The following is a 72,089-nucleotide window of genomic DNA, read 5'->3' on the forward strand; positions in this document are numbered from 1 at the left end:
TTATTTTTAGATAATTATTATTAGCCATTAAAAAATATTTATTATTATTTTATATTTTTTTATCTAGAGGTCCGGGTTCGAATCTTTGTGAGACTGTCCTTTTGGCTATTACGTTGCAGCCTAAAGTAAGATGATTCCATGCTCCGGAAGGCATGATAAGCTTTTGGTTCCGAGCTCCTATACCAAACGCCTCCGTCACCTGCGTACTGTTTTGTACCTTTACCTTGTTACCCTTGTTACCTTGGTCACAATAGATCTTGCTAGGTCGCAGTGGCCGTTCGGGTTGCATCAGCTAAGTAATAAAGAAGAAAACAACACATCAATTAACGTCACTGATGCATTTTTAAAAACAAGTATCAAGTAAATGAAACTAGTACACAAGATAGTGCCCGAGGCAAATCCTTAAACGCCTTGAGATTGGTTTGCATTTCAGTTGCTGTCTCTACATTTAAACCTTACGTACACCCATATCCGTCGAATCAGCTTGTATTACCTCACTGTTGGGTATTAAGCATAGAATGAAGAATGTGTACCATGTATAGAACGGTCCCTCCGTTCCGCATCAATTGCACCGCACCGAATTCACCTCTGGGCCTTTCTTTAGTGTTAAATGGTCGTAAATCTCTAAGGAGTAAGGGGGAGAGAGCGAGGACTGTGTCTCGCTCGCACTTACCCATTAAGCTGTACACGGCAAGATTGAGATTTTTGTATTGAATGTTCCAGGGTTGTGGTATAGGCCTTCTACATTTGACCTCATCCTTTCCGGTCCTTTTTTTCATGTTGGGATTAGAGTTGACTATGTGGGACCCGGTGTTCCTGCCTACACCAGTGAGGGACTTTCCAGGCTACGTTTACCATAAACAATATAGATGGCGTTATTCAGCTTGATAATTACCTATTTTCTCATTGCTCGGGTACATATCTCTCTCTATTTAAGAGCTGCGCTCTTGTCGGTGGAGTAACCGCCATTCCTCTCTTCTTCCCGCCAAAACCTTCACCTCCCGATACGACACGACCTGCACCTTCTCTTTTATTTGTTTCATAAATGTTATCCTAGGTCTACCCCTTCCTCTCTTCCCTTCAATTTTTCCTTCTATAATGTTTGTTATAAATGAATCGTACATAATTATTCCAAAATCCAATGTAATGGCAGAAGCATATATAAAAACAATTAAGTACTGTGCAGCGGTGAGGCTCTCATACACAGTAGAAACCGAGCATTGAGGGGCCACATAATGGATACAGGAGGTCATGGAGCTTTCTCCCGAATAGATGCTGGATCTAATCGAACGGATCTGTCTGGAGGAGGATTGTTGAATGTTTTATTTATTTTATTTCATTTGGGTAACTTACAGCCTTTTTACAAAATTAATAAGTACATGTAAATACAAACAAATGCCAATAAAAAGCTACCACAAGTGAACGTAAAACTTACAACCAGCAATTTAATTAGGTTCTTTGGTCAGCAGGGATTTTATATTTTGAACGCCGCTGCAAAATAGGTAGAACTATAATTTTATTGCGACCATGTGCTCGTACAAATTGTGGTGTTGTAAAAATACAGAAGTAAGTATTATAGTATCAACATGGACCCGGTAAGGGCACTGCAACTGGTAGAGAGGACAACATAAATAGATCTTGCCAGGTCGCAGCGACCGCTGGTAAAGCTCAAGCTCTTTTACTTTCAAAAATAAATCTATCTCGCCCTTTCACTCGCCATGTGTAACTGCGGCAATAGAGTCTAACTCCAAGTCATCAACGGGAGTGTGGAGTGTGTTTAAAATGCAAAATGTATCGACATCACATTTTGCATCGTTTTGTTGCACTTCCATAGGTGTTAATTATATTAAGATGGGATACGAGATACCAGACTTTAGGGTTGCTAGGACGTATACATAATTTATAACAGTTTCTGTAGTCTTGTGTTAGGCTCACGATTTTAAGGTCCGGGTTCGATTCCCGATGAGGTCAAAATCACTTTGTGTGTTCACTTTTCAGGGTTGAATCACCGAATTGTCTGAAAAAGTAAGATGATTGGTGCTACGAAGGTGCGTTAAGTCGTTGGTCCCGGCTATTAGCCGTAAAAACACCTTCGCCAACCCACAGTGGAGCAGCATATACTCCATACCTCATCCGGTTGATTGAGATGAGACCTGTACTGACGCCAGACTATGTGACCGTCTGACGCCAAAACAATTGAAGACTAATGTAAGACCGAGGGGAGGTGGGGGTGGGGGGTGAAGTAAGCCTAGCTCAGCCGCTGGAGGGAAGCAGAAAGTTGCCCTTTACGTATTATTTTATCCTTCTTGTGTGGAGGAAACTAAAATTGATATCGTTATACACTGCCAATTGTATTCTGCCAACCCTAACAACAAGTTCCTTATAAGCAATAAATATCTCCCATGCGCAGGCGATGACAGACTTCCAATTGATATTTCAATGAATTTGAAATACCTCACCGTTGACGGCTCAAGGTGAAACACCTTGTGGCTGCTTTATTACAATATTTATTAAGAACACTTTAGGTTATTATATAAAATTAAACTGTGCTGCAGAATTTCAAGAAGTTTATTACAAGTTAAATAATAATAAAATAAAAATAAGAGCTTAACAACTAAAATTCGACTACTGGCAAATTGCTAGTCACCAATAGTCAGGTTTTAATTTTTTTTTAAATATTTTTTATATTTTCTGGCCTTATTTATTAAAATAACGTGCTTTCATTATGAGTTTAATGCAAGATTTGGATATAAAACCTATCCGAAACATGTCTGAACTAAACAGTTGCTACAAACATAATTGTCGCGTACAAGCAAACCTAATAATACTTACTTACATATTTAAAATGTACAAATTAAGCCCTTTCATTTGATACCCAACATGATACACTTGAAAAAGAAAATATTTTTTCGTCTTCAATTTGTCCTCTAGAGGGCGCCACATCATTTTTTATGCAATGTCACTTAGCCTACAACTTCCGGGCAATCAAGACGCTTCTAGTGACACCTCATTTGTTAAATTCTGTTAAGTAGTAACAGACGTACATACATACATACATAGCGGTCAAAGCCATAACTCTCAGTTATGCTTCGCCCCGCGGTCGAGTAAATAAACAGAAGAATTTAAAAGAAAATATTTCATTGTGTTTGCTTACTCCAGTGGCAAATAGACATGAGTTTATGTATCTATGTTCTTTCTAACAGTTCTAAGCTCGAGCCTAGTTCAGAATATACACTACCACAGCACACACGAAGTATATACTCCTGCCAGCATACCCAGGAACATTCAAGGCAACATTTCGACTGCTATTTTGCCGTCTGCAACACGGATTGTCTTGATCTTCACGGCATTGACTGAAATAATTTTGGAAATAAAGTTTTAAGGTCTAACATGAAAAGGTCATCAACTAATCATTGAGTGGTTTAACTTTTTTTATAATATAGGAGGCAAATGCGCAGAACCTGATGGTATGCGATTACCGCCTCCGGTCTTCCCTGCATATTCAACTTTCAACAATAATGTAGCTTTGATCATACCTTCCTGTCGTCGTTGCGTCTGTTGACGATGTTGTTGTACTCATAGGATATATGATTTGGAACGGTTGCAGTGGCGTGTATTCTTCTTGTACAGGGAATTCGGTTGATAGTTCTATCGCTGAAATGTTAATAAGATTAGTATTGTGATGGATTGATTAGATTGATTGAACAAACTCCGCAATCAGAGAGTTCTGGAATGTGCCCGCGATCTACACGAGCTCATTCCATCATCCCCCTTTTATCTTCGGACTTCCAGACGTACAGCCGGGTTCCATCCCTATTTGGTGGATATCCCAACTATTCACACAAAGGAGTGGAATTCTCTGCCGTCTTCTGTATTTCCGAGTGCATACAACCCGGGTGCTTTCAAGAGCCAGAATGAACAAGCACCTTCTGGGCGAGCGAGCTCCATCTTAGGCCTCGTCAATGCATTCGGGAAAGTCTGAGGCTATGAGCAAACAAAAAATGTCACAGTAATCACTATTTCTCTTTTCCTTTTATCAACATCCTTTTCTGATGCATAGCAGCGTCCTTGTCATTCTTAACTAAAATGGTCAAGGAGATTCCACCCGAGATTATTCGAGAAAAAAAAAACGATAATTCTAGTACGAGACCATAGGGTATATAAGGAGTAGGAAAAGCAAGGAAAGCCAGTTCAGTTTCTAAAGTAAGTGGAAAGTGAAAGTAAAGAAAAAGTGGAAGTGAAGGACAGTGTTGTAAGCAGTGTCAAGTGCAGTGTTAAGCGTAGAGTTAGTGCAGTTCTAGTGTAGTGTTTCGTGCTGCGTTCGAGTGTCGCGAAATAAAGAGAAGTGACAGTGACGGAGTTATACCGCGAAGCCCTGTGCTTGAATGAGTGAATAAAATCGTTTCTCCTTGGACTCATTGAGTTTCCTTCCAATCTGGAAGCCCACTTCCGTAACAATATCATGTCTGGCTTTTCATAAATATGTGCTAGTTCCTACCCTGATGTGTAGGAAAGGGAATGTTAGGAGACGAGCATATAATGAAGATTTTGATGAGAGTCAAAGTAGTTATGGATCGCAGAGGAGATAGTTTGCAGCAAATGATGAGGAGAGCGGTGGTCTCCCGTTATGCCTTCACACAGCTTGATTTACCTGAAGATTTATCAAGTCTGGTTTTTTACAGAAGCGACTGCCAGTCTGACCTTCCAACCCGCAAAGGGAAATCTCAATACAGGTTAGGTCTCATACCTCCGAAACACAAAAAATAAACAAATGAGTATACTATCTATATTATATAACTAGGTACATACATGTAGGTAACTTCATGACATGACTCAGGTATCCAGTTCCAAACTCTATCTCATACCAGGCCTTCCAATGGACTCTGACCTTTAACCAAATGTGGAGATACTTGAGATAATCCAACCTACTCCATCTTTCATCTAAGGAGAGCATCTGAAAAAAAAAAAAACGGATTTGTTATGAATTGTAATAATATAATACCTATAATTTCCCGAGACACCCTTGAGAAAGAGAGAGAGAGAAGATGTTGAGAGCCGTGGTGGCCAGTTGGTAGAACGCTTGCCTCTCACTTTGAGGTCGCAGGTTAGAATCCAGCACAGGTCTAAACCAATAATTGTCGAATTTGTTTTCGAATTAATGTTTGGATCATAAATGATTATCACGTGTTCAGCGGTGAAGAAACACATGGTGAGGAAACCCACATTCCCGAGAAATGCCTTTTCGGAGGTATATGACCTAACCTGTATTGGGTTGGTTTTCCCTTCGCGGGTTGGAAGGTCAGACAGGCAGTCGCTTCTGTAAAACACCGGACCTGTCAAATCTTCAGGTTAGGTAAGCGGACTCTGTGAATAACGGGATAATGCTAGGGAGATGATGATGATGATTATAATTCAAATGAAAAGTGTGTTTGTAAGTGTGTCTTGGTTTTTATTAATAATAATAATTTATTGCCAAAAAAGTAGGTACAATTTTTTCCTTAAAATAGCTTAGTCTTGGACACAGGTATAAATAGGTAGGTACCATAGCTGACTAAGTATATGAATACTTGTATTACAGCCTATGATGCCTCTCTCCTGGATATTTATGTCACTTAAGCTAGCTAGTTTACGCACTTATGTTTCCAAAACAAAGAAATACAAAAGTTTTTAATGACTGGCTTAACAAAATAAAAAGACAAAAAAAAAAACAAACAGAAAGAAAGAAAGGTCCTCTCTTTGTGTGGAATGTAGTTGTACGTGAGTGTGTGTGAGAGGGTGTGTAAAATAGTAAAACATAAAAAGAATACAAAGTATTTTTTTTTTATTTATATTATATAAATTTGATCACTTTGGTGTTATTTCTTTCTTTAGTCTTATTTGATAATTATTCTTGAAAATAAATTGGGTTTAGTAATTATTTTATATATAGTTTATATAGTTTATTAATTATTACCACTTAAAAAATATGTATTTAGTACACTATACTATAACAGCCTCGGTGGTCTAGTGGTTAGACCGTTAGGCTCACCATCTGGAGGTGGAAATCACTTTGTGAGACTGTCCTTTGTTTGGCAAGGACTTTTCAGGCTTGAATCACCTGATTGTCCGAAAGAGTAACATGATTCCGTGCTTCGGAGGGCACCAACGGCTTAGGTCCCGGCTATTAGCCGTGAAAACACCTCCACCAACCCGCAATGGAGCAGCGTGGTGGAGTATGCTCCATACCCCCTTCGGTTGATTGAGGGGAGGTCTGTGCCCAGTGGGACGTATATAGGCTGTTTATGTTATGTATACTATAATATACAACCTTTGATTGTGTACTCGGCCCAAGTCGTTGGAAGATTTCTAAGTCTTCTTGAATGAAGCCTTTTGTCGTGTTGAATGTGATTGGACTTCTCTTTGTTCCTCGAACTTTTATCTTCATACACTTCACGTTGTTGTAGAAAATATCGTAATAGGATATCTGAATAAAAACAGTAAGGAAATTCCCAGTAGTTCAACTGGTAAGACTACTCAGTAAGACTACGGGGAATAGGGGGAAAATTGCGTCCTAATTGTCTATTTTCCTAAAAGACAATAGATTAGTTTCCTACTAGTCAAATCAGTTACTTTTTGTTAAACGTCAACACATGAAATTACTATGAAATTTGTATGAAAAAAGCACACTGTGACGTCATAGAAAAAGTGACAAAATGTCGCACTTATTATTACTGCTGTTGCTGTCACTTTTGAGCATACCTGGTTTTCTTACGAATATTTTCATGATAATTATATAGATTTATTTGAAAATTTTTATTTTTCAAAAACTAAAAATTTTCAAAAACTAAAAATTCTTACACTAACGGGTATATACATTTTAGAAATTTCAAAATTTGTCCGGCAAAACGAACACTTATTCCATAAATCCAATAATGATCGCTTCATGCGCACGACTCGACGTACAGATAAACTGATACTTCCCAGAGTAAATATGAAGTTATACAGTAAGAATGCACATATTATGGCGATAAAAATATATAATAAGCTTCCAAAAGAAATATCGGATATTAGTAAATATAATGACTTTGTGCAAAAATTGAAAACTTACCTAATTAATAAAAAATATTATAATCTGCAGGAGTTTTTAGAATCGAAATAATTATTTTGATCCACAAATTCATTTAATTAAGTTAAAATGCTCTTTGTTATCATGTCTGATGCTGTTGTTGTATTTTATATTATTTTATATTGTATGATTGAGTTACTTCTATTTTTTATTTCTATTTTTTTTTGATATATCAAAGAAAGAAAATTTGCAGTGCCCCGACGGGGTGTCATGTTGTAAGTGCTAAATAATTAATTTAAGAACCTTTGTACACATGATTGCACCAATAAAGAATTAAAGAATTAAAGAATTTACTTACAGTAATCAACGCATGAGCTGAAGGTTTGGGCCAGGAATAGATGTACCCTCTTTCACTATAATTCTGTACAGCAGAATTGGGGCATTTATAACTAAAAGTACCACTCTGCCATTCCTTTTGGTCTATTATTTCGTCGAAAATTTTCTGTTCTTTTCGCACTAAAAATAATAAAAATATATATATAAAATAAAATAAAAATTATAATTATTATTTGTTTGTCGTGTCCATATCTCGGGCCTATTTATGGAGTCCCGGACTTTTGTATTATCATTATTTTTATTATATTATTTTATTTTTAATCTAATAGTATATCATTATTGTTATTTAGTTTAATCTTGTCTAGCCTTCAAGATCGCACTCCTGAGAAGTCTTTCCCTACTTTTTCACCCTCTACGTCCCGAACAATGTCTCTCCACTCCAAGAAAAGCAAAAAAAAAAAACAAACAAAAAAAGCAAATATACAAAAAGTGCTAAGGAGTGCTAGTGCATGTGCTTTTTATAAAACGCATCCGGGGGGTTAAAAAGACCACGTTGAAACACATCATCCAAAAAGCTACAGGTGACAATGCGCACTTACTTTTATACCTATGTGCAAATGTCAACTGTAGCTTTTTGGATGATGTGTTTCAACGTGGCATTTTTAACCCATCGGAAGCTTTTGATAAAAAATCACTTGCAATAGCAATTGGCTCCCCATGGGATTTTTGCCGGCTGAATAATATCCCACTAGAGTTAGTGAGGTTGTTCATCGGTCTTTCCAACCTCAGGAAAAAAGGAATACTTACAGAAGTACAAATCCATAGTACCAGGCTCTCCATAATTTATCACCACTCTGTCTTTATCAAGATGTGGCTCTGGAGGTATGACATCATCGGAAATCGTTCGTGGTCTCTGCTCAGCATCCAGCACTCCAATATTGGACTCTATCCAGTTGGTGTAAGGATGCAAGTCTATGAAGCGAGATGGCACTTCGCAACCAGGGCCGTGGATGCTCATACCTAGCTGAAAGTAAGTGGTGAATTTCAGAGCATCAAACTCAAACTACAACTCGAAAATACCTTTATGGATAAGGTAACAAGAAAATAACAAGGGGTGCATATTCAAGACTCAGATAGCCAAAGCAATCAGAAAACGATGCATCAAATCTTTCGTATGGAGTATAGCCCTCTATGGACGTGAAACGTGGACGCTGACTCAAAAAGACTCGAGGCCTTTGATATGTGGTGTTGGAGGAGGATGGAAAGATTAAGTTGGACTGAAAGAGTTACTAATGAGGAAGTGCTAGTAAGAGTAAGGGAAAAAAGGCAAACATTGGGAGTTATTGAGGACAGAAGAGGAAAGATGATTGGACACTTAATAAGACACGACGAATTTATTAAAAACATCATAGAAGGGGATCTACAAGGAAAAAGAGAAAGGGGTAGACCAAGAAGAGCTTAGATAGAACTAAAGGCGAACGTCGTGTCTTATAAGGAATTAAAGGAATTGGCTTTTGGTAGACAAGAATGGAGAATGCTATACCGACAAAAGCGTGGCTCTTAAATTAGTGTAATGAACAAGAAAATATTTCTCTGAATTTCTTCCACATAGTGATGTTTACCATATAGCCGTGGTCGAATGCCAATCTTTCCTAAGAGTTTGCTTGCTATGGCATACGGGTTTTAGGTGTTAAACTTCTCACAACCTGTATAGCCGAGGAAAAGGCTCTATTCCATGAAATTCAACTATAAGTTCAACCAATGGAACTAACTGCAGCAAGTAGCTGCAAGAAAATCATCGGCAACGGGCCGTAGACGTTCTTAAAAAAATATATATTAGTGACTCACTATTTAGAAGATAGTATAGTAATGCATGGGAATAACCGCCTAGGAACTAATATTAAACAGCCAAATAACTGAAATTATATTCTACATATTTGTCTTTTTGTTTCTACTTACGTCTCACACACTGAGACACACTGTCTCGTCTCACATGTGTGAGTCAGTATTCAGAAGATATAAATGCATGGGAATAACCGCCTAGGAATGAACCTAGGACCTTTTGTCTTTTTGCTTATATCCGGTTGGACCTTATTACAGAACCTTGCAACAAGAATGATACATGAATGGTTTTGTCCGTGCTCTGAGATTCATCTTAAAGAAAAAGAATAGTTGAACTCGCGGTGTAAGTTTATATATTGTATTTATTAAAACTTAGTCATACCAAATACCAAAATCCGTGATTGAAGCTGACTAAAGCCATGCCAGCATCATACACGCAAGGTGCGGTCTCAGTAGTCTCTTTCAGGCATATCGTGTATACAGGCCATAATATTTCCACATCCATCTGAAAATCAATACATAATATAATTTCGCGACTAATCCCAATTGGGGTTTCGATTGGGGTCTCGATTGGGGTCTCGAATGGGGTCTCGATTGGGGTCTCGATTGGAGTCTCCTGACGTTAGTACTCCACCTCACAACATAGACGATAGAAGAAGATTTCCGTGGATAATCTTCGAAAAATATGGTAAGAAAAAAGTATCTGAGCACCTCTTCGTCGACATAGAATTCTTTACAAGTTTCATTGGTCACGGTAATCATTACATGCAACTCTTGCTCAGAATAGTCGGGCCCTGGAAAAAAAAGGGATTGTTAAGTACCTTCCTACTTGCTGGGTTGTCTGCTTGGTGAAATCAATAATAACTCCAAATAAGTCTTCAAACACGATTATAATCAATTCTTGATATTACAAACAATGGTTTCACGGTAAGTACATATATACTTTATAACTTTAGCTATGTATATTTTGGTTCTTTACTAATTTTAATCTTTTTCTTTTCAGGTTTTCTTTCTTACAGGTATTTTCTTCTCTTGTGTTAACAGGGATTCATAATGCCGTAGAAATGAGGTCTTTGTGTAGCATCTGCTGCGTTGAGTGATAGAGTGAGAAACAGTGTGATAAAAGAGAGATGTGGTGTAAAAGACGATGTAGTGACTAAAATTGAGAAGAGAATGCTAAGCTGGTTTGGACGCGTAGAACGAATGAAGGATAATATTATGATTACGAAAGCGGTATGTAAAGCGAAGATTGATGGTAGTGTTGGCAGAGGAAGACCTAGAAGGATGTACATTAACCACATTGATGATGTCTTTAGAAAAGGTTTAGTACGATTTGCCATGTACTTAGTAAGAGACTTTTTGTAATTATTTCTTTTTATTTTGGTGCAATAAAGTGTATTTGTATTGTATTGTATTGTATTGTATTGTATTGTATTGTATTGTATTGTATTGTATTGTATTGTATTGTATTGTATTGTACGATCTACTTTGAACCGGCGTGCGTGTAGGAAACGATTGATAAATGTGGAGGAAGCAAGAGCAGTGTGTTAGGATCGAAGCAAATGGAATTCCATAGTGTGAAATAGGCGTGAGTTTAAATATGTATGTATGAAAAAAATATAATAAATAATATGAGGTAAATTACTTACAAACAACATATCCCACAGCATAAAGTATTTTCTTTGGTGAAAACGTTTCCCTTGGCCAAAGTATAGGTTGCCCTGTTGATCAGAGAAGTAAGTATAATAACACAACACACAGATTTTTTTATCTTATTTATTCGTTTTTTTTATTATATCACTATGATTATTTGGGTGCTGAGAAGAATCACCCGATAAATAGAACACAGTGGTGTTATCAAAACACAGAGAGCTTCATCATGATGCGGTCGAGCTTCAGTATAATGAGTATGTACCAACGTCAGTAAGCAGTAACCGGGACCAACGACTTAACGTGCTTTCCGAAGCACGGACCATTTTCCTTTTGGAGAAACGGTTGATCAGCCTGCAATGTCCTAACCAAACCAGGGCTCACAAAATGTATTTTGTGATATGTCGCCAACGCGTTTCGAACCGATTCGATATTAGACAGCCAAATTACTAAATTGTGTAACATATATTTTTTAAGAACGTCTAAGGCCCTGTGCGAGGTTTTTCTTGCAGCTTCTTTTCCCCGGCTTTTTTTGACGATTCAAAACGTAACTATGTTACCTACTGAATAAAGATATTTTTGAATTTTAATTTGCATCATTATATTATCATTTTTCACAGGGTCCACTTATCTTACCTGACGATTTGACAGGTCCGGTATTTACTGCCACCTAACTGCCAGTCTGACCTTCCAAACCGCGAAGGGAAAACCAGCCTAATACAGGTTAGGTCACATACCTCCGAAAATACTTTTCTCGGAAACGTGGGCTTCTTCACTATGTTTTTCCTTCACCGCTGAGCACGTGATAGTCATTTATGATCCAAATATGAATTCGAAAACAAATTCGATAATCATTGGTTTAGGCCTGTGCTGGATTTGAACCGGAACCGGGATTTGAAATTTGAATATGATTCGTAACTGATTGTACTCACATTTCGGGGCATCCCGCTCGTCATCAACAATATTGACTATAGCGATGGTATTAACCCTCCCCTGGTAATACTCTGGATGTATAATGTAGTCCTTGATTTTATAGTTGAAAGCGGTGCCCATGACGAGAAACTCCGCCTTTGTTGATTTACTGTAAAATAAATAAATTGAGTGAAGGCGCTTTTCCTGCAGGCATAACCTGGAAGTGGTTTTCTTATTCTCCTTATATGTATTATATTGTATAGGCTTTGCTAGCCACATTAGAGCCTATCATAACATCGACCTGGAATAGACATTTAAGAGTCGCATTCGCCGGACACGGCTTGGATGATATCTGTGTGATATATTTTTTATATTATTTCTTTAGATAAGTATATTATATTATTTATTATTATTTTTTAGTTATGTTGGTATCATTATATGTTTATTGCACCAGCCTGTGCACCAATGAATAATCTTCTTTCACCCTAAGGTTGCCTGGCAGAATATGCTGTTTAGCAATAAGGCCGCCTATTGTGCTTATAAGGCCGCCTATTGTGCTTATGTTTTATTCGTATGTTTATGTCCTTTGTAAATGTTGTTGTGCAATAAAGTATTATTGATTGTTGATAAATTGGTCATCTTTGAAGGTGAAATTCTTGGTGGTCCTGTGGTTTATCGGATTGCTTCGAACCCCGGTACCGGACTGTATATCCCAATTAGGGTAGTCAGAGATACATCCATCGCTAGATAAACGTACCCGCACCTCACAAAGCTTTCTGTTACATCAACGTGACAGGTGGTGAGCCGTATCGCCGTTTAAAATGGTCGAGCCAACTGTGTTAGTGAAAACTATGCTTAAGATAAATTAATAACTCATTGGTGCAAGTCCAGTACCGGGGTTCGATTCGACTCTTCTCGAATTTTTTTTTTATCGATACGTACGTTATGGTATGGACATCTATTTTGGATATCTCTTTTGCGTTTCCAATAGCGACTGCTCTGGTTATGAGGATAATTCCTACGTTACCGTGTGCTTTCATCCTGTTGCCTGAAAAAGGACTAATACTTTACAACATAACATGAACAGCCCATATAAGTTCCAGTGCTAGGTACAGGCCTCCCCTCAATCAACTCGAAGGGGATGGAGCTTACTCCACGACGCTTCTCCACTTCGGGTTGGTGGCAGTGTTTGGGCTAGTGGCCCGGGACCAATGGCTTAACGTGCCTTCTGAAGCACGGACTCATGTCGCTTACATGCGAACCGCATTAAAACTGCAGTCTCACCCCGGATACTTCATCTCATTCTTACCTTGCGCCGCCTGACGCGTAAGTGTGAGTGAGACAGACATTTCGCGCGCTCCCTCTTAGTCTGAATACGGTACTCTACGTCTCAAGACTAAAGCACACCCCGGATACTTCATACAAAAAACCTTGTTTTACACAGACACTACACATTGACATTATCAACACGCGCATCTGTGTGTGTGACGTCTGACGTCCATCCGTTGAAGACTAAAGTAAGACCGAGGGGGTGAGGTAAAACTAGCTCAGCCGATGGTGGGGAGCGCCGAGTTGCCGTTCTATACGTAGTATTAATCCCTATTCTATGTCACTTCATTCGTCCAATTCTACTACAGGGCAGCTACAAATTGTATATATAGAGCGGTAACTCTCCCCACAGCGATTCTCGGGCGCTGACCTTATCCCCTCTGGGCCTTTTTTTTTTTTGACGTTGGGAAATGCGTTACGCATACCACGCCGCCCGGGGGGACGACGTGGTTATGTGGGACTCCCCGGGTGTCGCCACCCGGTATACCCACTAAAACCCAACGGTGTTCCTCTTTGCCGCCGTGTTGCGGGGATACGGGAACGCAATTGCACACAACCGCGTCCCCGCCGGCGGATGCCCTTTAGGGCCCAGCGCCCATGGGAGCGCGTCAAGCGCCTCCCCCTCCACCGAGGGCTGCCCGGAATACTTGGGGAGCCCTACAGCACGGCGGTCCCCCGACCACCGTCCACAGGTCCCCATCAAGGCGGCGCTCGGTCGATCGCGACCAAGTGCGCCCGTCGCCGCCTTCCCGGTCGCCTGCGGCGAATCGGGAGCGAGTCGACAGAGTCTTCCCGTTCCCTCTCCGCCGCTTCCATCGCGGACATGACTATGTCCGCGAAGGTGTACCACCCTCCCCCCCCTTCTCGGGGCCTTACTTTAGTCATAAAATAAGGAATAATAGATTTTTTGTATGAAGTATCTGAGTAGTTAATGCCATCTGCGGCAAATCTACAATAAGTCACGTCTAAAAAAAAGTAGTATGGAACTCACGGTGTATTCGCAAAATCCCAACCCAAGGAAAGGACGATCCAGGTATGTTTTTCATTGTATCTATTGAAGTGTGCGTATAAACATATCCTGAAATAATATTTATTATTGTATTAGGGCGTTGATTTTCTTTTCCATTTTTCGCAACTTTTGGGCGAATTTTTCAAAAAGCTTACACCTCATTCTGGTATCGCAGATTATAAGATAATATTTTCTATATTTTATTTGCCGTAATTATTAAAACATATTTTAAGAAAAATATGAGAAACACTATTATTTTTTGTTTTTTTTTTTTTTTTTTCAAATAACCACTTAGGTACTTACCAAATAAAAACATTATGAAGTATGTACATCTTGAATGCATTGGTTTCTTCTAAGTTACAACTATTTGAATAAAGAAATACTTTAGAGTTTTAAAAATAATGAATATGCAATTTATAGGTAAGCATGCTCCATCTTAAGAGGCATTACAGATGGGCTGCATTTGCACTGCACTGAATGTGGTTTTTAGTTTTATTACAGTTAGATTATAGTTGGATTGCAGTTGGATTGCAGTTGGATTACAGTTAGTTTGCGGTTTGGATACAATTTTGACCGCATACAAACTGTTTCCTAGCTACAATTTTGCAATAGGCTTGCAGTTCTAACGTAATTAGTTATTTTGTATAGCTCTTAGATGCAACATCACTACCAACTAAGTTTGTGGTCAAACGCACACTCACTAACCACATTTAAACACTGAAGCGATACAAAAAAATAATTGTTGGGCTCTATTGCCTGGTATACATACATACATAAACTCACGACTGTTTCCTACCAGGATAAGCAGAGACTATGGAATTCCATTTACTTCGATCTTCGCATCGTCCTTCATAATGCGCACTGCTAGGGAGTGGAATTCTTTGTCGTTTTCTGCATTTCCTGTGTTTTCAAGGGCAGAGTGAACAGGCACCTTCTGCGCAAGCTCGCATGATCTTAAGTTTGCTTGAGTTGAAGGGGCCAAGAGCAAACCCATCAAAGGTAAAAAAATAAATAAGAAAATACATAAAAAAATTCAGCCCTCTCAACCGAAGATTAAATTTAAACTGACAACACAATCAACAATATTTAATAAACATTCATTGTTTTGCTATGCGATCAATCAACAACTGAAAATTATAATTCATCATGAAACAATTCATAAATAACCAAGTAGCTGTCTGCCCGCGACTTTGTTCGCGTCGATTTTATAAGGAAAATATTGTTACGGAAGTGAGTTTCGGGATTGGAACGAAACTGACTGAGTCCAAGGAGAAACGAATTTATTCACTGTACAGCTTCCGCAAAGGGCTTCGTGGTATAACTCCGTCACCATCACTTTACTTTATTTAACGACACTCGAACACAGCACGAAACATGATACTACTCGTAGTCCTGCTGCACTAATACTGGTCTTAAAACTGCACTCGACACTGCACTTTACGCTGTTTAAAACACTGTATTTCACTTTCACTTTTTCACTTCTTCTTCTTGCTCCAATCGCTTTAGAAAGTGAACTAGCTCCTTGCTTTTCCAATCCTTATATACCCTATGGTCTTGTACTAGAATTCTTTTCTCGATTAATCTCGGGTAGAATCTCTCTGGCCATTCTAGTAAAGAAAAAAAAGGACGTTATGCGTCAGAAAAGGATGCCGCTAAAAGGAAGAATTTACGAAGACATTCCAGAAATTAGCTTCCAAACGTTTTTTCGATTCTGCTCCGCACCACCCAAATCCCCTGGTAGTTGCGGCTTCCGAGTACATTCCGCTTAGGGATGGTACTGAAAAGTATCGGCGTCCGAAGGACGTAATATACGATCCCGACGACCCGATTACTCTAGCCATAGAGGCAGCCAATCAGCTCGCGACACCAAACACTTCAGGACCCCGATACCGACCCCGCCGGCGTGGTCGACGATTTCCCTCATTCAGCGCTTATCGCTATCGACCCACTAGGGTCGATTAATTCTTTCAAATATTTTTCCTCTCAGACGACGCCCTGAGCCGAGGTTCGCGCCCAACTGGGCACCCTCAGGCCTGTTGTCTTAAACGTTGTACCGGGTGAGAGCCTTCAGCGCTCCCCATTTGTCCGGCCAAGTAGTTAATGCCATCTGCGGCAAATCTACAATAAGTCACGTCAAAAAAAAAAGAAGTTTCTGCTTGCAGACTTTGTTTATGCGATGTGACATTGTCAATCCGTCACAATATTTTATATGGTACTTAACTATAGTATAACTCCCGGCAAACTTCTTGAGCATCGAGTGTCGTAGTGGGGGAAAGTTCGCGCACGTACACTTCCGTGCAAAAAAAAATGAACTTTTGATTATTTTCTTAACTTCATTAAAAAAAAAAACAATTATTAAATATATTATTTAATTATGTAAATAAAACTAAACTTATCTATATTATTATAGTTTATTAAAACTTATATTATATTATTATACTTAATAAAAAACTAATCGTCAGGTAAGTATGATATTCCTTCCATGAGATTGAAACCAGCAATACCAGAGCTAGTGCTAGGTTTTGGATCTGTAGACATAGACCTCGTGCTAGTAACTAATTCTTAAACTTAAAAAAATGAGCAATAACAAAAAAATCGAATAAAAGAGCAATAACAAAAACGTGACAGTTTCACTGCACGCAAGTGTATTCGGGAGTCAAAGGGACGAAGACAGAGTGCGCGGGGGAAGTATCGACTGATCTACCAATAGCCGGTCAATGCGGTATTCACCCGCCCCCGCGCCCCGTACCGCACCACCAAAGAGATCTAAAATTCGGTTGTGCGCAGTCAAGGTCGATACTCAAGAAGTTTGCCGGGACCTATAAGTATACTTTTTTTTAGGGGAACTTAGTCTGGAAAGTTCCTGAATAAAACCGGAAATTCAGTGAGCTCATACAGTAGATACAGAAGAATTTTAGTTTGCTTCCAGCTTTAAGAATGTTGGGACCCTCGCTATATAGTTTTCGGCGACAATACATGGCGTAATTGTAGCCACAGGATTCGGTGATCGAAATATTTTTTTTGTCATAGATAAACTAAGCTAAATGAACTCTACACCTTTTTGCCACTACTTGAAGGTGTAGACAACCTACAAAAAAAAAAAAAAATATGAAGTACTACTCCATCCTACTAGTACTCTTCCAATTTTCTTCAGGTTTTCTCTCAGTCTGAAGTTATTGACAACTTCCCATTAAATCCTCTTTTTATTACATATTATTAGAAACTACATATAAAAAATGTTTCGTAATGGATTATTTACGTTTATTTGTAACATAAAATACAGAAACTTAGTAAATATGTTTATTTAATAACAAAACATTATTATTTTACCTCTTCTGGCACAAATAAAGTGAAGCCTCAGAATAATGATAAATGAGAAAAAGACTAATTTACTTGCGGGTAATAAGGCCTATCGGCTTACAAGGCCTAAATGACAGAAGTTGTGTAAAAATAGGATTTATGCGTTCAATGCCACACACACATGCGTGACGCCTGTGTAAGTAGCTACATAGCATCAAACGTTCGCAATTCTTTGTTAAAAATTACAGTTACATGACTGATTTCTAATAAAAGTTCTTTATATTACAAATCTCCCTTCTCTAGACTTTAATACCCTTAGGTACATTTATTTACGTTTTACACTTATATGTACGGTTACGAGTATTAATATGTATACACTTTGGTACCATGTCTCATTTACTTTTTTGACAAATTGAACTGTAAGTCTCACTAAATGTCAAATATGTTAGTGCGACAGAGTCCTAAAGTGGGTACATTATATTGCTCATGACTGTACGCCACCTAGGTAACGGATAGGAACTCGACTAGGGTCCCTACACCCTTAAGCTCAGCAGCAGTATCAGATAAGCTAAATAAGATACGATAGCTGTTCAGTTTCCGGCTCATAGTAATCCTGTTGTATATTATCTTCATTTTTGACCATTTTTCTTAGGACACTTGGTGTTTTCGTTCCCCTTGTTTGGAATTGTTTGTTTATGATTGGTGCATACGTGGGCCTTGTTTTTTCTGTAAACAAAATGGAGGCAAACTTACAAATCTTTTTTTTTATACAGTTAGTGATATCGTGCCGAATACTGAGGGGGATGATTCAGCTCACGATTCTGAGTTAATATCAAGTGAAATTTTCCGTCGCAAAATACATGTTTCATTTTTAGTTTTTTTTATTTACATTATATTCAATTATAATACGCTTTTGCGATGAAAAATTCCACTTGATATTAACTCAGATTCATGAGCCGAATTATCCCCCAGAGTATACATTACGAGGTCACTTACACCATGTCATAGAGCTACGTATAGAACGGCAACTCTCAGCTCCCCACCAGTGGCTGCTAGGTTTACCTCACCCCCACTCGGTCTTACTTTAGTCTTCAATCGTATGTGTGGCGTCAGACGTTACACGCTCAGATGCGCGTGTACGATAACGTCAATGTGTAGTGTATTTTTAAATTGAGTTGTTTTGTATGAAGTGTTCGGGTTGTGGTATAGTTCTTTATTTGACCAATAAATGTGTGTTGATGTGGTTGTGTGTGTGTGCGTGTGTGTGTGTGTATGATTAGTGTGTGTGGTGGGGGCAGCGTTGTCAGCTCAGTATTATCTTACCGGCCATGCGGGAAGGACGTGCAGTCAACATTGCGTGCTTTGCATTTTAACCAAATTACCAATATATAATATAGTTTTTATTTGTTACCCATACTTTTTTGTAGTTGTGGATACCTTGTATCTTACGACACCACAATGACGATAGTCAAAAAGAAAAAAAAAACTTACTTGTTCGAAGAACAGCAGGTGGTTCGTGTCTTGCGTAGAAGTTAACCTTTATAAAGGCAGAGGCTACTATTTCAAATTTGAACCATATCGTCACTACAGGCATGTTAGCCAGAGCCAAATAACTACCTAAAAAAATACAGGGTGTTAGTGACATCGTAACGAAAACTTAGAGAAATGATTCAGGCCATTATTCTGAGTTTTCTGTTAGATCAACGTGATAGGTGAGCGGTATCGCCGTCTAAAACTAAAAGACAGGGTAAGAATAGGGAGTTACTAACCATTTTATGTTAATTAAATTATTTAATTATATTTTATTTAATGTAATGTAATGCAATGCGTGAGCCTAGTTGCCTGAATAAAGAATTTGATAATAATAATAAAAACTATCTCCATGGTCTAGTGGTTAGAGCGTAAGGCTCACGATCTGAAGGTCCGGGTTCCATTCCCGATGGGGACATTGTCGAAATCACTTTGTGAGTTCTTTGTTTGGTAAGGACTTTTCAGGCTTGAATCACCTGATTGTCCGAAAAGTAAGATGATTGTTTGGTGCTTTGGAGGGCACGTTAAGCCGTTGGTCCCGGCTATAAGCCGTAAAAAACACCTCCACCAACCCGCATTGGAGCAGCGTGGTGGAGTATGCTGCATACCCCCTCCGGTTGATTAAGGGGAGGCCTGTGCCCAGCAGTGGGACGTTTATGCATGTATGTATGTAATAAAAAAAAACTACCTTTTATGAACAACACTCTCTCAGCATATTCCTTCGTTCCTATTTTGTATTGTGGTACACGTTGTACGAGAAAATGTATATCTTCCTGCCCAAACCCTTTTCGCATCAACACCGTCGTTTTACTTTTCCTTTTGCACTTTATAAATGTTGTGATACACGTTAAGTTCAAATCTTGTAGAGATATGGATACCTGCAAACAAATAAAGCAAAATACTTACTGTTCGCATCATAGGCGTTTACGTCTTGATCAGATGATTTATACAGCGTTTTTGTGGCAACGTCACCAGTGGAGGAAGTCTCTGGTCGACGGTTGCAAGGCACACGAAAATAGTTTATTTCGGACATGTTCTATAGTGGTTAGTAACAAGCAATAAACAACTTAATCTAGTGTTAGTTATAGAACGATTTAAAAAAAAAAACACGACACGGCTCGACAATTATAAATAACAAGAAAAGTACACATTAATTCAACACATTACTAATAAGCAGGTTCCCACCGCCTGGTCACCGGTATCTGCAAGTTCACTTCAGTATGTAAGCGCGCATCCAGTGGCCCAGCAGTGGGGAGTCCCACCTATCAGTCAACACGCTCAGAATGCCGTTTGAGCTGGAACGTAAGCGCGCGCGTGTTGACGTATAGACGAAGCCTGGTTCCGGATTTTAAACGAAAGACGGGAAAAGATACATAGAAATTTAATGTGAGCGTCGCTTCACTATCCACACCATCTTACGACCCTCAGCTGAACTGCTCTTCCTCCACTCGACTCAGCCTCAGCTGAGCATTTGGTATTTTAAGTTGATATTGACGTCCTCGACTTGAGGACGTAGTAAAAGTAGTACTGATTGGCTGCCTCTATGGCTAGAGAAGTGAAGGCGTCTAAGTATTTGGTTGTTAGTTACTTGACTGACCGAATATAAAGCAGTTGTGATTTCCAGATCTTGGCGTATTTTTATGTATCCATCATCGGCGTATACTCTATTTTTCTTGTCTTTACAATCGCCATACACGATGACTTCTTTATTAGTTTCAGCTGGAAAATAGGATAACAATTCAGTGCAACGTGACGCGAAACGAAACGGAGACGAAGTTTTATTTTAGAATCTTCCGCCTTCATCTCGCGTGCGAAAATATATCTGTTTCATCTTGCAAATTACAAGTTCCGATGTGCTACATGAAATGGGTATATTCAGGGTGTTAGCATCGTAACGAATACTGAGGTGGAAGGTTCAGATCATGACTCTAAGTTGATATCAAGTGGAATTTTCCATCGCAAAAGTATGGAACTGAAAATAAGTTTTCGTTGCGATGTCACTAACACTCTATATTTTCGAACGTGAGTTGAAAGCGAGCGATTCAAAAATAAGTCATTTTTTATTTAAATTGTTTCTTGATATTAACTCAGAATCATGAGCTGAATCATCCCCCTCAGTACTTGTTACGATGTCACTTACACCCTGCACATATACAAGTAGCCATACAAGTAGATAGGGTGTTAGTGACATCGTAACAAATACTGAGAGGAATGATTCAGACCATGATTCTGAGTTGAAAACAAGTGGATTTTCCTGTCCCCTAACAATGAGCAAGCCGGAATAATACTACGTATAGAACGACTACTCTCCGCTCCCTGCCAGCGCCTGAGCAAGGTTTACCTTTTTTTGTGATATTTCCCCCGAGACTTCCGGATCGAACCTAACGCTCAACCACTGGACCACGGAGACCGTTAGACGCGATGGAGAGCGGAGAGTTGCCGTTCTATACTTCTTATTCTATGTCAAAAGACTAAGATCTAATGCTATACAGTCTCAGGGAAATGGTCAGACGTCACACACACAGATGCGGTAGTGCGATAACGTCAATGTGTAATGTCAGTGTAAAACGAGGTGTTTTTGAAGTGTTCGGGGGAGTTTTTGGAAGTGGGGGGGGGGGAGTTTTTGGAAGTGAAGGGGGGGTTTAAGTGGGGATGGGGGAGTTTTTTGGAAGTGAAGGGGGGTTAAGTGGGGATGGGGGAGTTTTTTGGAAGTAGGGGGGGGGGGTTTGGAAGGGGGGGGGGAGTTTTTGGAAGTGAAGGGGGGGGTTAAGTGGGGATGGGGGAGTTTTTTGGAAGTGGGGAGGGGTCTTTTGACTTACTTGTATCCATAGCAATGGTCACATTGAGATTACTCATGATATCCTTATCGAGGTCCTGTCTCGAGGTCGTTATAAAGTTGTCAGTTGTTGTATCATCTTGTCTTCTGGTGTATTGAATGCGTTCGGGCATTTTACTCTCGAGGACACCTTGAACCCACGGTATGTATGGGTAGAATTCTATGAACCGCGCCGGAAACGAACACCCAGGGCCGTAGATACTTATGCCTATCTGAAAGAGTAACACAGATGGATTTCTTTTTTACCTTTGATGGGTTTGCTCCTGGCCCCAGACTTACGATGGCATTAACTACTTGGCCGGACAAATGGGGAACGCTGAAGGCTCTCACCCGGTACAACGTTTAAGACAACATGCCTGAGGGTGCTCAGTTGGGGTCGAACCTCGGCTCAGGGCGTCGTCTGAGAGGAAAAATATTTGAAAAAATTGATCGCCCTAGTGGGTCGATAGCGATAAACGCTGATTGAGGGAAATCGTCGACCAAGTGTTTGGTGTCGCGAGCTGAATGTACGGTCACAATGACTGCACCTCAGCACACATCCTTGACCGGTACCTCCCACCGCAATGGGGGCTACGTCACTTCTTTTCCCAACCCTAATAATAAAGATACTTATTCGGTTTTCGGTTTTATTTCTAGCCAGCATTTCTCATCTGGGCTGGGCGAGGTATGGACAGCCGATGATTTCCTTTAGAGATATCTTACTAAGGTCCAATCTCCGGTGGTGTTGGTAGCAGCTGCCATTCCAGCATCGTAAACGCAAGTTTCAAGTTGTTCTGAGGCTCTGAAGCAAGTGTAGTACTTCGGCCATATCGTTGGGAAGCTCAACTGAAAATAAAAACAACACGATAGGTCTCAAGTGGGTCGGATGGGGCAAGTCACAGGGACTGTAACCTGGAACCTGACAGAGGGCAGCAGTAACTGTCAGTACTATTCAGAGGCGGAGGACAGGAGTCGTAGTATGGCTTTGTAATAGACTACTCTGGGCGCCATCCTACTTGCGTCAGACAGAGTACTGCGGGGCGGAAGGCAAGAGGGAAACTACTGCCCTATTTTTCATATGATAAGGTCTCAGGTATAATCAGGGGCCTTAGCCAACTTGCAAATGATTACGACAGTGACAGAGATAAAAACAATGGCATTGTTATGTCACCTTATATAAATCCCATACATATTTATCATTGCCACTGCAAATGAAGATAAAAACTAGAAGCTCAAATGTGCAACAACAGGAATATGCAACACTCAACAGTGCTACTGCCCAGCACTGTTGAGTGGTTCATATTCCTGTTTCGGCGCTATCATGGTGTCGTTGAGATATGGCTCTTAATTTAGTCTTACCCCTTCTTTTATGTAAGTATCTGTACAATTAATGAAGTCGACGGTTTCCATCTTGTACACAACTTGTTCTAGGGTTCTTGTTTCTGAAAAAGAAAATGAAATTCTTTAAGAAAAGAAGAGTTTAATATGTCAGGAGCAAATGGAACTCCATAGTCTCATTATACCCGGATGGCAAACAGGCGTAAGTTTATGTATGTATGTATGTATGTATGTATATTACCGCGTATCTTGACAATACAACGGTGGGACGAACAAGCTGGGGACAAAGAAGAAGAGAGAGAAAGAAGAAGAATGAATGAATGATTGAATGGGGAGTGGAAGAAGGGAAGAGAGGCCTTTGCCCTGCAGTGGGACATTGAGGGCTATTAATAATAATAATCTAGCCAACAGGGATAACGGCAATTCCACGATGATGGACTATATATTATACAGGTTGTTATAGACATCGTAACGAAAACTTTGAGCAATGATTCAGACCATGATTCTGAGTCGATATCAAATGGAATTTTCCTATATAACGTGAATGTGTAGTGTCTGTGTAAAATAAGGTGTTTTGAATTAAACTTTAATGACTTACGATCTGAGAAGCTGACAGTATATATATTCTGAACATCTTTAGCGTTAAAATATGTCGGCGGCCACGCGACTGGTTTCCCTGTTAACAATGCATATAAAAATAAAACAGAGAGAAAGCATTTACTTAACCCTTTCACAGGCAGAGACCGTGGGTCATTGATGGTTCATAATAGATAGTATGACACCTTGGAATCGGAACGTCATTAGACGTTCTGTCCTTGAAAGTGTTAAACAAGGCACCCTTTTTTAACGGGACTTATTGTAGATTTGCTGCAGATGGCATTAATTACTTGGCCGGACAAATGAGGAGCGCTGAGGGCTCTCACCCGGTACAAACTAAGGCAACAGGCCTGAGGGTGCCCAGTTGGGCGTCCTGCGCATCCTGATCTCGCAAGATCTCGTGTCTCGCAAGATCCCATTCGAGATTGACGGGATTGGGCGAATCTCCTTGAGACATACTTTTTGTTTTGATTATGCTGATTTCCAAAGAAAACTTAATTACTTAATTAGTAATATGGAAGAATAAAGATCTTTGTTTTCTATAACAAAAAATGTTTTAATTAACCTCACTATCACAAACAAGCAGTTTTCATTGTTTTCAGCCATCCTAACTTTACATATTTTTATTAATTCGACTCCGAAAATTTCGGGATCTCGCGGATTGATATTTTCAATCCCGCGGGATCTCGAATTTGCAATCTCGAATCGGGATTGAATTCCCCAGATACTACAAATCTACCTACCTATGAAGACGTGATGGTATGTTATACTGTTATTAAGAAAATAACTTATCACCTGATTGTGCGAAAAAGTAAGATGAATCCGTGCTTCGGAGGGCACGTTAAGCCGTTGGTCCCGTCTATTAGCCGTAAAAACACCTCCACCAACCCGCATTGGAGCAGCGTGGTGGAATATGCTCCATACCCCCTCCGGTTGATTGGGGGGAGACCGGTGCCCAGCAGTGGGACGTGTATAGCCTGTTTATGTTGTTGTAAGAAAATACTTACATATGGACCCTAGTAATTTCTGCTCAGTCCCTAAGTGTATCAGTCCTATGGTATTGATCTTCCCAGCCGAGAACTCTGGGTGGAGGATGAAATCTTCCACGTAACATTTCCATATGGTTTTGGGGTCGCTATAGAAATGCACTGAAGTTTTGTTTCTGGAAATCAGTAGTACAGTTGTTTCAGTGTAGAATAAGGAATAATACTACGTATAGAACGACAACTCCCCGCTCCCCACCAGCGTCTGAGCTAGGTTTACCTCACCCTCTCGGACATAGTTAAGACTTGAATCATCACACACAGATGCGCGTGTACGATAATGTCAATGTGTAGTGTCTATGTAAAACGAGATAAAGATAAAGATTTTTATTGTGCATAAATTTAGGTACAGTTATAGATAATATTTGCAGTTATAGTTGCAAATTACGTCTCACTAAATTTTGCCTTTGCAGGCATATACACATTTTACACAGGCAATGATATTTCATTTCACACCATATTTCATTATAACATAAGAGAAAGAAAATAATAATAAGAATAATAATAACAATAAAAAATAAAAAAAATATTAAAGAATATATACAATGAATAAGTAGGTCTATGAAATAACTATTTAGTTTTCATTCAAAAATTCTTTGACGTCATAAAAACATTTTTGTGCAAGCCATGTCTTGAGGTTGTTTGTATGAAGTGTTCGGGGTGTGACTACAGTATACAATAAAGAATAATTATACGTATAGAACTCTTGACTCTCACTGTTTCTTTCTCATTTTCTTCTATTCCGTGGAAAATGGGATATGGATAATGGAACGCTAGGCAGATGACCCCCCGGGTTGATTGAGGGGAGGCCTGTGCCCAGCAGTGAGACGTATATAGGCTGTTTATGTAGGCAGATGATGACTATTCTTACCTCATAGTAATTTCGTCTAAGTCGTGGATTTCATTTGCATTGCTTATTGCGAATATTCTTGTAATGAGGATTACATTCGCTACCGCATCGGTCAAAGGGAAAGCTGAAAAAAAAACACATCCATCACGCCCAAGTTTGTATTAGGGTGGACAGAGCCACATCTTTTTAATAAATTAATACAAATATACTGTATTGCACACAACAAGTTTTACACACATGGATGAAAGATACATTTAATCCAATTAATCCGCGTTTATACCTGATATTAGTATAACAAAATACATAAATATAAAACAGTGAAGTAGGCAACGACGTAGATTGGAAAGTCAGACAGGCAGTCGCTTCTATAAAAATCTGGTCCTGTCAAATCTTCAGGTTAGGTTAGGTTAGCGGACCTTGCGAAAACGGGATAACACCGGGGAGATTTTTTTTTTACGTGACTTATTGTAGATTTGCCGCAGATGGCATTAACTACTTGGCCGGACAAATGGGGAGCGCTGAAGGCTCTCACCCGGTACAACGTTTAATCATCAATCGTTTCATACACGCACACCGAGTAGAGTTCAGAGTAGATCGTACTGAACCTTTTCTAAGGACATCTCAAATTTGGTCAATGTACAATCAAAGAGCAAAGGTGTAGTCACTGAGCCCAGCGAATTATTTGTAAACAGTGGTGAAATTATGAACCATTAATTGTCATAATTAAAAAATATATGTTTTTGTAGATGTTTTTGGTCTATTACAGAAACGACATGTAACCAGCGGGCTTAGCACCGTAAGCACGCGACTCTTTCTCGCCGTGACAGAGATCATCTGTCTCTTTCTGTGCAGTACTGTGAGAGAGTGACGGGTGACGTAATGTCGACGCGAGATAGAGTCGCACGCTTACGGTGCTAAGCCCGCAGGAGGTGTTAAGTGCAACCAGTTAATTTATTACTTTGCAAGAAACTGATTGGACTTCTGCACCTACAAGTACAATGGCCCCGATTCCTGCTGACACCTTCTAATTTTTTTTAAGTTATACCTGTCATTTTCTTATCCGCCAAAAAGGAAAGGGACGGATGATTGTCAACAAGTTAATTTTAAAACGAATGAATAACCCGGGCGAATAAAATATGCATCTCGCTGTTATGCAATCCGTTTGACGTTTGCTGTCTACTTAATTCTGTCGGGTTATTGGCCGATGTAAAATTTTTAGACGGTTGTGTTAGATTTCTGCTTAAAATTGACGTGTATTCCATAAATTTTATGTCTGTCGATTACCCGTCCATTTTTTTTTCAAAAAAAATAAAATTAGATGGCGTCTGCAGGAATTAGCACCAATATGTAGGTAACAAAGAATAAAGTTAAAATACTTACTTTGTTTGACTCTTAATATTCCCATCCATGGTACTTTGATACCTCTAGGCACTCCTGTAACTAACTGTTCCGTAGGTGAGGGTTTGTAGAAAAACTCCGCCACACCATGTTTTGCTGAAAAAAAGTTACAAAATGAAGGATACAAGTGCGACACATCATTACACTACATTTTCCCGGCCTGTCACATTGGTCTAACACAGTGGTTCCCAATCTTTTTAATGTCACTACCCCTGTGAACAAGTATGGAAATTGAGTTTACCCCTAATTTAAAATAATTAAAACCACACAAATTCGAACGAATGTTTATTATGTAAGTAAGAAAATGCACGTTTAGGTAACTAGTAAAGTAATATATAAATCTCGGAGTTAACTAGTGTGAAGGTTGAAATTGCTTTGCATTCGCAAGTTTGACAATATTAGGTTCTGTTTCACTCAACGCGCATCTCATGTCATGCTCAACGTTCAGACGGTTTCTGGCTTTTGTTTTTAATGTAACAAGAGTTATAATACTATTTCGTGCCATCCCGTGTTACCACCCTAGAATCTCCGTTTTACCCCTGAGGGTAATTACCCCTAGGTTAGGAACCACGGTTCTAACAGAATCGGTCTTCTTCTATCGTGTGGGTTGTGATGTGACATGGTATAAGAAAACCAGGTATGTTAAAAACTGACAGCTAGCATTTCAAGGTTAGCCCAGCTGACGTCATCCCACCCTGCGTTGCCATTTCAGCCCATAATTTCGAGTTGTTATTTAGTGGGATTTTCCGTCGCAAAAATATGAAATTGAATATCATTGAAAAAAAAAACATGAATTTTCTGTCAGGAAATTCCACTTGATAATAATTTCAGCTGAGCACGTGATAATAATTTAACATCCAAACATTAATTCGAATTCGAAAATGTTGGTTTAAGCCCGTGCTGAAGTCGAACCTAAGACCTCAAAGTCCGAGTCCAGCATTCATCCAACTGGACTATCACGGCTCTTATTAATATTTCCTATTTCATCATCTCTCTAGCATTATCCCGTTTTTCAGAGGGTCGGCTTCCCTAACCTGATTTGACAGGTCCGGTTTACAGAAACGACTGCCTGTCTGACCGTCTAACCCGCGAAGGGAAAACCTCCGAAAATGTATTTCTCGCAAATATGGGTTTCCTCGCGATGTGTTTCCTTCATCGCTAAATTATTCATACATAAACAGCCTATATACGTCCCACTACTGGACACAGGCCTCCCCTCAATCAACCGGAGGGGGTATGGAGCATACTCCACCACGCTGCCCCAATGAGGCTAATAGCCGGTACCAACGGCTTAACGTGCCCTCCGAAGCATGGAATCATCTTACTTTTTCGGACAATTTTCTGAAAAGTCCTTACCAAACAAAGGACAGTCTCACAAAGTGATTTCGACAATGTCCCCATTGGGAATCGAACCTGGACCTCCAGATCGTGAGCCTAACGCTCTAACCACTAGGCCACGGAGGCTGTTCAATGTATATTTAAATTATTCATATTTCTTATTTATTAGTTACTTATTATTTGTTTAAGTTAAGTAAATATTTATTACACTCACCTAAATAAAATATTAATATGAGAATGTAAAATCTCATGTCTCTGCATTTGTGTGTTCACTACAATAAACAATTACTGAATGTGATTATATCTAAACAAAACGATCTAAAGATCGCACACTAAAGTGTTACTAACATGTTGATTATAAACTGAAGAGAAGTAATAAATATACATTGTTTTAAGTTTACGCGGTTATTATCATAATTAAAACACATAATAACGGGTTTTACCGCATTTAAAGTAGGGATACGAGACTCCCACAGGCTGAGACTACGACTATGAGACTGGGAGTCTCATATCCTTACTTTAAACGCGGTAAGAACTCGCTATTATGTGTTTTAATTGTGATAATAACCGCGTGAACATACAACAATGTATATTTAATACTTCTCTTACTTCTATTATTTAGAACCCGTTAATATGTATTTAATTAGTATTAAATATTAATTAAATTAAATAATATCATAAATGGCAAAGTGTGTGTGTCTGTTTGTCTGTCTTTAACGGCAAAACAGAGCGACGAATTGACGTGATTTTTTAAGTGGAGATAGTTGAGGGGATAGAGAGTGACATAGGCTATCTTTTGTCTCTTTCTAACCCCCTATTTATCTAGGTCTATTAATTTGTGACTAACAAAAATATCGTGCGTTATTTGTTTTTGGAAATCTTCCCCCAACACCTTCAAAGACGGGGTCAAATTTTATATTATGAGACTTTTCGTAGTCTTCAAAGTAGGAAGCTAAAAACTGGTACATTAGCTACTACTAGTGGGTAGTACTGTACCAAACAGTTTTAAATTGTATTGCGCGCACTTGACGGCAGAGCCACCGCAGCGGCGCAGTATTCCAGTGCGACATTATGCCGCTGCTCTTTTCTGCCGCGCGGCGAAAAACTCGTAGTGCGCGCCCGGTCTAAATAGTGTGCTGTCACTACCAATTTAGTACCTACAATATATCAGTTTTGGAATGTAGATATGGTTATTTGAAGGCGTAAATGTATGCAAGTGTAATTAAAAAGGAGGTTGTTATGCTAAATACATCATCTGAATCCATAATAATTATACATACGAAAGTAATTTCTGTCCGTCCGACTGTAGCTGAGCCGGTGGCACAAAAATACTCTAAGTTCTACACTTCTTTTATAAAACTATTGAAGTTAGAGATTTAAAAAAAAGTTCTAAATAAAATAGACACAGGTTATGATGATGTGGAACGGAAATAGCGGTATTTATTCCAGTGACTTAGATGATATAGTGAATAAGATTGAGAAGGGAATGATAAGTTGGTTTGGACACATAGAGCGGATGAAGGATAATAGGATTACGAAAGCAGTTTACTATAAAGCGAAGGTTGGTGGTAGTGCTGGCAAAGAAGGCATAGAAGGACGTACATTGACCAAATTGGAGATGTCCTTAGAAAAGGTTCCGTACGATCTACTCTGAACCGGCGCGGCGTGCGTGTATGAAGCGATTGATGAATGTGGAGGAAGCAAGAGAAGTGTGTCAGGATCGAAGCAAATGGAATTCTATAGTCTCCGCTTACCCCGGTGAGAAATAGGCGTGAGTTTATGTATGTATCTATCTATGTATGTTTATGTATGTATGTATGTATCTGTGTTTATGTATCTAAATACACTAACACCCTACATACATAAACTCATGCCTATAAGCCTAATAAGGCACGCCTAATAAGGTATTTGACTGGGTCAAAGACAAATTATAAAATATGCCATATAATAGGTACTACCAAAAATATTTTTATTCTTTTTGATTAAGTATATTAAAATTTTAATTAAGTAGGTAATAATAAGTACAACGTTTGTGTACGACATTTCTGTATCTTGTGTCCACTCTGCAAAAGTATTTTATCTATTTATCTCAGTAGAGCGACCTAAAGTTGCCATAGTAAAATATTTGTAAAAATAAATTTGTTGGGTTGCCAACATTTTAGTCTTAACAAAGTCAACGCGAACTCGCGGGTACAAAGCTGGTGTAAAATAAATAAAAGTTGCAAGTAAAACCTCCATCTTGTACCACTTCAAGTAATTAACTGGGATAGCGAAAAAAAAAATAACTTGAAGGGACAATCGGTGATAAACAATGCGTTCTTTCATTTGCAAGAAGGCCCTGCTGTTATTCTTTTAGTTGGTACTACCCGCAAAACAAGACTGACAGACGAAACGGCCGGTGAGTTCAGCGCTACCATTTTCCCGGCCATGTAGTGAGTGCTCTCTGGTGCAAATTTAAAATCAGTCATATTAATAAAATATATTTTTAAGAACATACACAGTTATATTTTTTTTGGAATTGGAATTGGAAAAACTTGTAACTGTAATATTCGTTTTTAAACGGACGCTGATAATGTTGCCATCAATATATATTTCCAAGAAAAGAAAAACCATAATTTATATTATTTTTTTCCTCCTCTTTGTCCAAAAAAGAATATATCGGAGCTTCGGAGTGTATGTTAAGCAGTCGGTCCCGACTACTATTTACTTAGCAAGTATGTAGTCGTTACATGAGTCATGTCAGGGGTCTTTTGACGGCTCAATAGTAAGCCTAACATCCTGCGGGCCTAGCACCGTAAGCACGGGACTCTTTCTCGCCGCGACAGAGATTGCGTGTACGTGAGAGAGTGACGGGTGACGTATGTCGAGGCGAGAAAGAGTCGCTCGCTTACGGTGCTAAGCCCGCTGGTTATTGATTTCACAACTCACATGTGAGATAAAGAGAAGAAAAAAGAATAAATGGGAAGAATCTCCTGACCATACTCAAAGTTCCTACAAGTATGTAGGTGTCTGCATGTCGCAAACCCGACCACAGTAGGTACTTAATACAATACTCTTATTATGGAACAGTATAACGGCCTCTGTGGCCGAGTGGTTGAGCGTTGGGCTCACGATCCGGAGGTCCCGGGTGCGAATCCCGGTGTCGAATCACAAAAATCACTCACTAGTTTGGTCAGGACATTACATGGTGATCCCCTGATTGTCCGAAAGTAAGATAATCCAGAAGGCGCGTTAAGCCGATGGTCCCGGTTACTACTTACTTACTGATGTAAGTGAGCGATAGTTACATGAGCAATGTCAGGGGCTTTTGACGGCTCAATAATAACCCTGACACCAGGGTTGATGTGGTTGGTGATCCACATCACAACCCGCATGATAGAAGAAGATGGAAAAGCATTGGAAATGCAATTTCTCTACCAAAACTTTTACCGAATATTGTGTTGTACAATAACACACGCCCGCAAGTCTTATCGGGGTGGGCAGCCACAGATTATTTTGCAGTGCTTTTAGTTACTTTTTGCGTTTTAGCATAGTTTTGTTGACAACTGGGATTTAAGGCAAATTGCTAACATAACATAAACTGCCTACTACTGCCTGTCCCACTGCTGGGCACAGGCCTCCCCTCAATCAACCGGAGGGGGTACGGAGCATACTCCACCACGCTGCTCCAATGCGGGTTGGTGGAGGTGTTTTTACGGCTAATAGCCGGGACTAACGGCTTAACGTGCCCTCCGAAGCACGGAATCATCTTACTTTTTCGGACAATCAGGTGATTCAAGCCTGCTAACGATTACCAAAAATCTGCGCCTCATATACTGCCTTATAAACAAAGCCTTATACAGGGTGTTAGTGACATAAAAAATACACTTACAAATATACCCGACAAATATAATCGACATTTTTAACATACCGAACGTCTTATCCGCCTATAACTACGCAGCTTCTCACAGCCTGTATAGCCGGGGAAAAGAAGCTGCAAGAAAAACCTCAGCACAGGCCCTAGACGGTCTTTTAAAAATAAACATAAAATATTATTATACAATTTAGTAATTTGGCTGTCCAATATTGGTGCCCAGACAGTTAATCCCATGCATTCATATTTTCTATATAATCACTCATCGTGTAATAAATAATAACCTGAAAGTTTCTGTTTATAATGTCTTAAAACTGTTTAAATGTAAATTCTGAATGTCAATGGGAATCTTATTGTAAAAACGTATACATATCCCCATTCAAGTATACGTAGGTGTTGTGATAAATTTTCTTGATATAAACCATCATTGCCGTATAGATAATCGGCTTTATCTAAAGATAATACCTAAATATCTCCTTATCAGATTATCTCGTTACAAAAGACAAGCAATTTTACATTCTATCTTTTACAACACAAAAGTCGATTTTGATTGACTTTGTGTCGGTTTTTCCTAGCTAAACGTCAGATTTTATCTTAAAATTATTATTTTTACGATATATTTTAAGTGAGATCTGTTGCCTTACGATAGAGTCAATTTTCCTTTGAATTTGGGAAGCTATACGATTTTGTTATATTATCGAAACAGCTACTGAATTCAGCATCTTTATTATATAGTGTTTGATATTGAAATTTATCGACAAACCGGCAAGTTTCAGACGTAGGTAATCCCACTTTATCATTAGAAAAGTTACGTACCATATGTAATTTTGTAGCATTATATTCTTGAGAACAAAAGCCGTAGATGCTCTCTTGTTTTCGACGACGAAAGTGACAAAAAATAAGACGATTCTCGAACGATTCTCGAAAAAGAAATTGTGAAAAATGTTTTTAACACAGAAAGAAGTAGTTTTTCTGTTTTTTGTTTTCACTATACTGTTATTTGTGTTGATGTACTTGCAGCTTTGTGACTTCGTGATTGGACGATACGCGTTTAAGATATTCAGTAAGTTTTTTTATCTATTCTGAGGTTTTTTTATATACCTAGTATATTTTCCTTTATAATGTGTATTCATATTTATAAGTAAATTGTAAATATTAATATAACAATACGTGACAAAAACAAACTTAAAAACTAGTCATTAAATAACCCGCCCCTCACTGTTCCCGGAGCAAAGGTGCCCACAACACTAGCCGCATTACCGCGTTAAATGGCAATGGCCAGCCTTTGGACCAGGAACAAGCCGGAGCGGGAGTCACCTGTTTTTACCCTGAGCCTGAGACCCAATTTATTAATTAAAAGAAACCTTGAATCTAATACAATTCACTGAACTGGTTGGATAAAGGAATTTCGTTTCTATGCTGTTCTGGGAACAAATAAAAAACATAGAACACGTTCAGCTGCTTGTCTTCCCGGGCATGCCGTAAGATCCAACAGAGGGAGTGTGTCTTTTCCAACATGATGGACTCCTGTTATGGGCGATAGGCTGATCTCTTTTCACAATAAGGTTCATCATATCCATCTTAGGACTTCGTATCAACAGTGGCTGCAAGTTGTCTTTCACTACTTGTGGCTCTGCCCACCCCATTAGGGATAACGGGCGTGAGTTTATCTATGTGTATGAAGATATAGGAATATATTTTTATTACAGCAGCGACGTGATTAGGGAAATTCACAAAGAGAAAATTAAACCGAATAAGTAAGGTAGCGAATTAAGAGATGCGGGTTCAAGTCCTGTTCAATACAATTTTTTTGGATTTTTAATATTGGTAGATAATAATTCTAGAAGAACCTAGAAGGACGTACGTTAACCAAATTGAAGATGTCCTTAGAAAACCGGCGTGCGTGCATGAAACGATTGATGATTATGGAGGAAACAAGAGAAATGTGCAAGGTTCGTAGCGAATGGAATTCCATAGTCTCTGCTTACCCCGGTGGGATATAGGCGTGAGTTTTTATATGTGTGTGTATGTAGTAGGGAAGGATGAGTCATCGCAAGACATATTACTTATAACATATACAAATGTATACGAATGCATCAAACCTTAACAACTATCTAAAACTGTAAATAATTAAATCCTTTATCTGTTTCGATTATATAGATACCGTATCTATTTGTAGATATAGAGTAATCAAGTGAAATTCGATATTAGCAAGAGTTTTAGTGTTCTGCACGCTTACGATTATTAAGTGAAGTGACGGTAGAGTTATAAAAAGTGACAATAATATTAATTTCTAAAAACGGCAGCCAGGTTTAAATAAGTGACTGTCTCGCGACGGAAGTTCGAAATTCAAATTTAAACGGCAGCCAGAATAAGTGACTGTCTCGCGTCGGAAGTTCGAAATTCAAAGTTTATTTTTAAATTAATTAGTGTTTTATACTTTTACTATGTCGGACGCTATTGCATTATTTATGCCGTTTATTATATTACTTTTCGTGTACATTATAACGTGTCTTTGTGTGCATTTTTGGGAATGCTGCAGTATGTATAACTTTTTTTAATTATAATCATAATATATATAGTAGATATCAGATTTAATACTATTCGACAAAACGAAACAAATAAGAAACAAAAAGGAAGTAAAATTAATTAATATACTACATTAATTACATTATGCCAGTTTTAAGTTGAATTGGTTTTATAATTAAATAATGAAAAGTAAGTAAGTAGGTATAGAAACTACAGTAACATAATTATACATCAGGGTACAGGTATGTTCCGTGAAAAAGATTTCTTATTTAATTTCAATACTTCTATTGCCATCTAGTATCTAGTAGGAGAACTTTCCTATGCAGTTTGTAAAGAGACAAAGGAATTCAGAATGTAGAGTTTGAATTAGTAGGTACCAATTAAATTTAAAAAGTAAATAATGATAATATTATACATTATTTTTTATCTAATGTCAAATTCGCAATAATAAGAGAATTCTAATTATAAAATTACAATTTCACTGTTGAGTATATTGAATGTAGAGCTGTACATTACAAACGACTGATTTGACATCAATTTAATTACAAAATGTTTAATATTTTTATGTATTAGTAACTTATAATCTAAATTGTAATTCGCAATAATAATCATAACATTGTAATGATGATAATTTATCAATCAATCAATCAATAATACTTTATTGCACAACGACATATACAAAGGACATAAACATACGAATAAAAACATAAGTACAATAGGCGGCCTTATTGCTAAATAGCAATTTCTGCCAGGCAACCTTAGGGTGAAAGAAGTTAATGCATTGGAGCACGGGCTGGTGCAATAAACATATAATGACACGAACAGTAATAAAAAGAAAAATAAAATAAAATAAGAAAATAAAAATAAAATTTATAAATTTATAAAATTTATAATTTATTTTTTTATTTATTTTTTAATGAAATTTATTATTACTATTATAAGGTTTGTACATTTTTGTTCTAACACTGCCATCTAGCGTGAAGTAGCTGAACTATATTTCAAGAAGTAGAACTTCAGTACACAAGATACACACTAGATGGCGGTACATAACTAAAACTTGCTTGCTAAAATTGGTCTTGTCATTGAAACGAATATTCTTTAATTATGATTCTTTGCTATCGGAAAAATAAGTACGTACCTGCATTATGTTTGCTAAATAACGTGTAGGTATGTTACGTGACCGATTATTCATTTTGATAAGGTTGAAAACAACCTTATCAAAAATATTGATTAGTTAATTAAAATATTGGAGAAATTAAAGCATTCATTTGACGGAGGGATACAAATCAGTTTGCCACCATCCGCAATGCAAAAGGACCACTTGCAGCCATTTTTTTTTTAGGTAGATAGATAAATCGTGGCGTGGGCCGTGGTAGCCCAGTTGATAGAACGCTTGACTCTCAATTTGAGGTCACAGTTTCGAATTCATGTTTGGATTATAAATGATTATCACGTCCTCAGCGGTGAACGAAAACATCGCGAGGAAACCCACATTCTCGAGAAATGTATTTTCGGAGGTATGTGACCTTACCTGTTTTGGGCTGGTTTTCCCTTTCAAGTATAGGTATGTAGATTTGCCGCAGATGGCATTAACTACTGGGCCAGACAAATGGGGAGCGCTGAAGGCTCTCACCCGGTACAACTTTGAAAACAACATGCCTGAGGGTGCCCAGTTGGGCGCGAACCTCGGCTCAGGGCGTCGTCTGAGAGGGAAAATAATTGAGAGAATTAATCGATCCTAGTGGGTCGATAGCGATAAGGGCTGATTGAGGGAAATCGTCAACGCCGGCGAGGTTGGTATCGGGGTCCTGAAGTGTTTGGTGTCGCGAGCTATCCATACAAAAATCTCATTCTTACTATGTGCAGCCCAACGCTTATGTGTGAAAGAGACAGACAAACCGAGTGCGCTCCGAGTAATCCTTCGCTGCTCACGAACATTTTAACCAAAGTAGACAGGACCCAGAGAGGGTGAGGTGATTTTTAATCATCTTAACTTCTGCTTCTGGATTATAACTTTACAATTTATCTTTGTTTTAGGGTTACGCGGTTGTTGTCATAATTAAAACAAATAATAACGGGTTCTTACCGCGTTTAAATCAGGTATATGTGACTCCCGATATTTCGACACCGTTGCAAGTGTCATGATCAGGGGATGACTGAAGAGATTGGAGTCGAGTAGGTAGATTCACAGCACTCACTGTGTCCTCACGTTTTGTCACCACATTAGGCCGTTTTAAGCTTTTTACAACACCTAGTACTAAATTCCACATGCTCTATAATTTGAACCCGTATTCCCTATTGAAATTTCGACAGTCTCATATCCCTGATTTAAACGCGGTTAGAACCCGTTATTACATACATACATACATACATAAACTCACGCCTATTTCCCACCGGGGTAAGCAGAGACTATAGAATTCCATTTGCTTCGATCCTGACACACTTCTCTTGCTTCCTCCACATTCATCAATCGCTTCATACACGCACGCCGGTTCAGAGTAGATCGTATTGAACCTTTTCTAAGGACATCTCCAATTTGATCATCGTAAGTCCTTCTCGATCTTCCTCTGCCAGCCCTACCATCAACTTTCGCTTTATATACCGCTTTTGCAATTCCGTAGAACCCGTTATTATGTGTTTTAATTTATCTTTGTCCCAGTTACCTACCTTGTTACGTCCCTGGGCACAGACCCCCCTCCTTCGCCCCTCCCTCCTCAGAGCACCACCGGTTAAAGTATGGACTGTATGTACTGAATATACTCCACCACGCTAACCCAGTGTGGGTTGCTGGTTTTTATGACACACCTTTTTTCTCTCAGTTCTTCAATAGAACTTAATAACATATTTTTATCATTAGATAATACAGCACTAATGATAAGTTTCTCACGATTATTATTATATTATAATAAAATCCGGATTATTAGTAGAACTGGTTGGTAATGTGTTAAAAAAAATCGTCCTCTAAAACGAATGCAGTCGCGGAACCGTTGCGCAACCCACGTCATGGTTGCAATTAGGGTTGTCACATTCGTATTTAACCCGTGTTATGCCAGCAAAACGACACACATGTTATTTTATGACTAATGTCCGAATTCATAATTATAAAATGCGATAGAAAATTCCACCTGATATTGGTGCTAATTCCTGTAAAAAATCATCCAATTTTATTTTAAGTTATGTATTCTGTAATTTTCTTATCCGCCGAAAAGGAAAGGGTCGGGCAATCGACAAGCATAAAATTTATGGAACACACGTCAATTTTAAGCACAAATCTAAAACAGCCCTATAAAAAAATTGCATTGGCTAATAACCCGACAGAATTAAGTTGACAGCACACGTCAAACGGTTTGCATTCCAGCGAGATACCTTTTTGATTCGCCCGGGTTATTAATTCATTTACTCATTCTTCCTAAAATTAAGAGCTGACAATCATCCGTCCCTTTCCTTTTCGGCGGCTAAGAAAATGACAGGTATAACTTAAAATAAAATTAGGAAGTGTCTGCAGGAATCGGGGCCACTAACTCAGAATCATAATCTCACTCACCACCCCCCACTTCTTCTTCTTATCGTGTGGGTTGTGAGGTGGAATACCAGCCTCATCAACCCTGGTGTCAGGGTTACTATTGAGCCGCCAAAGGCCCCTGACATGGCTCATGTTACGACTACTTACTTAACTTAACGTGCCTTCCGAAGCACGGATCATCTTACTTTCGGACAATCAGGTGATCAGCCTGTAATGTCCTAACCAAACTAGGGATCACAAAGTGATTTTTGTGATATGTCCCCACCGGGATTCGAACCTGGGGCCTCCGGATCGTGAGCCCAACGCTCAACCACTTGACCACAGAGGCCGCCGCCACATCCCCCACAGTATTCAGTGTAAGTAATACCCAGTTCTCGCTTAGGGACAGTACAGAAAAGTTTTGGCAACCAAAGAAGGTTAGGTATATATGTTCTAAACGACCCGATTTTTCTAGCCATAGAGGCGGCCAATCAGCTCGCGACAATAAATACTACACGATACTGACCCCGCTGTCGTGGTCGGCGATTTCCGTCGTCCAGCGCTTATAGCTATCGGCTCACTAGGGTCGATTAATTTCAAATATTATCCTCTCAGACGACGCCCTGAGCCGAGGTTCGCGCTCAACTGGGCACCCTCAGGCCTGTTGTCTTAAACGTTGTACCGGGTGAGAGTCTTGAAGAGACGTAACTGCCATTTGCGGCAAATATACAATAAGTCACGTCAAAAAAAAACTAACATTCTGTCATCCCGGACACTTCATACAAACAACCTCGTTTTTCATAGACACTACACATTGACATTATCGTACACGCGCATCTGTGTGTGTGACGTCAGACGCCATACGATTCAAGTCTAAACTATGTTCGAGAGGGGGTGAGGTAAACCTAGCTCAGACGCTGGTGGGGAGCGGAGAGTTGCCGTTCTAAACGTAGTATTATTCTTTATTCTATGATTCTGTATACAGTTAATATTTGTCTATGTGGACCGCAATGTTCTCATACGTTAGTACGATAAAGAATTACACGTGTACGTATCTTATACCGATTTAAAAATAATTATTTAAGTCTGAACCTTAAGCTTTAGAGTGACATATCATTGTGTAAATTTCGTCAGCACTATTTTAATTTTACACAGACACTCCCACTTACATACATACACAACTAACACACACACACATAAATACACTCAAACACGCAGACGCCCTAATGCACCCCAATCCCTATCTGTATAACCTTCTTACCCGACTGCGCCGGATCAAAAAGGAGTGTTATGTGTTTAAGGCTGCTCAATAGCATACCATGTTGTAAACGTATCCTTACCTGTATATATGAAATATAACCAAAAGGAAAGCGGTATGTTAAGGAACTTCAATTTTTATAGCGTTTTTACAGGATTTCTGCCCGGTTAATGGCAATAGGCTCCCTTATTACATGGGACTTAAACATAGCTGGCGAGGGTTGGGTCCTCTACTTATTGTGTGGGTTGTGAGGTGGAATACCAACTTCATCAACCCTGGTGTCAGGGTTATACTATAAGGGCGAAGTGAGGATTGGGTGATTATACTCTATACCTCTGTCACTTCGGGGGTTGGTCGAACAGATAGCTCGTTGAGGTGTGGGTACTTAGTTCATATTGCGATGGATGTACCTCTGACAACCCCAATTGGGATATAGTTGTGAACTTATGTTATGTTATGGTCTGGCTCCTTGTGTCTCTAAACCCAGCTTATTCAAATTCAAATTCACATTCAAATTCAAAAACGTCTTTATTCAGTGGGTAACATAGTTTCACTTTGAATCGTCATTTTTTACATAACGAACATCTCACCCGCCTAAACTACTGCAGCTTCTCACAACCTGTATAGCCGGGTAAAAGAAGCTGCAAGAAAAAATTCGGCACAGGACCCTAGACATTGTACGATGTACCTCTGACTACTCCGATTGGGATATAGTTTTGAGTTTATGTTATGCTTAGAGCAATTAAATTAAAATATTCCAATTCTTAAGTTGGTAGCCCTATAACTAGTCATACGTTTGGGCACAGAATGAAGCACACTACAGTTTGAAAACCGCGTCGCTATATACCAGTTCGGTGATTCGAATTTCAAAACAAATACTTACCGCTCAAATCGATTTTTAAATGTCAATCCTATTAGATAACATTTCGACAATTATGGAACATCCGTTTAAAATGAATGGAATTTAATTCCAAAATTAAAAGTGTGATTTTTCGACTTTACTAAATAAATCTCTTCAAAGAATACTTACTTAAGTAAGTCTTCTTTATTTAAAAAGTGGGTCAAAGTGCTATTAATAAAATTAAACGAAACTAAAAGGTAAATGTAATTCATTAAAAACCAAAATTACATCCAATTATATGACTTAACTACATTTAAATTTAAAAAATAATTGTGTTTGTAATTAAGTAATTTTTTTATAAATGACTTTAGCATTCGAGCTGGTTTTGTCTTGCCTTTGGCTTAGAAGGTCAGGTGACAGTCGTTTCTTTTAATACCTAATATGTTCCTATTAATATCTACTTGTCAGACAAGCAATTATAGTGATTACTCAAAGGTTTTAAGAAGGTATCATCTCACTCATATTATCCCGTTTTCACAGGGTCCGCTTATCTAATCTAAGATTTGACAGGTCTGGATTTTTTAGAAGCGAACAAAGAGAAAACCTACCTATATTATTAGTATCATAAAACCGTGATTTCAATTTAAATCAGGGCAGACAAGCTCATACGATTTTCGTCTTTATCTCTCAACAATAAGAACACAAGTCTTATCACCGTGTGTTACTTAGATATAGAGTAAATAAAACAATAAAGTGAAACGAACTGTCACAGTCATCTGAAAGACGGCGTGGACGCGTTTTCAAAAATAGAATACAATTTTATTTTTAAAAAGAAAGTGTTTAAAAAGGAAAAATAGAATTGAAACTAAAAATAACTGGCATTTTAAAAAAAATAATTTTAATAAATTGAAAAATTTTCGTACTTCGGACACAATGAAAATTAAAATAAATAAAATAATTCAAAAATAATAATTATTTTAGAACTATTTAAGTGTGCCTATTTATCTTTGGAATGCGATAAATAAAATAAAAAATAAAGAGTGCTTCACATCTTTGAATTTAGTAAAGAAAAATATAGTTGGGTGCCTTTTTCAAAATGGAGAGTGAAAATCGTGATAATCATATAACCAAAGAAGAGTTAACAAGCGCAGAGAGGCCTATGAACTATACTGGACTGATTCCTGTGTTTTTACTATTAGTAGTTGTTATTGCAAGAATATCATACGAGATATACAAATCTAACAGTAAGTACATTTCTATTAATTATGCTTTCATAAAAAAAATGAATCTGTTGGAATTAAATCTTCTCTCGTGTGGGTTGTGAGATAAATGACTGACCTCATCAAATGGTTGACACTAGGGTGAGAGCCCTAAGCGCTTCCCATTTGTCCGGCCAAGTAGTTAACGCCATCTGCGGCAAAATGTGGTTGACACCACATTTTTTTCCTGCAAGCTTAGTTTCACATACCGCCCCCCCCTCATTAACAAGTAAATGCAGCTTTAATAGCGATTTGCGTTTTTTTTGCAACTTTTTGCGACTAACTCGCGATTTTGTTTGCGTGAACTTTGTTTATCGCGCGGGACGCATCTTTTCCATCCTCTTTTGATCCAAAATAAAATGTTTTATTATTTTGATAGATTTCATTATTTTTGAAATAAAATATACTTATCCTATAATCTTTCCTGTGTCTCAAACTATCTCCATACTAAATTTCGTATAAATCGGTTAGGCGGGTTAAGCGTGAAAAGACTGCATGAGCTGGCGTAAAATTTTCCCTTGATTCTAGATATTTCCTCGAATTACGATTACTTATTTTCACATTATCGGAAATCCCAATCTTAAGATACAACTGGTTTTGTAAATAGCCTTATCAGTCTAACAAAAGAATCGTGCTTATTATTAAAATTATCATTAAACAAACAAATTATTTGATGTACTTATTATACAGGGTGTTAGTGACATCGTAACGAAAACTTTGCGGGATGATTCAGACCATGATTCTGAGTTGACATCTACTGGAATTTTCTGTCGAAAAAAAAATCCAATTCTATACTTTTGCAATGGAAAATTCCATTTGATATTAATCCAGAATAATGAACTGAATCATCCCTGTCAGTATTCATAACAATGTTACTAACACCCCGTACAAGTACGTACCTGTCGGAAGATTCATGAACTTTTTGTGTTTTCTTGAATTATTTTCAGTTTCACACTTTTGCGATAGAAAATTCCACTTGATAGCAACTCAGAATTATGGTCTGGATCATCTTCCAAGTTTTCGTTACTGTGTCACTAACACCCTGTATATAAATACGGGTTATGTGTGTATACCTACTGGGCCATGCCGTTCCGCTCCTTATCAGGTGGACAGACAGAAAGACAGACACATATGCCCGTAATTCTTGTCAGGGTGAGCAGAGCTTAATGTCACATAGACAGTATATACTACAACTGTACCTACCTATTTTTTTTTCTGTAGCCTAATCAATGTCCCACTGCTGGGCAAAGGCCTCCCCCTTCTCTTTCCAACCCTCCCTGTCCCGGGCATCGTTCCGCCAGGTGTGCCGGAAGGCGTCCAGCTCGTCCCTCCACCGTCGTCGTGGTCTACCTCGACGTCGACGACCCTGTGGGGCCCAATCAGTTGTAATTTTGGCCCACTTTTCCGGATGCATGCGGCAGACATTTCCCGCCCATTCCCACTTCAGTTTAGCGGATTTTTCTTCGACATCTGCCACTTGAGTTTTGGAGCGCAGTGTCGTGTTTCTAACGCGATCGATCAGTTTAACACCTAATATACTGCGCTCCATAGCTCGCTAGCAAACCTTGAGTCTGGACTTTTGATGTCACCTACCTAATATTGAAATAAAAATAGATAATATGAAAAAATATTAAAAAGATAAAAAACAAATTATTCAGTCGTTAAAAGTTATAAAATATAGTTGCCATAAACGTTTTATATATTTTCTACTTTTGGGGCTGGCCACAAAGAAAAATAACGACCGAAGTATGGCTACAATATTTTAATAAACTTTTTTTATAAAGTTAGTGCGAATTAAAAAAAATCTATGAGGGAATTTCTTAGCTACCTTCACCAAAAATAGTTGTACAGATTTAACGTGATAATTAAGTACCTATTTTATCATTACTCGAGAATATAATTATTCCTAAATACAGTGTAATGACAGAAGAATATATATTAATAATAGTTGCTTGATAATTTGGATCACATTTGTATAGAATTATGTTGCTACCTATATTGCTTCTCTTTCTTTTGATCAGAATAATAATCAATAATAACCCTGACACCAGGGTTGATGGGGTTGGTAATCCTCACAACCCACACGATAGAAGAAGAATAATAATGGGTGGAACATGTAATTGTGCCGGGGTGTAATAAAAAGCGTCATCATATATATATATATATACCCAAAAACAAGCGGTAAAGATGTACGGTCACGAGCATTAATATGTATACACTTTGGTACCATGTCACATTAACTTTTTTGACAAATTGAACTGTAAGTCTCGCCAAATGTCAAATATGTTAGTGCGATAGAGTCCTAAAGTACCTACATTATATTGCTCATGACTGTATATGACTGTTATCCATGAAATTAAAAGGTTAAACGAAGGTAAATCTGTACTGCGCCACCTATATAGTATTTGAGGAACACGGCCTGGAAAGGTGCTCACAGCGACCTAGAGCGCGTACGTGAGTAATATTTTAATTTACTTCTTGCGTGTGCGACGCTATTTACTAAGCTTCGTTCAACGTCCAATAAAATAAACATTGCATTAAAATGATTTAAGTAAATATCGCGGAGGAGTTAATAGGTAAATCACGTGAGTACAATGTCATAGAACTATATGTAGGTACCTACTAGTATTGAGGAGCTCGGTGGCGCAGCGGTTCACGCGGTCGGTTTGCGATTGTTGAAGTTAAGCAACTTTCGCAAAGGCCGGTCATAGGATGGGTTACCACAAAAAAAAGTGTTCATCTCGAGCTCCTCCGTGCTTCGGAAGGCACGTTAAGCCATTGGTCCCGGCTGCATTAGCAGTCGTTAATAACCATCAATCCGCACTGGGCCCGCGTGGTGGTTTAAGGCCCGTTCTCCCTATCCATCCATAGGGAAGGCCCGTGCTCCATTGTAATATTGTGCTGTTCCCGGCAGTATAAAGATGCAAAACTTATGTAAAAAGAGCATTATTACCTAACCTTTAGGCAGATAAGACTAGAGGCGTTAAAAAGCCCACATTGAAGCAATTCATCTAAAGAAAGCAATATTTCAATTTGTTATTTTTACATATAGAAGTAAGTGCGCAATGTACATAAATGTCAAATAGCAATATTGCTTTTTTAAATGAATTGGTTTTATGTGGTCTTTTAACCCCTGAGTACAAGAAAGAACAATTTGAAAAATAAAAGTGGCCAGTGGACACTGGCCACTTTTATTCAATCTCTTTAACAATAAGTCCTTATTGTTAAAGAGATTTTACAACTGGAACATTCCTACTTTGGAAACATTCCCGGGGACCGCACATCATTGGTACCTACCTACTAATACAAACGTATTAGCACTTGTTGGTAAGGTTCTTATTTGTTCAAGTTCGCTTTGGTAACTCGTGACCGTAACCTAACACCAGGGGTGCAAAAAAGGCCATATCAAAGCAATTCATCTAAAAAAGCAATATTGCTATTTGACATTTTGAGCTTTTCAGCCCTAATGAAGGGTGATTCCTCCAAAAGTCAACAATGGAATTATTCGAAAGATTCCATCCATCTCCACCCTTCCATATATGGCAATATTCCAATTTACTTTTGCGCCTAAAAACGAAGTGCGCTGTGTCACTAAATGTTAAAAAGCAATATTGCTTTAATTCTAAATAAAAAATGAAAATAAAATGTGGCATTTTATTTTTTTATCCCTTATTTAATTCCTGATACAAAAATAGATGTAAGTAATCTAAATGATTATTTATCTAAATCTTATTTCAATCTTTTATTAGTAATAATGCTTCGATGTTGAACTCTGACGTGAGTTATATACTCTATTTTGGCGGTAAATGTCCACGAGCAATGCGCACAAGTTAGGGAACCGTTGACATAGTTATAAAATAGGGTTATTGCTGTATTGGTTAAAATCATTTGGAAAATTATCCATTATTTGTATAAATAAATAAATAAATAAATAAATAAACAGTAAATGACAAAAAAATTTTATTGTGGGCTGCTTCTCTTCCCGGGCATGTCATAAAAACCGACAGAGGGATTGTGTCCTCTAACATGATGGACTAATGTTATGGGCGATAGGCTGATCCCTTATCACCATAAGGTTCAGCATATCCATCTTTGGACTTCGTATCAACAGTGGCTGCAAGTTGTCTTTGATAACTTGTGGCTCTGCCCACCCCATTAGGGATTACGGGCGTGAGTTTATGTATGTATGTATGTATGTATGTATGTATGTGGGAGGAGATACACATATATTATCATCGCGGAGTTTTCTGTAGACCTTTTTAATGTGTACAATACTTAGTAGGTACATTATTTTGATAAATTTTGTAGGGTTCAGCCTGCGTTTGCAATGTATAAGCGGATAAAATGAAATTATTTACGACATCACATTAAAAACCTCAAAAATAACAATATTTCTCCAGTATTTAATGGATGTTATTGTACATATATTATAAACCTTCCTCTTGAATCACTCTAACTATTACAAAAAACCGCATCAAAATCGGTTGCGTAGTTTTAAAGATTTAAGCGTACATAGGGATATAGGGACAGAAAAAGCGACTTTGTTTTATACTATGTAGTGATATTGGAAGGCTGTTTATTCTTTAGTTGGTCTCGTTTCTCGTCCAGTTCACGCATTCCTTCAGTTTCAAATGTGTTGACGTTACTGGTACTGGTGTACGGTCACGAGCATTAATATGTATACACTTTGGTACCATATTACCATGTCACATTAACTTTTTTGACAAATTGAACTGTAAGTCTCACTAAATGTCAAATATGTTAGTGCGACAGAGTCCCAAAGTGGGTACATTATATTGCTCATGACTGTATAAGTACGAAAAATGCACAATCATCTTAATAGTGTATTATTTATTCCGGATAACAATGGCAGTACCGTAGTTTTATGGACAATGTGCAATTTTTTTATTGAATTACTCATTGTGTAGTGGTGAGTAGGTAGGTATTGTGCAAAAAAACGTGTTTTGTTTGTTACTTTGATTTGGTGGATATGAGTTGCGCCTTTCTAGGACGATGTATAGTTGTTTTTCAATACTCAATCTTCTTTCAACAGCCTCCGTGGTCAGAGCGTTAGGCTCACGATCTGAGGGTCCGGGTTCGATATCCGATGGGGACATTGTCGAAATCACTTTGTGAGACTGTCCTTTGTTTGGTAAGGACTTTTCAGGCTTGAATCACCTGATTGTTCGAAAAAGTAAGATGATTGCGTGCTTCGGAGGGCACGTTAAGCCGTTGGTCCCGGCTATTAGCCATAAAAACACCTCCACCAACCCGCAGTGGAGCTTTATCATTCGAGATTTTGTAGTATATTTTGGATAAAAAGTCTGTTGACTCTTATACATCAATTTTGATTACGTCTAGTCTAGACTGCATACAGATGGTTATCTGAATCGAAACGTCTGTCTGTGCAGAAGAAAAACTGGTTGAAAGTGTGTTGAGGTGAGTGTATGAAAGGGTTCCGTAGTAACTATACAAAATCAAATCCTGTGTTCCTACTACTAGCACACCCCGGACATTTCATACAAACAACCTCGTTTTACACAGACACTACACATTGACATTAACGTACACACTCATTTGTGTGTGTGACGTCTGACGTCATACGACTGCAGACTAAACTATGCTCGAGGGGGGGGTGAGGTAAACCTAGCTCAGAGGCTGGTGGGGAGCGGATAGTTGTCGTTCTATACGTAGTATTATTCTATAATCTATGCTACGTACTCAAAACATAAGGGTTAGCCATATCTACGGTACACTAAAAGTCTGAAAAATGCGACACTTCTCAGATAACAACTGAACTAGGTACCTATATTTTGAAATCAGTTGATTTCAAAATTAGATAAAGTAGAAAAAATATTTGATATAAAAATATATTTACATTATCTACTAATCTAATCTAATCTAGCTTACAAGATCCCACTGCTGGGCGAAGGCCTCAACTTCCCCTTTCCATCTTTCGCGGTCCTGTGCGAACTCCGCCCAGTCCCTCCGGCAAGCGTACAATTCCTCGCGCCATCTCTTTCGAGGTTTACCACGACGCCTGTACCCGTCATGACATATCTACAGATTAGCATTTATTGTACGTCTTTACAATGATGTTATCGTGAAGTTTTACACTTCATAAGTGATTCATTATTATTATATTCTTTAATGCACTTTCCCATTTCACTTTCCCTTTTCCGTGCTTCGGAAGGCACGTTAAGCCGTTGGTCCCGGCTGCATTAGCAGTCGTTAATAACCATCAATGCGCACTGGGCCCGCGTGATGGTTTAAGGCCCGATCTCCCTATCCATCCATAGGGAAGGCCCGTGCCCCAGCAGTGGGGACGTTAATGGGCTGATGATGAATGCACTTTCCAAGCATGAAGAGATAATTAAATCGATTCTTTTTTTTGACTCGGACGTGACGTGAACCCGCAGCTCTTGTCAAGCCTGCCCACCACTTTTTCTCGATTTAATTTTCTTTTTGTTTCTCTAAAGCACAGATAAGTGATATTAAAAAAATACACCTTGGGGCCGAATTAATAATCTTATATAAAACGAAAACCAAAGACAACTCTAATAACCATTTTAAGATCAGTTCGCGCTTGTATAATATGTTAATATTGGGTAATCCCGCGATACTAAAGTTATTTTTAGATACGAAAAAAAACATACTTGCTAAACTTACGTTGATCAGTTAGAATAATATTTAAAGACGTGTTCGAACTATTTTTAAACCAAGATAAAGACAAGATAGGAGATCACATGGAGTTTTAAATCGCCGCCTGTCAATTCCATCTCGTAATGATCACAAGGGATCACTGATCACATGACTCTCGAAACCATGTGACCAAAATTAATATCCAATTGACACATAAGTGACAATTGATAGTAGAATGATCTCAAGAGGCGGTGATGCTTTGATGATAAGATATGCTTCGCCTTAAATCAGAGTTTATTTATAGTTACCGTTTTTTGTGCCCTTATCGCGATTTGTGTAAATTTAGATGGTGTTGGTTATTCTTTGTTTAGTTAGGACAAACATAACTTATGAGGTCTTTAAAAAAAAACACTTTCAAATTATTCGAAAACAAAAAGAAACTAATACACTTACAATACACTGCAATAATATTATAAGCAAAAATTAAAATTACGAATAATTAAAACATTTCAAATTATTAAACAAACACTGCAGGTCCGTCTAAAATACCGGCCCCTCTCGTACCTGGTTCAAAGGTGCCCATTATACTGGCCGCGTTAACGCGCACTATTGCTAAGGAAACCTGTTGAACCAGGAACGAGCTGGCGCGGGGGTTACTACCGCGGTCCCTCAAGCGCCTCCCCAACACGCGAATAAAATCCTTGGCCGCCGAGCACCACACACCCGAAGTCTCGACGGCAACATCGTGGGTTCGCGTCACTGCAATTGTAGTAGGTAATTTAAGAGCCACGCTCTTGTCGGTGCCTTCTCCATGCTACTTTTAGGGAAAAATAGGGCAGTGGTTTCCCTCTTGCATTCCGCCCAAAAAAAAAGAATATACTTAAATCGAAATTTATTAAAATTTATAAACACGACATATACACTTTACTCGCAAGACGTCAAGGGTGAAGAGCCCGTGCGGGGGACGTTGCGGTATCGCAATTTGGTGCGGGGTGAGGGGGGGGGGGGGGGGGGGGTGAGGGGTTCTTCTCTCGTGTGGGTTGTGAGGTGGAATACCAACCTCATCAACCCTGGTGTCAGGGTTACTATTGAGCCGCCAAAGTCCCCTAACATGAGTCATGTAACGACTACTTACTTACGTCAGTATGTAGTAACCGGGACCAACGGCTTAACATACTTTCCGAAGCACGGATCATCTTACTTTCGGACAATCAGGTGACATTCTGTGGTTATATTGCGGCATCAATATAGGATATTTTCTTAGTGTGTCTCTTTCGCACTAGGATATACTCTATCTTTCTAGCCTGTACCAGGCCCTTATTATAATATAACTTATTATAATAATGATAAAATGTTAATGGCAAATGTCTATTCAAGTAAATTCCGGCTTTGATTTTGTGATATTTATTTATTTTATCATAAATGGATATAGATGATAAAAAGATAAGTGCAATAGGGAACGATTTATCGCGGTAGATATATGTATGTCATACTAAGTAGTGCTTTCTATCATAATGGGCCAGTGATAGTTATAAACTAGATTAACTTAAAAAAAATCGTTACCTCTTTATTATATTTGAGTTTTACCATAGATATCGTAGGTAACTAAATAATAATAATAAATGTGATGAAAGATTGTTTACAAATTATTTTTTTATGTGCTTAAGTAAACATATTTTTAAGTTATAAATGTAATTAAGTTCAAATACTTATGCATTTTTGAAACAGGACAGTTATTTTACCAATTAATCATAAAATTAAGTAGTAGAAATAATAAATATAAAATTATAAGTGTAATTAAAAATAATGGGGGATCAAGGGGACGTCAATTTTTCAATGCAAATTTTGAGAATAATTATCGTACCGGTGTCAGCAACTTTGGCAATATTATTTTGTCTTTTCTGGAAGTGCTACAAGAGTAATAAACAAATGTAAGTATACTCTACTAAGTAAAGAAAGAGCCGGATGAGAGCCCTCAGCCAGATAGGAGCCCTCAGCCGGGTAAGAGCCTTCAGCCGGATGGGAGCCATTAACCGGGTGAGAGCTTCAGCGCTCCCCATTAATCGGGCCAAGTAGTTAATGCCATTTGCGGCAAATCTACACTAAGCCATATCGATAAAAATCCCTACATACATACAAATAAACTCACGCCTATTTCCTAACGGGGTAAGTAGAGACTATAGAATTCCATTTGCTTCGATCCTGACATACTTCTCTTGCTGAAAATCTCTAAATCACTGAATTTCACTTTATGAGTTAGAATTCACGTTTGATTGTAGATAATTGATATCGTGTGGTTTCCAGGATTTGTGCCCTGTTAACGGCAATAGGTTCGCCCCTTATTACATTGGACTTGAACATAGCTGGCGAGGAGCGGGTGTATATTTTTATAGGTTAGGTTAGGTTATTTTCTAGATTTTCCTGCCTTACCCAAACTAGGCATAGAGCTTTTTTTTGTTTTGGTTTTCCCCGAAGGGTAAGGCAAAGGGAACTATGCCCATACAGCCATAATGAAATGATGAAAGGTGATGATGATGAAACCTAAGCCCTCACCCTCGGAGTAGACTCCTACTCCGAACCCCAAACGAATTAACTCAAAAGTCCGCATAAACTTTCGAGTTATGAAGCGGCTTCCTGGCACGAAGCGAAAATAGGCAGATACACTTTGTTTATTGAATACTCCGATATAATAACACTCGCGAATGTCTTCCGACTAACTTAATGCGATCATTAACCACAAAACACCACTTCGTATTAATTATTTAGATTATTAAATGAAGAAAGCAACTGTCCCGTTCCCGTTTCCCACCAAAAAAAACCTAGGCATAGAGCAAAATATTTATTCATGAATATGTATGTATGTATTTTTTCTTGGCTAAATCATCGTCTTGTAACTAATATTTAATTTTTACTTATATGTATCATTGTATGTACTTATATATCTATAGTATGTGTATAATATATATATTTAGTATATAAGATTGTGTATGTATATATAAAATGTGTCTATTGTTTTATTTTACGTATCTGCGCGCTACACTGCAGCTGTACAAATGAACCGTATCCTTTGCCGAAGGTTGTCTGGAAGAGATCGCTCTTAGCGATAAGGCCGCCTTTGCCCACCTTAGAATAAGTTTATACTGTAAATGTTTTGTGAATTTGTGTGCAATAAAGTGTTTTATTATTATTATTATTACTACTTATTTATATATTTGTACATCTGTTTATAACGCGAAGGCTCGTGTCGCTCTATTGTTTATATTTTTTACTGCTATCATGTCTGACGTTTCTCTTCTTGTTTACTTTTTAAGACAATACGTAAATTTTATCTCTATTTGACTGTGATAATGATTTCTCCTTTTTTTGTACATGAAAACCGATTTGCCTGTCTGTCTGTAAATCACGGAATTCGATTTAAAGAGTTTAAATTCACAATAAACTTGCCTCCTATTACATGGGACTTAGGCCAGGCACGCACTACGAGGTTTTTGCCGCGCGGCAGAAAAAAGCAGCGGCTTAATGTCGCACTGTAATACTGTACCAAACAGTTTTAAATTGTATTGCGCGCACTTGACGGCAAAGTCACCGCAGCGGCGCAGTATTACAGTGCGACATTATGCTGCTGCTCTTTTCTGTCGCGCGGCGAACAACTCGTAGTGCGCGCCTGGCCTTAAAGATAGCTGGCGAGAAGTGAGTAGAATTGCCAGGTCCTAAAATATGAAAAATATATGGAGGTAGTGCACACGATGTCTACAAAAGGCCATATTAAAGCAATTCATCTAAAAAGCAAAAACGCAATTTGTCATTATAAAAGTAAAGTCAACAAATGTCAAATAGCAATATTGCTTTTTAGATGAATTGATTGAATGTGTCCCTTCAACCCCCCCAGCCCTCCTGTCGACGTCATTCACGTGTCGTAAGGTCCTTGTGGACTTATATTCACGATAAACGCCGCGAGTTAACAATGTATGTTTACACGAACCACCTAGATCGTTTATTACTACGATTCACACTAACAGATAATTATATGATAGTTTTATTACGAGATTAAAACATGTTACATCATGAATTTACTTTAATGATAACACGACGGTTCCATGCTCAAGTCGCCATTTTGAATTGTGTCAAAGTGTGACAGTGACGGTTCAAAATGCCGGTCGAGTTTTTAGAAATAGTTTGTGTGATTTTCGCGCCAATTGTAACGTATTTTTTGTATTTAATGCTATTCGCCATCATACATTTTAGGAAGAAATATCTTGAACGTAAGTTTTTCTTTTGATTTCTTAATAATATTTTAAATTAAAATAGGTGTTCATTATTTAATCATTTTTCTTAAAAAATAAAATCAATTAAAGATGCTTATATCATTAAAAAATCACATACACAAAAACACAAAGACAAAGAAATGAGTGAACAAACAATTTAAAAACAAATAAGAATAAAAACAAAAATAAGGAGGAAGAAAAGGGAAAGTTTTTACCCATTATCAGTAGGATCTTATAGACTGAGTAGGATTAGAACATAGTTATTTCTGCACCTAAGTGTATTGTAGTAAGGTCTGGTGTTTAACGTAGTTAGAATTACCTCTCTAACTTGATTTGATGTGAGACCTACTAAATGGATGTCACTCTTTCATGCCGGTTCGCGCTCAACTGGGCACCCTCAGGCCTGTTGTCTTAAACGTTGTACCGGGTGAGAGCCTTCAGCGCTCCCCATTTGTCCGGCCAAGTAGTTAATGCCATCTGCGGCAAATCTACAATAAGCCACGTCAAAAAAAAAAAAAAAATCTTTCATGCCTCAATAGAAAGTTAGATATAGGTTATGCCTTGTCTTTACTCTTGTTGTTTGTATCCCCTAAGAGGCATGAAGCAATATATAGTTTATAAATAATACACGCACTCCTCGCGAGCTATATTTAACATACATACATACATACATAAACTCACGCCCGTAATCCCAAATGGGGTGGGCAGAGCCACAAGTAATCAAAGACAACTTGCAGCCACTGTTGATACGAAAAACACAAAAGCTATATTTAAGACCCATGTAATAGGGTTCGAGCCTATTGCCATTATCCGGAACAAATCCTGAAATCAAAGTGAAATAATTTAAAGCTCATGAGAAGCTTAATGATTACCTAAATGACGAATGAATAAAAATGTCTGGTATTGAATGTGTTCCTCTAGTTATTAAATAACTTGTAATGTACCCTCATTGATTTAAAAGATGTGGTTGCTGTTGCAGTTTCTTGTCATTTCTTCTCCTCAGCCATAACACCTTGCGAAATGACGTAAATTCAAAAATGTTATAAAATTTTTGAATTTACGTCATTTTGATAAATAACATATTATTTATCAAAATCAGCCATCATTTACATAATACGCTATTTTGTAACCTTTCTTATGGATTTTATTATTTAAATAATCCTTTAAGACTAACAACACAGTGCTCTCGATTCAGTAACCTTAATACCACGCTGATAAGATTCAAATCTTGTTGTCACTGGATTAATTAATAATCTAATCATAGAAAAATATATTGATAATTAATTATTTTTTCGTCAGTATTCGTTATAACCGTTTGAAGAGAACAGGGAAGAAAAATATTTTTTAAATATAAAAAATATTTTAAATGGATCTTTTTCAATATATGATATTAAGTGTGATTGTAACCGGATTATTGATATATTTATTGGATTACTGCCTAACTAAATGTAAGTAAATTATTATTTTATTAGATTATTATCTACTTTTTTAAACGTGTTAAGGGTATTGGGACCCTCGATATATACGTTTAGGTGACAATAGATGGCGTAAGGTGATCGAAATTATTATTTTTGTCAACGATAAACTAAGCTCAATGAGCTCTACATCTTTTTGCCACTACTTGAAGGTCTAGAAAACCTACAAACAATAAAAAATATTATAAACCCTTCCTATTTTCTTTAGGTTTACTCTGGGTCTGAAGTTATTGACAACTTCCTATATAAATGTTCTTTTTATTACTTATTATTAGAAACCATATATAAAAAAAATTGTAAAGGATTCTGTCCTTTGTTTGGTAAGGACTTTACAGGCTTGAATCACCTGATTGTCTGAAAAAATTAAGTTGATTCCGTGCTTCGGAAGGCACGTTAAGCCGTTGGTCCTGGCTATTAGCCGTAAAAACACCTCCAAACCGCAGTGGAGCGTGGTGGAGTATGCTCCATACCCCCTCCGGTTGATTGAGGGGAGGCCTGTTATGTTATGTAAAGGATTATTTTCGTTTATTTGTAACATAAAATACAGAAACTTAGTAAATACGTTTGTATGGGAATGTATATTACGTATATATAATTTAAAGAAATAATGATAAAGGAGAAAAATACTAATTTACGTTTACACTGAATTCGCTATATGTACGCCATCTTGGTAACGGATAGCAACTAGACTAAGGGTCCCTACACCCTTAAAAATATCCCTTATTCAATGATCCAACTGTGTTTATTGTATTTCATTCGTGATTATTTTAATGACTAAAAAATATTAATTTATATCCTTATCTAGATGTAGTTTAGTAGAGTAAAAATCCAAGAATTTATTAAGTGACTGACTCGGTTTCCGGGGATTTTTGGTACAGTACCAAAGGGGTTAAAATGGCCACATCGAAGCAATTAATCTAAGAAATATTGCAGTATACTCGGGGTCACATATGAATTTAAGAAAAAGACTTCTTTAATAGAATTATTAAGTATTTTTAATTTTCTTTCGCGTAACAAATTTTATTCACATTCCAGTACGAACCACACAGAACCAATGATCTACCCTCACTCGCGCCACCTATACTTGACATTCAATAAGTCTGTTCTTGTTGACCAAATGTTTTCATTTACAAACTTTTCATTAACCAATTAGAAAAATGTCCAGGATAGGTGTACGCTAACAGTCGGCCATCCTCTAGTAGGAATGTCTCTATTCCTAATTTGATCTCGGCCATTCCTACAAGTTGTGTATGGCCTCATACAGGTGAGTTGACACGAAACAAATCATAATAACACTAGTTAAGTGACAAAATAACGACAAAAATAATAATCATTATACTTACAAGCTGATAAGTGCAAAAGTGAGTAAATACTTGTTTATAAAATGACTTCATTATAATGTAAATAACAATCAAGAGATTAAATAAATGGTACAATTATCATAACTAAGAAGTTCAAGTTCATCCCATGAGGTAACAAAACATAAACCAATGATCTCTATTTGGTATTACTTGACGTACGTGTGATTAGCACTATTCACTTATTACCATTATTTTGCCACTGATTTACACCCCTGGAGCACATATAATAATCACTAGTTTGCAAATTGCCAGCACAGCTGCCGGTCAGTCGTTGCCAGCACAGCTGCCGGTCAGTCGTTGCCAGCACAGCTGCCGGTCAGTCGTTGCCAGCACAGCTGCCGGTCAGTCGTTGCCAGCACAGCTGCCGGTCAGTCGTTGCCAGCACAGCTGCCGGTCAGTCGTTGCCAGCACAGCTGCCGGTCAGTCGTTGCCAGCACAGCTGCCGGTCAGTCGTTGCCAGCACAGCTGCCGGTCAGTCGTTGCCAGCACAGCTGCCGGTCAGTCGTTGCCAGCACAGCTGCCGGTCAGTCGTTGCCAGCACAGCTACCGGTCAGTCTTTGTCAGCACAGCTGCCGGTCAGTCGTTGCCAGCACAGCTGCCGGTCAGTCGTTATTTAAATTAAGTCGATCACTTCAATAGTTACTTGTATCAATATCATCTGTGGAGTACGACCTTGATCAATTTTATTCGTTGTCAGCTCGCTTCTCTGGTTTGTCACAATTCCTAAGCTGTAAAGGTTACGGGAAACTTGGGTCAGGATCATCCATCGGTCACACTTACAAAATCTAGCACAATACCGGTAAAATGAACGATCATATTAGGTACTTAAACATAAAATGAAAATGATATGGTGCCCTTCGGAAATACTATCCACTCGATTCGCTACTACTACCATCTGAAATGTCACTGGCGTTAGGCGATACACTCATCGTGATCCAAGGCTTAAGTTGGTCGGCTGGGTAAATATTTTGGTATCTCCTTTGAGAGTGTCCCTCAATACTGGACACTTCGTACCTATCCTTATCTAATACTCCCGTTACTTTGAATGGCCCCCGAAATTTAGGAGCCAACTTTTTACTTTTCCCTTTTTCTGGATTATTGTTTGGTATCATTACTAAATCACCCTCGTTGAATATTTTAGTAGGTGCCCGAGACTTGTCGAATCTTTCTTTCATTTTCATTTGTTCTTGATGGATCTTATCTCCAACCTTCTTTCTGATCTCTATTCTACCCGCATCTGAAGCCTGTGGTTCTGTCTCGAGAGACCCTTTCAAGATTCCTTCTGCCTCACAAATCATTCTCTGGCCAAAAACGATCTCAGCAGGTGATTTCCCAGTGCCTTTGTTCACCGTATTATTCAAACTCCACTGTAATCTAGCCACATTCGTATCCCAATCCTTTTCATCAAGGCCATGGTTCATAGCTGATAGAGAATTGAGGATAGTCCGATTGTAGCGCTCGATTTGTCCGTTTGCACGAGGCGTCGCTACTGCATTCAAGACGTGTTTTGCTCCAATCGAACTAATGAACTCCTTAAACTCCTTGGATGTAAAGCTTGAACCCTGGTCCGATATTATGATCTTCGGGATCCCGAATGTGGCGAATACATCGTTGAGTACTTTAATAGTTGTTCGGGACTTTGTATTCCTAACGGCCCGGACAAATATAAATTTGCTAAATCCGTCAATAATCCCAAGAATATGTATGTTCCCTCTTTTGCTTCTAACAAACGGTCCCAAATGATCCATGTGGACCGTGTGAAATATGGAATTAGCCTTCGGGATTGGATTCAGGTATCCTGTCTTCTTTCCGGACATTTCTTTGTTGTACGCACAATTGATACAGGCACTAACGTACTTTTTTACAAACCGGTTCATCTTGGGGAACCAATAGTCATTTTTGATTTTCTCTAAAGTTTTCTCGGAGGAGAAATGACCCGCTTCGTCATGGTTCAGTTGACATATCCTCCAGCGAGCTGAGGTTGGAACTACCCATTTCAATTTTGATCCCACGCGCCTATAAACCTTGTCATTCCGTAGAGCAAAATTGTTGGTGATATCTTTTATATCATTTTCATTAGTTTCGAGAACAACTTTTATATGTTTTATGCGGGGATCTGTCATCTGTACCGTATGCAGCCAGTCATTCGTTGTAATATTAAATATTTCAAATTCTTCTTGAGTTTCAGGCGATGACACCGGGTTTCGGCTTAAGGCATCCGCATGACGCATGTTATGTCCTGGCCTGTATTCAATGGTAAAATTGAATTCTTGCAGCATTAGCCACCACCTCGCTATTTTGGGTACCAGGTCTCGTTTAGTGAGCGTAGTGCGTAATGCACTACAGTCTGTTATAACTTTGAATTCTAAACCAATCAAATATACCCTAAACTTCTTCAAGGTGAGTACAACTGCCATAGTTTCTAGCTCATACGAATGCCAGAAAGCTTCTTCCCGGGTCGTTTGACGGCTAAAATATGCGACTGCCCTAAATAACGTCCCGTCATTGGGTCTCTGCAGCAAAATACCACCTAGTCCTATTTTGCTGGCATCGCAGTGAACCTCTGTAGTAAACTCTGGGTTATACAAAGCCAGTATGGGGCGATCAACTAGTTTGGCTTTGACATCGCGAAAAGCTATTTCCTGTTCCTCTCCCCACTGCCAAGGAGTATCGACCTTTGTAAGCATTGTCAACGGTCTGACCATCGCAGCAAAATTTTTAACAAACCGCCGGAAATAGCTGGCAAGACCAACAAATTGCCTTACTTGATGCACATTTGTTGGTTTGGGAAAATCGGAAACTGCCTTGATTTTTTTACTACCTGGTTTAAGTCCTTCCTCTGATATTTCGAATCCAAGATAATCGATTTCGGATTGGAAGAAGAAACATTTTTTTAAATTTAATGTTAAGTTCGAGCTGTGTAAAAGTTCAAGGATTGTTTCCAATTTGTTAAAGCCTTCCTCAAATGAACACCCTGTCATAAGCAAGTCATCTAAGTACGGGATTGCTAAGTCAAAGCGTTTAACACCAAGAGCCCGGTTTATCATGCTCTGGAACACGGCGGGGGCATTTACGAGACCGAAGGGCATCCTTGTGTACTCGTAATGCCCGTCAGGGGTTACGAATGCTGTGAGATGCCGAGAATCCTCAGAGACAGGTATTTGGTGATATCCAGATGCTAAGTCTAAACTCGTGAAATAACACTTTCCACTAAGACGATCCAATTGGTCATCTATGATAGGCATCGGATAACTATCTTTTACAGTCTTTTTATTTAAGGCCCGATAGTCTATGCAAAGTCTGTATTCGTTGTTCTTTTTACGTACTAAAACTATCGGGCTGGCATAAGCTGACTCGGACTCCCGTATAATACCATTTGCTAAAAGCTCTCCTATCATCTCTCTAACTTTCGCACGCTCACTAAAGGGAAGTCTATAGGGCCTGTAAGTAACCGGTGTACTATCGTTTAGATGAATGGTCATTTCCGTAATATTTGTTAAGCCTAGCTCTTGGATGTTGAATGCAAAGCAGTCTCTAAACTTATTCAGTAGCTGCAAGAGTCGACACTTTTCATCTTCCGTGACCTTAGGACCGATGTTCAGCATATCTCCCGTAATAGGCTCCTTAATAGTTACGGGAGCCGTATCCGAGGCTTGTCCTCCGACGTCGATAGTATTGATGTCAATTTTGTTGGGTTGTAAAGAAAATAACTCTTTATTATCGAGTTTTACAGCTCGGCCCAAAAGTCTGAGCTTTTTTAGAGTCAAACTCTTCTGGCTGACGTTCAAGACTATAATACGACCTTTTCCTTCCGAAAACTCATATATACCTTGTAACACTATATATTCATAACCCGGTTTCATACACACATTACCCGGAACAAATAATAAACCTGTGAAGTTTTCATCTGTATGCACGTCTATATCTTTTAACCCTACAAAATTTTCATCATCCGTATTGTAAACATCCAACCGTGATGTTTCCGAGTTGTCGCAGTACAGAACTAAATTTGAACTTGTCTTATGAACCACTACTGATGGTAGTTCAGTCAAAGACTGTCCCACTAGTGCATCGGTGTTAAGTAAGTGATCAGAAACAACGTAGGCTTCTATGTCTGCTTCTACTGCGTCTACTAGGATAGTTACTAAAACCCTACCTATCGGTACAGTGCTTCCTAGAGCAAACCCTTTCATGATCGGAAGCCTAGTTCTATCTAATACAACGTTTAGAGACCTTGCCACCGAATCTTTTATAAGTGTACACTGACTACCAAAATCTATATATGCCGAACATGTAACACCATTGAGCAGTATAGTTTTAAAATACTTACTATTAGTTTGATCAGTTGAAACAATTTGCATTACTTGTTCAGTTCGATTAGTTTTAATATCAGTGGTATTTCCTGTAATTTGTTTATTACGAGTTGAAATTATATCGCAGTATTGCGAGCTATGACCAAGTTTTAAGCATTTATCACATTTTCTTGGCGGTTTTGTACAATTGCGAGATATGTGACCACTCTCGGAACAATTATAACATTGTACGGGTACTCTATATTTTGATTTATCACGAAAAGATCTGTTAGATGGAGTACTCCGGTTTGTCTCGGAAACTTTCATGTGAAGAGATTCATTTTTATGTGTCTGTATTTCTCTTTTGGAAGCAGCTTGCACTATATTTCTCTTTGATATACGGCGTAAATATTTAAGTAATTGCGATGGCCTTTTAAAACTAGAGCCCTGTGCGTTGAGCCGAATACCATTGTCATAAATACCATTTATTATACAGTCTACTGCATTCCTGCCCGTAATACTGCACATCTTAACTAATCTAGCTTTTTCATGGAAGTACTCTTCTAATGACTCTTCTCTTCTACTCCTCCTATTGAGCATTTCCAATAAGCGATCAGCATAGTTTCGATCTTCCGGAAAAGTCCTGATTATCTTCTTCTGCCACTGTCTCCAAGTCAGGTTAATGGTACTTCTACCCTGATACCATTTTTTAGCTTGTCCCGCCAATTTAGGTATTGCATAGTAAACTATTTGTCTTTCGTTCCATTTATAAATTTTCGCGGTCTCGTTCACCTTGCGAATCCAATCTGCCGCTGTCTGCGAGTGACAGTCCGGGTCAAACTCTGGTATCACGTGTTGTGCTCCTTCAAATGAATTGCCCTTCTTACACATTATTTCAGCGAATCTTTCCATAAAATCTTTATATTTTCTATGAGATGAACTCGAATTTCTCCGCCTTTTATTCCTTCGAGATGATCGTGCTCTCGATCGAGACCTTCTAGTCTCTGTCGAAGAATCAGAATAATTATCGTATGAACTATGACGGCGGTGACGTTTCATGTTGCTCCGTAGGTTGCGTCTACAATCACTACCATTGCTGCTATCATCGCTACTATCGTAGCTGTCCGCCGACGAGTCGTCTGTCTGATGACGGTCGCGACTGTGGCGTCGCGATTGGTAAGTATCGCGCATGCTTCGTACACGTCTAGAAGGTACTGAGCTACGAGACGTAGTGCTGGCTGTGCAATACGACGACTTTCGAGATCGACGTGATCTGCTGCGATAAGTTGCACGCTTCGGTCGCCTTCTGTTGTGTCTGGTTGTGGACCGTCTCCGTTTTTTCCCGCGCGTGGTACGATAAGGGCTTCGTGAGGATCGGCTGTATCCCCTATTGTTTTCCTTTAATAAATCTTCCCTAATAGGTGGAGTGTATCGTGACCCTGATCTTTCGTGTGACGGCATGATAAAGCAGTTCAATAGCGCAGAGACTCGTGTTTCTCTCCGACGTTCTTACCACTTCTGAATTATTGCAGTATACTCGGGGTCACATATGAATTTAAGAAAAAGACTTCTTTAATAGAATTATTAAGTATTTTTAATTTTCTTTCGCGTAACAAATTTTATTCACATTCCAGTACGAACCACACAGAACCAATGATCTACCCTCACTCGCGCCACCTATACTTGACATTCAATAAGTCTGTTCTTGTTGACCAAATGTTTTCATTTACAAACTTTTCATTAACCAATTAGAAAAATGTCCAGGATAGGTGTACGCTAACAGAAAGCAATATTGCAATTTGACATTTGCGCATATAAAAGTAAGTGCGCAATGCAAACAGATGTCAAATAGCAATATTGCTTTCTTAGATTATAATTGCTTCGATGTGGCCATTTTAACCCACCAGTCGTACCTTAGGTTATACATAACATAAACAGCCTATATACGTCCCACTGCTGGGCACAGGCCTCCCCTCAATCAACCGGAGAGGGTATGGAGCATACTCCACCACGCTGCTCCAATGCGGGTTGGTGGGGTAAGTTACAAGTAACACCAAATGAAAACAAATAGGTATCTACTAAAAAGGTTTTATGCTGTAGATAAGGTACATAGTACATTAAATATCACGCAGAGGTTGAGCAGAGAATAGATTTCGAATGTGATTCGAAAAAGATGAATTCGAACTTTCTAGGCTACGTTCCTACGTTCAATGACAAAATAGAGGGCGCTGTACATATTTTCTAAAACTCACGTCTATATCCCACCGGGATAAGCAGAGAATATAGAATTCCATTTGCTTCGATCCTGACACACTTCTCTTGCTTCTTCCACAGTATAAGGGTGAATATCAAAATGTGCCAAGTTTGGTGGTGAACTGTCATATAATTTTTTCGTGAAAAATTGGGTTCCTTTTGGATCTTTTTCATGTCGGAACCCAATTTTTCACGAAAAAATAATATGAAATTTCGCCACCAAACTTGAAATTTTGATATTCACCCATAAATGAGACCCTTTTATTATAACCAGGCACAATTACATCTTCCACTCATTATTATTCTGATCAAAATAAAGAGAAGCAATATAGGTAGCAACGTAATTCTATACATGTGATCCAAATATCAAGCAACAATTATTTTTATATTAATGCTTCTGCCATTTCATTGTACTTCGGAATAAATATCCGAGTAATGAGAAAGTAATTTTTTTTTTGTTTTCCCCGAAGGGTAAGGCAAAGGGAACTATGCCCATACAGCCATGTCTTACGTATTTTTTTTCTTGATGATTAATGAAATGATGAAAGGTGATGATGATGATGAAACCTAAGCCCCCACCCTCGGAGTAGACTCCTACTCCGAACCCCAAACGAATTAACTCAAAAGTCCGCATAAACTTTCGAGTTATGAAGCGGCTTCCTGGCACGAAGCGAAAACAGGCAGATACACTTTGTTTATTGAATACTCCGATATAATAACACTCGCGAATGTCTTCCGACTAACTTAATGCGATCATTAACCACAAAACACCACTTCGTATTAATTATTTAGATTATTCAATGAAGAAAGCAACTGTCCCGTTCCAGTTTCCCGCCAAAAAGCCAATGAGAAAGTAAGTAATGAGCATGTTAAAGCTGAATAACGCCATCTATATTGTTTTTGGTGAACGTAGCCTAAAAAGTCCCTCATTTTCTATTTAAATCGCTTATGGTATAGTCTTCTTACTATTCTGTTAGATTGGGTTAAATCATTCGAGAACATTCTAGTACAATTTGATGTAATTTGTACTTTGATACGTATTATATTGTTTATCCATTTACTGCCATCTAGTATCGAGTAGGAGTATTATCATTGATAGTTTCTAAGCATTTTGATAAAAGCGCGCGCTTTTGTTTCAGTATAGTTCAGAATATATTACATAGATAGCGCTGATCAGAATAATAAAAATAGATTTTATTCAAAAAGTCTTTCAACTTTTTTAATTAATTTGAAGGCTGAACAGTTTTTACTTCATAATACAATGACGTTTTAGTTTTTGTTAATGTCAGAAGTGACGTCAGTCTCCTACAATTTAGCAATCCTGTGTCCCAATATGCATTGATAAGATAAAATGATAAAGTTTATCTATGTAATGCAAAAGTGGTTTTTAATATCATCCCTTTTAACAGTTTATCAGTGAGCAATATACGTTTCACTTGTAACATTTCATTTTAAAATATTTTCCTCGTTTGTCACAATACAAAATAATTCATTAGGTACTAATGATTTATTGTGTTCAATATTGACTTAATAAATACAATAACATTTCGAATCGTAATATTGGCGGCAAATGACGTGTTATTTTTTAATGGCAAAGGACTGATTTGTACAGCCTATATCATTGTGGTTTGTTTTTTAATTTACTTATAAACTTAAATGAAAGTGCGTTACTATGAATTCTAACATTTTACTAGGTTTACCGGCCGCCTTTGGTGTTATTATAGTGTTGTGTATGTGTATCCGATGTTGCCTTCTATTCTGTCCTGGTAAGTTCAATCAATAAGTAACAATATGAAATTAATAAAATATAATCAAAAGTTAGTAATCAATAGTTATTATGAATATTATTATGAGTTAGCGGCTAAGCTCAAGCATGCCAGTACGCGGAACTGAAAACTTCATACATGTTTGTGCCCGTGGCTTTTGAGACTGCACGTCCATGGGGTAGTGAGGCGAGGGAATTGATCAGGGAGATCGGCTGGAGACTCAAAGTCAGAGGGGGTGACCCTAGGTCTGCGTCTTACCTGGTCCAACGCCTGTCAGTGGCTGTGCAAAACGGGGCAATGCCGCTAGTGTAATGGGTTCGTTTGGACCAGGTCAGATTCAGAACACTTAAAACGTCTAGTTGAACATGATAAAGTTACGTATGTTTCTGATTATGTGTTTTGATTTTATTTTTATGTTATAATAATAATTAACGAATAATATTATAACTTAATAAATACTTTAATAAAGAAAATTTAATTATTTATTTAGTAATATTGAACAATAAAGGATTTTGTTATGCATAGTTTGAAAATAACAGAAAATAAAAGTTTCATCACAAAATAAATAATACTCGATTTATAACCATGAAAAGATTCCCATTCGATCTGCAAATTTCTTTTTCCGGAAATCCGGGGACAGGATTCTAAATAGGTACTAAACAGCACCCACTATTTTTACTGGCTGACTCATTATCATCATCATCATCTTCTATTTTTAAGACTTTCGTAGGTTTGATAACATTTTATAACAATCTGCGTACCTACTCGTTTTTGTACCAAACTCGCAACGCAACCACACCCGCCCCATCCTCTTCATCTTATCCACACCAGCACCCGCGACCTGCTTCACCACCTAATCCGTACCAGCACCAGCATCTGCACCCTCCCTTCCCCTCTCACCCATACCAGCACCCGCGTCCTCCTACCCCACCTAACCCGTACCAGCACCAGCATCTGCACCCTCCCTTCCCCTCTCACCCATACCAGCACCCGCGACCTGCTTCCCCACCTAACCCGTACCAGCACCAGCATCTGCACCCTCCCTTCCACTTACACCCATACCAGCACCCGCGACCTGCTTCCCCACTTAATCCGTACCAGCACCAGCATCTGCACCCTCCCTTCCCCTCTCACCCATACCAGCACCCGCGTCCTCCTACCCCACCTAACCCGTACCAGCACCAGCATCTGCACCCTCCCTTACCCTCTCACCCATACCAGCACATGCCCATATCATAACTTTAAAACTACTAAGTCTATTTTGATGAAATTTTCACTGTTTCCTAAAATAAACGGTACATAAACTAATGAGTTACCACCCGGTTACAATAATAAAATAATATATTTAGCAGTACCTAAATCAATTTATCCCTATCTTCTTTTTCTTCTGTCGTGTGGGTTGTGAGGTGGATTACCAACCCCATCAACACTGGTGTCAGGGTTACTATTGAGCCGCCAAAGGCCCCTGTCAGGGCTCATGTAACGACTACTAACTTACATCAGTAAGTAGTAACCGGTACCAACGGCTTAACGTGCCTTCCTAAGCACGGATCATCTTACTTTCGGTCAATCAGGTGATCAGCCTGTAATGTCCTAATCAAACTGGGGATCACATAATAATATTTGTGATATGTCCCCACTGGGATTTGAACCCGGGATCGTGAGCTCAACGCTCAAACCACTGGACCACAGAGGCCATTTTTTATCCCTATAGCAACATTAATATACATCAATGATTTATCCCATCCATTATACCTACTTAAACAAAACTATTAAATCTCCGTCCTTCACCATAGAGACGACACCTGTTAATTCACCAATCAGCTTCATTCATAGAAGTAGATACTAATTATGAATGAAGTCTTTGATTGAGCATAAGGGTCTTAGCTCACTGAGACACCATAGTGGCACAACCAACAGACATCAGCAGCTGGATGTGTTTTTTTTTTGACGTGACTTATTGTATATTTGCCGCAGAAGACAAATGGGGAGCGCAGAAGGGACCCGGTACAAAATTTAAGATAACAGGCCTGAGGGTGCCTAATTGGGCGCGAACCTCGGCTCAGGGCATCGTTCTTCTTCTTATCGTGTGGCTTGTGAGGTGGAATACCAGCCTCATCAAACCTGGTGTTAGGGTTACTATTGAGCCGCCAAAGGCCCCTGACATAGCTCATGTAACGACTACTTACTTACATCGATATGTAGTAACCGGGACCAACGGGTTAACGTGCCTTCCGAAGCACGGATCATCTTATTTTTTGGAATCAGGTGATCAGCCTGTAATGTCCTAACCAAAGTAGGGATCATAAAGTGATTTTTGTGATTTGTCCCAACGGGATTCGAACCCGGGACTTCCGGATCGTGAGCCCAACGCTCAAACCACTGGACCACGGTTGATGGGGTTGGTAATCGACCTCACAATCCACACGATAGAAGAAGATTTCTAATCCATGATGGATCATTTTGTGAATGAATCGGGAATCACACGTCGTGTGTGGTTGATCTATCATAGTTATTGTTACTGTATCTACCACACTGCACTGCATACTGCGCCATCATAGTACATCCCACGCGAGTCATAATGTCAATTGGATAATTGCATCCGTTACTGTGTACAGTCCAACTCGGTTATCTTTTTTTATACCGTAGCATCATCATCATCTTCCTAGCATTATCCCGTTTTCCACAGGGTCCGCTTACCTAACCTGAAGATTTCACAGGTCCGGTTTTTTACAGAAGCGACTGCCTGTCGGACCGTCCAACCCGCGAAGGGAAAACCAGCCCAATACAGGTTAGGTCACATACCTCCGAAAATGCATTTCTCGGGAATGTAGGGCTCCTCACGATGTCCTTCACATAGCTCGTGATAATCATTTATGATCCAAACATGAATTTGAGAACAAATTCGACAATCATTGGTTTAGGCCTGCGTATTCGTAGCTGCAATGTCAAAGTGAGAGGCAAGCGTTCTACCAACTGGGCTATGGTTAAAATCACATCCGAATGTCATTTTTCAAAATGGCGGTTGCATGGTTTTCACTTTAAGGCGATAAGCTCATATTGTGATGGCATCACAGCATCACAGTAGTGATGCCTAGTTTAGTTAGGACTAGTGATATCCAGCCAAGTAGTTAATGCCATCTGCGGCAAAACTACAATAAGTCAAGTAAAAAAAAAAAAACTAGTGACGTATCGTTCTCGGGAATGTTCGAGAACCGCAATGTTCCCATTGTAAAAACCCTTTAATGGTAAGGACACTAACTGCTTTTCCTTTTTAATTTTTTTTCTTTCTTATACTCGGCCTAATTTGTCTAAAAGTAAGTTAATAGAGCTCTTTTTATATCATCATCATCAGCCGTATGACGCCCACTGCTGGGCATAGGCCTCCCCCAAGGATCTCCACGACGATCGGTCCTGCGCTGCCCGCATCCAGCTACTACTTGGCCGGAGTAAAAGAGAGTTTTCATACCAAATGCGCGTTAGGGCTTTTCCAACCTTTTTCTTGTATTCCGTGTCCGTAGGGTGATACACCTGTAGTCCATCAATCTTTTTATATAAGTTTTCTTAAATTTTGAGTTACTGCTGGGATCATTCCCAAAGTGGTTAGGACATTGCAGGCTGATCACTTGATTGTCCGAATGTACGATGATAAGTGCTTACCCAGAAAATATATTCACCCTAAGATGTATTATACCTACTAAACCTGATTGGACTGTGTTGTCACAGCCAATCGCCTTAATAGATATACTAATTAGCCCTTTAACTAAATACCGTACATAACCTACATTGTAACTGCCTAACCAATGTTCCATATCTATCGTAAACACAAAATACACACAAAACATAATAATACAGGGTATTAGTGACATCGTAACGAAAACTTTGAGGGATGATTCAGACCATGATTCTGAGTTGATATCAAGTGGAATTTTCCGTTGCAGAAGTATGGATAGGAAAATAATTCAAAAAAACACAAAAAAAATCATGAATTTTTTGACAGGAAATTCCACTTGATATCAACTCAGAATCATGGTCTGAATCTTTTCCCTCAATATTCGTTACGGTGTCACTAACACCCATACCTACTTGTATGGCTACCGTATGTACTTATACGGGGTGTAAGTGACATCGTAACGAATACTGAGAGGGATGATTCAGCTGATTATTCTGAGTTAATATCAAGTGGAATTTTCCATCGCAAATGTATAGAATTGAAAATAATTTTAAAAAACTAAAAAAAAAATTACATGATTTTTGCGACGGAAAAATCCACTTGATATCGATTCGGAATCATGGTCTGACTCATCCCTCAAAGTTTTCGTTACGACGTCACTAACACCCTGTATATATATTGAACACTAGCACTGTTTATAACACTTGTTTTGTGTTTGACACAAAATATTCAATTTTCAATGTTGGATCTTTTTTTGTATAACTAGCTGTTTCCCGCGGTTTTACCCGTGTGTTTCCCGTTTTCCCGTTCCCGTGGGAATATCGCAAAATCCTTTCTTAGTGCTCCCGTACACCTTAAAAGGAACCTATGTTCCAAATTTTGAGTCTTTAGACCTAGCGGTATTGGCTGTGCGTTGATATGTCAGTCAGTCAGTTTCTTCTTTTATATTTTAGAAGAAGAAGAAGATTAATTATACCTATTTTAGTCATTTATCTAAACGATTACGTCTTACACTGCAAATGTTATGTGCACCTATAATTGGCTTATACAACAGTTCAATTCCTGATGTAACTTTATTTATTTTACGTAGTCATTTAAATAATTATTATAAGCTGTTGGTGTCATGGTAATTTAAAAGCCACGCTCTTGTCGGTATTATTTAGGGAAAAAAACTTTTTTAGGGAAAAATAGTGCAGTGGCTTCTTGCCTTCCGCCCCGCAGTATTCTGTCTGACGCAAGAGGGATGGCGCCCAGAGTAGTATATTTCAAAGCCGTACTAGGACTCTTGTCGTCCGCCTCTGAATAGTACTGAAAGTTACTGCTGACCTCTGTCAGGTTCCAGGTCCTTTCTGTCCTGGATTGCCGAACCGGCTCCAATCTTCGCCTCTGCAACCGTTGCGGACTTCCACTTTGTACTCCTTCCACATTATACTCCGTTACATTGTTCATTTGCTCCACCAACCCGCAGTGGAGCAGCGTGGTGGAGTATGCTCCATACCCCCTCCGGTTGATTGAGGGGAGGCCTGTGCCCAGCAGTGGGACGTATATAGGCAGTTTATGTTATATTGTTCATTTGGTGTACCTTTTATAAATAAATTAATAAATATAATATATTTTAGCAAGATACCTTAATGATATCTCAATGACTAATAGTTCTTATCAATGCATAGCGACATACGGTGTCCTGTTCTAATTCGGGGTGTTTTCCACTGGCACTAGATGTGTCGACAGTCGACACATCAACGACACAAATTGAGAGGGTTTTTTTTAGTATTAAATAAAAAAAAAACTTTCGTTAAGGCCTGTTTCTGGTTGTAGAAGTTATCAAAAAAAAACTTATTACTATTTATACCTACCTAAAAAACCAAGTAAAATAGGCTTTTTTACATTTTAGTTTTAAGTAGGAAGAAGATTAACGTTAAATGAATTATAAATGAACTGCATATAATATTTAAATGATTATTACAATCTTCGTCTACTTATTGATATTAACAAAATTTAATAAAAATAGAACTGTTGATAAAATATCGATATTTCAAACTTCGATAATTACTGATATATTTTAAAGAACCCTCAGCGCTTCCCATTTGTCCGGCCAAGTAGTTAATGCCATCTACGGCAAATCTACAATAAGTCATGTCAAAAAAAAAATTGATATATCGAGAATCCGATATTCAAAAAAATATCAACAGTCCAAAATAAGATTAAGAATAAGTGCAGATTTTAGTTTTTAAAATAGTTAGGTACATACATTTTATAAATTATATTTGACGACCTTACACAGGGTTATTGACTTCATCATCATCAGCCGTACGACGCCCACTGCTGGGCATAGGCCTCCCCCAAGGATCTCCACGACGATCGGTCCTGCGCTGCCCGCATTATTGACTTACATAAACTGCCTATATACGTCCCACTGCTGGGCACAGGCCTCCCCTCAATCAACCGGAGGGGGTATGGAGCATACTCCACCACGCTGCGGGTTGGTGGAGGTGTTTTTACGGCTAATAGCCGGGACCAACGGCTTAACGTACCCTCCGAAGCACGGAATCATCTTACTTTTTCGGACAATCAGGTGATTCAAGCCTGAAAATTCCTTACCAAACAAAGGACAGTCTCACAAAGTGATTTCGACAATGTCCCCATCGGGAATCGAACCCGGACCTCCAGATCATGAGCCTAACGCTCTAACCACTAGACCACGGAGGCTGTTAGGCATTATTGACTTATTGTTCGGTAATATAAGTAATCATCTTACTTTTTCGGACAATCAGGTGATTCAAGCCTGAAAAGTCCTTACCAAACAAAGGACAGTCTCACAAAGTGATTTCGACATTGGAGCAGCGTGGTGGAGTATGCTCCGTACCCCCTCCGGTTGATTGAGGGGAGGCCTGTGCCCAGCAGTGGGACGTATATAGGCAGTTTATGTATTTATGTTTTTAATATAAGTAATGCCATTTTACGCAAGTAACATAAAAAAAATGTTGGAAATGGTTAATTCTCTCTTTGATACAATCAATTTCAATAACATATAAAATTTACTCATCAGGTCATTCGCCTCAATGTTATTTACTGTTCTAGACAGTTGTAATCTTAGCTCAAAGACGTTTTGCCACTTGTAAGGTTCAGTCAACTGAATTTTATTGAATTCTAGAATTTTCTACTATATTTTTTTTTAGTTAAAATCTTTGATAGTTTTTAGTGATTTGTTTCTCATAAAAATGCCGAGTTCCATATTGAATATCATTTTGACTGTGACGTCATTCGCTCTTGGACTTTTTTTAGTTTTTAACGTGTCCTTTGGATGCGCGTATCTTATCGTCAAAATACGTGAGTTTTTTTTAACTTTAATAACCTTCAGCAACCCGCAGTGCAGCAGCGTGGTAGAGTATGCTCCATACCCCCTCCGATTGACTGAAATGAGGTCTCAGCTACAGAAGTGGGACGGACATCCGCAGTTTTTTTTTATTTTATTTTTTAAGTAATTATTTAAGTAAACAAGTTTAAGTAAACATATAAAAATTATGCCTCTCAGGATAGGCATTTGGGCTCTGTGGTGTACCGCCTCACATCTCCTTAACATTATCCCGTTTTTCACGTGGTCCGCTTACCTAGCCTGAAGATTTGGTTTTTTTACAGATGCGATTGCCTGTCTGACCTTCCAACCCGCGAAGGGAAAACCAGCCCAATACTGGTTAGGTCACATACCTCCGAAAATGCATTTCTCGGGAGCGTAGGTTTCCTCACGATAGTTTTCTTAACCGCATGAATCCGAAAACAAATTCGACAATCGTTGTTTTAGGGCTGTAGTGATTCGAACCTGCGACCTCAAAGTGAGAGGCAAGAGTTCTACCAACTAAATCACACATTCTCACCACTCACTCACTCATTATCATTTGCGGGTTTTGACTTCGAACGATATATGCTTGGGAATAACTATCTAAAAACCAGTATTAGGCAGTCAAATTACTTACTGAAATTGTATTGCTTATTTTGTTTTAATTACAACGACTCTTTGCTTAGGTTTTTCTTGCAGCTCTTCCTCGGCTGTACAGGTTGAGAAGCTGCAGTAGTATTAGGTGGCGAGAAGATACAACCCGAAAACCTTAACCATACCAAAAAAAAATACTATACAATATTTAATAAAATAGACACAAGACTTAAATCACACTTAACGACATTTTCCACTATCGTTTGCGGCCAAAGATAGTAATATCAGTTTAAAGATAAAATAATGTATTTTTAATACTGTGAAATTAGTCTTTAATACTCAATAATGTCTCGTAGACATTTTCGACAACGCATTTGATAATTATTTTGTGATATAATGTCCAGCAGTGTTTGGTTATTAATACTAATAACTACTATACCAGCTTTAATAATGTTGTTACTCTTCATATTCATTGTGTTATGTGTATTTATCGCGGGATTACTAAGTAAGTAATATTACATTTTTGAAAGAAAGAAAGAAACGTTTTTATAAATGTAGGGTGTTAGTGACATCGTAACGAAAACTTTGAGGGATGATTCAGACCATCATCTTCCTAGCAATATCCCTATTTTTAACAGGGTCCGTATACCTAACCTAAAGATTTGACAGGTCCGGTTTTTTACAGAAGCAACTGAATGTCTGACCAAGCCATACCTCCGAAGATGCATTTGTCGGGAATGTGGGTTTCCTCACGATGAGCATGTGCTAATCATTTTATGATCCAAATATGAATTCGAAAAACGATTTCGAAAATCATTGGTTTATGCCCGTGCTGGATTAGAATTTGCGACCTTACA

General features: G+C 38.5%; 4 protein-coding genes across 10 annotated transcripts in view; 1 reads left to right on the forward strand and 3 right to left on the reverse strand.

Annotated features, from left to right (window-relative positions):
• Window positions 1–3,949: 3,949 nt before the first annotated feature.
• Window positions 3,950–8,399, reverse strand: LOC126377470 (uncharacterized). Its single transcript, XM_050025204.1, has 5 exons — window positions 8,189–8,399; window positions 7,404–7,561; window positions 6,308–6,463; window positions 4,810–4,954; window positions 3,950–3,984 (listed from the first exon to the last, which is right to left on the reverse strand). The coding sequence occupies exons 1-5, from the start codon at window positions 8,397–8,399 to the stop codon at window positions 3,950–3,952; spliced, it is 705 nt and encodes a 234-aa protein (XP_049881161.1).
• A 3,203-nt stretch (window positions 8,400–11,602) lies between these two features.
• Window positions 11,603–14,439, reverse strand: LOC126377471 (uncharacterized). The gene is made up of 5 exons (XM_050025205.1): window positions 14,427–14,439; window positions 14,106–14,192; window positions 12,728–12,833; window positions 11,806–11,954; window positions 11,603–11,667 (listed from the first exon to the last, which is right to left on the reverse strand). Exons 1-5 carry the CDS (start codon window positions 14,437–14,439, stop codon window positions 11,603–11,605), a joined length of 420 nt encoding a protein of 139 aa, XP_049881162.1.
• Window positions 14,440–17,470: 3,031 nt separating this feature from the next.
• Window positions 17,471–28,615, reverse strand: LOC126377542 (uncharacterized). Its single transcript, XM_050025334.1, has 12 exons — window positions 28,547–28,615; window positions 26,977–27,090; window positions 25,618–25,720; window positions 24,711–24,865; window positions 23,705–23,782; window positions 23,128–23,210; window positions 22,492–22,614; window positions 21,773–22,001; window positions 20,551–20,672; window positions 19,642–19,831; window positions 18,915–19,040; window positions 17,471–18,149 (listed from the first exon to the last, which is right to left on the reverse strand). Exons 1-12 carry the CDS (start codon window positions 28,581–28,583, stop codon window positions 17,992–17,994), a joined length of 1,518 nt encoding a protein of 505 aa, XP_049881291.1. The 5' UTR covers window positions 28,584–28,615; the 3' UTR covers window positions 17,471–17,991.
• A 4,468-nt stretch (window positions 28,616–33,083) lies between these two features.
• LOC126377611 (uncharacterized) overlaps window positions 33,084–72,089 on the forward strand; it is a 63,974-nt gene continuing 24,968 nt past the window's right edge. Inside the window, exon 1 of one of the 7 annotated variants that reach the window (XM_050025443.1) lies at window positions 33,084–33,248. In XM_050025443.1, coding sequence (XP_049881400.1) covers window positions 33,128–33,248 — 121 coding nt within the window. In that variant the 5' untranslated portion in view covers window positions 33,084–33,127. Of the gene's footprint in view, window positions 33,249–34,428; window positions 34,727–40,802; window positions 41,560–52,328; window positions 52,479–53,794; window positions 53,930–63,302; window positions 63,629–71,582; window positions 71,738–72,089 lie in introns of those variants that run through there. The other 6 variants (XM_050025450.1, XM_050025441.1, XM_050025444.1 and 3 more) reach the window with 6 other exon arrangements.

This window comes from Pectinophora gossypiella, chromosome 23 (genome assembly GCF_024362695.1).
Source record: "Pectinophora gossypiella chromosome 23, ilPecGoss1.1, whole genome shotgun sequence".
In the NCBI taxonomy this organism is placed as follows: Eukaryota; Metazoa; Arthropoda; class Insecta; order Lepidoptera; family Gelechiidae; genus Pectinophora; species Pectinophora gossypiella.

Coding starts and splice junctions, on each gene's coding strand:
- LOC126377470 (XM_050025204.1), bottom strand. CDS start 8,399: ATGAGCATCCACGGCCCTGGTTGCGAAGTGCCATCTCGCTTCATAGAC. Junction 7,562..8,188: donor TACTATGGATTTGTACTTCT/GTAAGTATTCCT, acceptor TATTATTTTTAG/TGCGAAAAGAACAGAAAATT. Junction 6,464..7,403: donor CAGCTCATGCGTTGATTACT/GTAAGTAAATTC, acceptor GTTTTTATTCAG/ATATCCTATTACGATATTTT.
- LOC126377471 (XM_050025205.1), bottom strand. Junction 12,834..14,105: donor TGGGATTTTGCGAATACACC/GTGAGTTCCATA, acceptor GTCCTTTTTCAG/GCAACAGGATGAAAGCACAC. Junction 11,955..12,727: donor ATAGATGTCCATACCATAAC/GTACGTATCGAT, acceptor TTTATTTTACAG/TAAATCAACAAAGGCGGAGT.
- LOC126377542 (XM_050025334.1), bottom strand. CDS start 28,583: ATGAGATTTTACATTCTCATATTAATATTTTATTTAG. Junction 23,783..24,710: donor GAAATTACTAGGGTCCATAT/GTAAGTATTTTC, acceptor CATTGTTAACAG/GGAAACCAGTCGCGTGGCCG. Junction 19,832..20,550: donor TCACAACTGCTTTATATTCG/GTCAGTCAAGTA, acceptor ATTTGTTTGCAG/GTATCCATATCTCTACAAGA.